The sequence below is a fragment of the Camellia sinensis genome, chromosome 6 (genome assembly GCF_055761805.1).
Source record: "Camellia sinensis isolate YWXY chromosome 6, ASM5576180v1, whole genome shotgun sequence".
Taxonomy (NCBI): domain Eukaryota; kingdom Viridiplantae; phylum Streptophyta; class Magnoliopsida; order Ericales; family Theaceae; genus Camellia; species Camellia sinensis.
Window position 1 is genome coordinate 92446699 of NC_138966.1, and position 72089 is coordinate 92518787.

Consider the following 72089-nt stretch of genomic DNA (forward strand, 5'->3'; position numbering starts at 1 on the left):
TGATTAAACTGGTTAATTTTTGTTTTTATTCACCTTATATATATATATATAGTTATGCTCCAACATTGACTTAGAAGCCTCAATGGTAAAATAGCTCCTGAGAGAAAAGATTAGGGGAGAGTAGGGTTGAAAGATAGAGGGAGAAGATCATTAAGAAGGTTAGGAATTTGAGAACTTAAGCTCAAGGTATGTAGATGTTTATCTTAATTAACTCCTACAACTCTTCTTTTCCTAATTTGTGTGAGATATCCTCATAATCAGGTCACTTAAGGGTTGGAATTGTGGTTCTGTGTGTGTGTGTAAGAAGTAAATTGGCAAGATATCCTTACTTTTGAATGTTTTGACTCAATTTGAAGTATCTATGAGAAACTACCCTCTATTCCTTCAATTGACTTTCTTGAATTCAATTATGTGGCATGGCTTTGTGTATATGTGTTTATATGTGTGAGTAAAGTTAGAAATCTCATGAGATTGAGTGTGTTTATGAACTTAAGAGTAATGATCTAACTTATACTCAATTGATGTATGCGTTGTGATTCTTATTCACATGAGTTGGGACCATATACTAGCAACTTATGGACAAGTTTTAGAGTTCTAAAAATACCTACAAAAAATGGAACCTTGCTGAATTTCAGACTGTACAGATTGAGCAAATCGCCGCACGTGCGGGAGTCATGGCCGCACCTGCGGAAACCCCAGCCGCACGTGCGGGAGTCATGGCCGCACGTGCGGGAGTCATGGCCGCACGTGCGGGAAATGAGGAATTTTGAGGTTTTGGCTACTGTCTAAAAGGCACGTGCGGGGCATCACTGCCGCATGTGCGGGAACCTTTGCCGCACGTGCGGGGCTCACAGTCGCACATGCGGTCCATGCTGAAAAATACAGTTTGCTCCGTTTTATGTGCTTGACCCTCTAATATTGCTAAAATCTATATTTGATGTTTTTAAGATATCTGTAAATTCATGCGAAGTGAAATGAGTTAGAAAATGAATTAAGAAGGAAAAAGAATTAATGTATAAGTTGTGCCTGTGTGTAGGTCATAACCCGGGATGAGCAAGCACTTCGCTACAGCACTGTGAGTAATAGTACTATCGTAGTATGCGTTACTTACAGCTACCAATTGCCATTCGCACTCTGTTAATTGCAGGTTAATTATGTTAACGTATATGAACGATTAAACAAAGGTGTATACCTCTGTATGACTCTGATTAATAGTTGATGTTAACATTCTATTCTCCGTAAGTAAATTAAGAAATAAAGAGAACTTATGTTCATTCTGGAATAACGGTTTTAGTGTAACTATGAAAGTATACCGTTTTGCTACTAATAGGCCTGAGGCCGTTCAGTTATAAATCATCGAGTATGGATATTTCTGAAGGATCAAAATAATTGGACAAGCTATGTCCATCCGTATGAATCCGAAATAGTTCTGTTGTGTTACATATGGACCCAAGGTCATTCAGAACCTACAATATGAATGCAAAGGTTTAACGTTATTATGTGCTCTCTGTGATAGTTATTATTCTTATTCTGCTATACGCGAGATAACTATGTTAATCGGTAATTAAGTTACGAGAAATTTATGTGCACTATCCCATAATGGTATTCTTAAGGAACTGAGGTAATTCTGTTTCTGTTTATCCGTTCCGGTTATGCTATGCTATTACATAATATGCATTGTTTGGTCTTTATAACCTAATAATTTCTGGTATGGAACTAAGTGCTGCATGGAACTAAGTGCTGCAATGTGAGTCACCTCTAGAATCCGTGCGAGACACCTCTTGAGTCCATACATACATGAACTGGGCTTAAAGCCAATCTGGGCCTATGGCCATTCTGTGTGATCTGTTAGGCCTATGGCCAATCTGTATTTTCTGGTATGAAACAAAGTGTTGACGGAACTAAGTGCTACAATGTGAGTCACCTCTAGAATCCGTGCGAGACACCTCTTGAGTTCATACATGTCTGATAAGGGCTTAATGCCATTCTGATAAGGGCTTAATGCCATTCTGATACGGGCTATATGCCATTCTGATAAGGGCTTAATGTCATTCTGATAAGGGCTTAATGTCGTTCTGTTTAAGGGCCAATTTGTGAAGCTATGAATCTATGAGGCCAAGAGCCAATTTGTGAAGCTATGAATCCATGGGACTGAGGGCCAATTTGTGAATGTGTGAACCCACCAGGCCAAGGGCCAATCTGTGACATTGTGAACTGAGGAGGCCGTTCTGAATATTAGTACAGAATCAGATTAACTACCTGTCTTTTACATTATATACGCATTGCGCTGCATTATAATTCAAGTTGAACATTGAGTTATTAAAGTACTATTATTCGCTGAGATTGTCTCACTTTGTATTTTGTCTGATTCTGTAGGTAATAAATCTGGAGGTCAGCCATAACCCTCGATGCTCGTCTTCCTTTGTCAACCTCTGTGTGTGTACCGTTTTTGTGAAGTTTGCTAAGTTTTGGCTTATACTCTGATTGTCTATAATATGTTTAAGTTTCCAATGCTTTTGTTATACGCCCAAACAAAGGGCAGGGTTGTATATGTGTATGTAAATATTTATCATCTGATTCACTGTTTGTGATCCTGGCATGATAGTGGTCGCTCAATGGATGTAGTTTCTTTTTATTTCATGTTATTTTATAATATTTAATGCTTTCGTTCAAGCCCCATATGTATGTATACCGAATTTTATGTCCATTTTTGTAGTGATCATGCCCAAACTTTTAAGGGCGAGTTGGGGCGTGACACAGAATGGGCAAATTAGACATCTTGTGGCGCGTGCCCTATACAGTTACAAAACGAACACATACTGAATTACACACCCGGAAACATTACTTAATTCTTTCTTATCTTGGTGTGTTTCTACTTTTTATTCTCATTATGGTGCCTTAGTTTTTCCTAAGAATGCCTAAGATGCAATAAGGATGACAAAATGCACTTGAAAATACTTGGTCAAAATGCTGAAAACAGGGATCCCCGCTCGAGCAGACATGAAAACATATGAGGGGCCACTCGAGCGGTCTGTAAACTTTGGAAAAGTACTGGTTGTATGATTTTCACGCTCGACAAACACTCGACGGTCGCTTGAGCATGAGACTTATGCCCTCGCTCGAGCGCAACTCTTGCTGCTTGAGCTATCTGCAAAAACATGAAACTTCTGGGAGCTTGCATTTCACGCTCGAGCGAACTTTTGGTCGCTCGAGTGGAGATACAAAAACAAAGATGGCCGCTCGAATGCAGGATCTGACGCTCGAGCGAAGGGGTCGAATTATGGAAATTTCAGATTCACCTCCAAGCTCCCAATTTCAACTTTAAAGCTACAAAACTCATCCATTTGGGCCAACCACTTGAGAAAATACATTTAAACTTGGAAATCATCAAAAATTAAGGATCATTTCACAACATCAAGGCCGAAGAGTAAATAAATTGGCCAAAATTCAACTTGAAACTTCAAGAACATGACTTGCATGTAAAAATATGAGCTTCAACTTTTCGAAACATGGTTAATAGAGATATTGCTGCAAAAACAAGTTGAATTCTTAAACTAAAACCAAAATATGAACATGCATGGAACACATTCTTAGACATCATGCTCTAATTGCAATGCAATGTACATGTATGTATGTATACTCTTCTTGCCTACTCCAATAAGCTTAATTATTGCCTTAATTCACTTAATTCTTTTGAATATATGTGTTAAGTGCCTTAATAACACAATTAAAGGCTTGATTTCTTACCCTAAACTTTGAATTCACAAAAATTGAGAATTAAGCTTCACAATTCTCTTCAATTCCCAACAATCCTAGTAATTCTCCTCTTTCCCTTGTTAATCTCACTTGTTCTCTTAGTCTCTCTCTTTCTCTCACACGTTTGGAGTTCGGAGGATGAAATAAGGATGTAACAATTGGCTTCAAGGAGTCATTTTAGTCTTATACAGGCTTACTTAGTGGCTTAATTAAATTATTGATTAAACTAATCAATTGGACATTAATTATTCTAATTTAATCATTCCGAATCGAATTTCAATTAAACCTATCATAAAATTTCAAAAATTCTAATTAACACATAAATCAAGTCAATTTCTGAATCGGATGCCGATAAGGCCTTCAATTCGCAAACTGAAATGAAAACATGAACATATCTTTCTACGAGAAACAGATATAAACACAAATAAGGCAATATATGATGCAAAATTTCACTTTAATTACTCATTGGGAATAATTAAGCATGGATTAATGTTAATCATGGGTTGGGGTTATTACAGTTTCAATGAGTGTCTTGAGTGGTTTTTGTATTAGAAGATGAGATATATGAAGGCTAGACAACTTCACTAGTTTGGCAAGACAACTCTCTTATTTTCAAAGCCCTCTTTTCTTTCTCAAACTCCAACTCAAATTTAGCATTCTCTCTACACTTCTCCTCTCAAATTCATCTCCCAAAATTCAAGACTTGAGCTCTCCTTATATAGGCTATGCTAGTGACTTAATGATTAATCAACAAAAAAAAAAACTATTTATTATGCGATTACAAATTTTAATGAATATGATATAATTCTCATAACTACAAGAGGCAATAATATTACTTTTTTACTTTATACGAAAAGATGTGAAAAAAAATAGATAAGTGATGTGAAAACTTGTAGTAAATAAACAAATAAGCTACTTATTTAGCCACTTTCCAAAACACCCTCTAAATTTCAAGAGTGTATTTGTAATTTGTTATTACAAAAATTACTAAAAGATGAGGTAGAAAACAAGTTATTTAAAAAAAAATATATGAAAAATTACAAATACACCACTTGAAATTTATTTAAAATATAGATTATCTTTAAGAAATTATAAATACTTCCTTGTCAAAAAAAATTATTTAACAGAATTAACTAAAAAAATAAAATTTCTAACTACTCTCTTATACAATAATAAAATTACCTGAATTATTAATTAAAATAAAATTTTGATATCATTAAAATATGTTATTAACTTGATAATTTATTAATAAAATGGGTCAATTGTTATGAAATTCGAAATGTTAAGGAGTAATTTCCAGAACCACAGAGGACAATTCGTATTTTAAACAAATCTCGAGATATATTTGTAATTGATCTCCTTCAAATTAGATCTCGACTTGAGAGAGCATTTGGCTTGATAGGTCCATTTTGGACCAATTTCGGTGATCTGAAGTATTCGCTTTTTAGATCTTGTTGAGTAGAATATTCATATAAAAATCCAAATGATCAGATATCGGTAACTATATACTTGAATGAAATTTGTATTATAAAAAATGATAACTATTCTTAAAGTTATATTTGTCGTTCATGTTTTTAAAATAAATATGATTTAAACATATAACTATCAATATTTAATTATTTTACTTTTGAGAAAATCATTCCCCAGTGGTACTACCACATAACTATTTTTAATTAATGAAAAAGCATATAACATTAATTATTAATGTATATAAACTTTATTATTTTTTTGTATTTTTTTTAAAGGGCATGGCTTCTATCTAGTCCTTAATCGGACTGGACCGTGCTGTTGGGCCCGTGGGGTTCACCACGGGTCCCGTTTTGATAATCTGAACCGTTTAATGTGTAGAACTCGTCGAGTACTATATGCCTGTAAAAAATCACGTTAATCGGATATCGATAGCTATGTGATCAAATCAGATTTGTATAAAAAAAAATGGTCGGTGAATAAATTAACAGTTGACAAAAATCTGTTTTGATCACATAGCTATCGATATCCGATCAACATGATTGTTTACAGGAATATAGTACTCGACGAGTTCTACACATTGAACGGTTCAAATTATCAAAACGGTACCCGTGGTGGGCCTCCACGGGCCCAACAGCACGGTCCAGTCCAATTAAAGACTGGACAGAAGCCATTCCCTTTTTTAAAAGTACCCACTGAATTGAATTTTTCCCTTTAATTTTTAGCATGAATTTTAATATAAATATTCTATTCAATAAATTTTAAAATATAAAATAGTTTGGATTTATGAAATCGGTTCAAAAATGGATCTATTAAGGTCAAATGATTTTTTAAATTGAGATGGTAACTTAAAAGCTGTTAAATCCTTTGTAATTTACTCTTAAAAAAATAAAATTAAAAAAAAAGAAATAACTTGATAATAAAGTAAAAAAGATAAGGGTAAATTATAAATACACTCCTTGAGGTTTGATTAAAATACAAATCATCCTTTGTAGTTCTGAAAATTATATTTCACCTCCTGAAGTTTGTAATTTCATAACAAATTATTCATTTATTAATAAATTATCAAATCAATTAACAATTTTTAATGATGATAGAAATATGTTTCAATTAATAATTTAAGCAATTTTATTATTGTATAAAAAATTAATTATGAATTTTATTTTTTAATTAATTATGTTAAATAAAAAAATTCTGACAATAAATTATTTGTAATTTTTTAAATTACTGAAAAATTCAAAGATTGAGGCCTCTTTTGATCAGAGGTTTAAAGTTAGTTTTTTAATTTTTAATATTTTTTAAATTACATCATTTTTTTATTTTTATTATACATTTAAGAAAAAAAATCAAAAATTAGGTAGTTTTTACTTTAATTTTCAAAACTTAATTTTGTTTTCAAATCATGATTTGAATCAAAATTTATAATCAAATAAATTTTTAAAATACAATTTAAAATTAGGGATTTTTATTGATAAATCCCATTTAAAAGTGTTTTAAACCAAGAAGTCCATGAAGGAATTTTTTAACCCATTTAGTCCTATGCATGTATAGTTTTATTCCATAAAGTCCTTTTTCTTGATTTACACTATTTTCTTGGACACTTATGCCCTTATATTTTATTTTGATACCCTTATAAATATTTTTTTGAACGGTTAGCAATTTTATGATGTGAACATTCATATTTTAAAATTCACATCGGTAGGAATGCAAAATTGGCCCGTGGGCGGCCCGAAACCCGCCCGCGAGGCGGGGCCGGTCCAGCCCGTTGACAATGTGAATATTCACATTGACATGTTAAAATTCACATTAATAGGAGTGTAAAGTTGGCCCACGTCCCGTAGCGGTGCGAAACCCGCCCACGGCCCATGGGCGGCCCGGGACGGGCCCGGTCCGGATCGTTGCCAATGTGAATATTCACATTGACAAGTGAATATTCACATTGATAAGAGTATAAAATTGGCCAGCGGCCCATGGGTGACCAAAAGCCCGCCCGCCGCCGGGGCAGGCCCGGCCCGTTGACAATGTGAATATTCACATTGACATGTTAATATTCACATTGATAGGAGTGTAAAATTAGCTCGCGTCTCGTGGCTGCCCAAAACCCACCCACGACCCATGGGCGGCCCGGGGCGGGCCCGGCCCGGCCCGACCTGTTAACAATGTGAATATTCACATTGACATGTTAACATTCACATTGATAAGAGTATAAAATTGGCCAGCGGCCTAGGGCAGGCCCGACCCGGGCCGTTGACAATGTGAATATTCACATTAACATGTTAACATTCACATTAATAGGAGTATAAAATTGGCCAGCGGCCCAGGGCGGGCCCGACCCGGCCCGTTGACAATGTGAATATTCACATTGATAAGAGTATAAAATTGGCCAGCGGTCCATGGCGGGCCCGACCTGGCCCGTTGACAATATGAATATTCATATTGGCATGTTAACATTCACATTGATAGGAGTGTAAAATTAGCTCGCGCCTCGTGGTTGCCCGAAACCCGCCCATGGTCCATGGGCGGCCCTGGGCCCGGCCCGGCCTGTTGACAATGTGAATATTCACATTGACATGTTAACATTCACATTGATAAGAGTATAAAATTGGCCCGCGGCCCATGGGCGGCCAAAAGCCCGCCCGCCGCCCGGGGCAGGCCCTGCCCGGCCTGGCCCGGCTCGTTGACAATGTGAATATTCACATTGACATGTTAACATTCACATTGATAGAAATGTAAATTAGCCCACGCCTCGTGGCTGCCCGAAACCCACCGACAACCCATGGGCGGCCCAGGGCAGGCAGGCCCGACCCGGCCCGTTGACAATGTGAATATTCACATTGACATGTTAAAATTCACATTAATAGGAGTATAAAATTGGCCAGCGGCCCAGGACGGGCCCGACCCGGCCCGTTGACAATGTGAATATTCACATTGACATGTTAACGCTCACATTGATAAGAGTATAAAATTGGCTAGCGGTCCATGGCGGGCCCGACCCGACCCGTTGACAATATGAATATTCATATTGACATGTTAACATTCACATTGATAGGAGTGTAAAATTAGCCCGCGCCTCGTGGTAGCCCGAAACCCGCCCATGGTCCATGGGCGGCCCGGGGCGGCTCGGGCCCGGCCCGGCCTGTTGACAATGTAAATATTCACATTGACATGTTAACATTCACATTGATAAGAGTATAAAATTGGCCCGTGGCCCATGGGTGGCCAAAAGCCCGCCCGCCGCCCGGGGCAGGCCCGGCCCGGCCCGGCCCGTTGATAATGTGAATATTCACATTGACATGTTAACATTCATATTGATAGGAGTGTAAATTAGCTCGCGCCTCGTGGCTGCCCGAAACCCGCCCACGGCCCATGGGCGGCCCGGGGTGGGCCTGGCCTAGCCTGTTGACAATGTGAATATTCACATTAACATGTTAGCATTCACATTGATAAGAGTATAAAATTGGCCAGCGGCCCAGGGCGGGCTCGACCCGACCCGTTGAAAATGTGAATATTCACATTGACATGTTAACATTCACATTGATAGGAGTATAAAATTGGCCAACAGCCTAGGGCGGGCTCGACCCGGCCCGTTGACAATGTGAATATTCACATTGACATGTTAACATTCACATTGATAAGAGTATAAAATTGGCCAACGGCCTAAGGTGGGCCTGACCCGGCCCGTTGACAATGTGAATATTCACATTGACATGTTAACATTCACATTGATAAGAATGTAAAATTGGCTCGCAGCCCGTAGACGGCCCGAAGCCCGACCGCAGCCCGAGGCGGGCTTGATCGGACCCGTGACAATGTGAATATTCACATTGACATGTTAACATTAACATTGATAGGAGTGTAAAATTTGCCCGCTGCCCGAAGCTTGCCCGTGGCCCGGGGTAGGCCCGGCCCGGCCCGTTGACAATGTGAATATTCACATTGACATGTTAAAATGCACATTGATAGGAATGTAGAATTGGCTCGCGGCCTGTGGGCTACCCGAAGCCCGCCCACGGCCGGGGACAGGTTCGTTTCGGTCCGAGCCCGGGCATGTCCGAGACCCTAGGTTAAGGCCTAGGTCATCACTTTGAAGCCCAGCCCGGCCCATTGGCCCGCTTAAGGCCCATTCAAGGCTCGGTCCGAGGCCCAGCCCACTCGAGACGCAATGTATTTTTTTGTGAAAAATAATAAAATTTTGGTAGAAAAAATTAAAAAAAATTAAAAAAAATTAAAAAAAATTGGCCAAGCCCGCCTAAACCTGACCTAAGCTCGAGGCTAGGCCCAGGCCCACCGGCCCGACCCGAGACTCGATCCATTGGCCCGTCCAAAGCCCGAATACCCTTGTGCGAGGGCTAGGGCCTGGGCCTAACTTTTTGGCCCGTGGGCCGGCCCGACCCGGCCCGGGAAAGGCTCGTTTGGGCCCAGGCTCGAGCCTAGTCCGAGATCCTAGGCTAGGGCCTGGGCCATCACTTTGAAGCCCGGCCCGGCCCATCGGCCTTGTTAAGGCCCATTCAAGGCTCGGTCTGAGGCGCAGCCCGCGCTGAGGCCTAGTGTCTTTTTTTGTGAAAAATAATAAAATTTTGGTAGAAAAAATTAAAAAGAATTAAAAAAAAATGGCCAGGCTTGTCCCGGGCCGCCCACGGGCCGTGGGCTGGTTTCAGGCAGCCACGAGGCGCGGGCTAATTTTACACTCCTATCAATGTGAATATTCACATTGTCAACGGGCCAGGCCAAGCCCGCCCTAGGCCACTGGCCAATTTTATACTCTTATTAATGTAAATGTTAACATATCAATGTGAATATTCACATTGTCAACAGGCCGGGCCGGGCCCGCCCCAGGCTGCCCACGGGCCGTGGCCGGGTTTCGGGCAGCCATGAGGCACGGGCTAATTTTACACTCCTATTAATGTAAATGTTAACATATCAATGTGAATATTCACATTGTTAAAGGGCCGGGCCCGCCACGGGCCGTGGGCGAGCTTTTGGCCGCCCATGGGCCACGTGCCAATTTTATACTCTTATCAATGTAAATGTTAACATGTCAATATGAATATTCACATTGTCAACGGGCCGGACCGGGCCCGCCCATGGGCCGCAGGCCGGTTTCACATCGCCACGGTACGCGGGCCAATTTTACACTCCTATTAATGTGAATGTTAACATGTCAATGTGAATATTCACATTGTCAATGGGCCGGGCCCGTCCCAGCCCGACTCGAATTTTTCCGGGCACCCACGAGGATCGACATGGGCCGAGCCCCTACACATTGACGATATGAACATTCACATTGATGGTGTGAACATTCACATTAGGAAATTTTGGTAATTATGTCACCCATAGGACTTATTGAATCATAAGAAAATAATGTGAACTAAATGGAACATAAGTAGATGAAAATGGTATTTTGGTCTTCTTATCTCAAATAGGACCTAATGGAATAGTCAAAAAAAAATATGAGTTGGATGGAATAAAGCTCTTAGAAAGTGGATTTATCAAAAAAGCTCCCACAAAATTACTATCAAAACTCCTTTCTTCTTTTTATTATTATTAATTAATCAATTACTTTTTATCTCTCATCTTTTCTCTATTCTTTCATATTCTATACATCAATTAATAAAAAAAAAGTACAAATTATTCCAAAACTACTTTTAAAACTCATTCAAATCATAATTTAAAAATTTAAAACTCAAAATATAATTATACACTTAAACTATAATTTTAAAATTAAACTAAAGAAACTCTTAGGGCTTGTTTAGTTTGGTTTTGAAAAAAAGATTTTTAAGAAATTTTTTTTAAATTTTGTGTAGTTTGTAAATTTTTTTAAAAAAATTTCAAAATCACTTTCTCAGTCTTATATATCAATCAACCATTTTTTCTCTCTCATCTCTCATTTTCAATCACTTTTTCTCTCACATACATCTATTCAATTATAACAAAATATCAAATCATCCCAAACTCTAAAATTATTCTCAAAATATATAACTAAATAAATTATAAAAAAATTTTAATTTTAATTTTAAAATATTTTTAAAAAATTTATCTCTCAAAATCAAATCAAAGACCGCCTTAATTTTTACGTACTTCACAAAACAATCCTAAAACAAATATGAGTTGACGGAAGATTCCTTCTTTATGTATGTGCGAGTGCGCGTTGTGTTTTGAGAGAGAGAGAGAGAGAGAGAGAGGGGAATGCGTTAAAAAAGGAGAAAGGATGGTGTGGGTGTGACATGACAATACGAGAAAAAAGGGTTTGAGGATCTGACCCTTTGATTTGCCCAAATCCCATATTTTTGTTTTTGTTTTGTTTTGTTATTGATTTTTGTTGGATCCTTTTCTAACCGGCTGGGCGGGTTTGATTTATGTCGGCTCGAACGCATATATATTATTTAAGTTTGATTTAATTTAGACATTTAAATAATTTTAAAAAATAAGATAATCTTTTTATAAATTATTATTTTTCATAATTTTTAAATAAAATATGAGATTTATTAAATTAGTCATTTTTTGATATCTAATTCTATAATTAAAAAATATATATATCATATGAACATCATTTTTAATTAAATAATTCAAAAATTATATATTTCAAAATTATCAATATATTGTATTATAATTCTCTATTCAATCTATCCAAATAAATATGATCAAAATATTTAATAATATTCCTACAATTATCCGACCATTTTGATAAAAATGTAAGAAATTTAAAATACTTAAAAAAATATTAAAACATGTCATACTTTACACTTTGCGATGGGATATGTAAAACATAGGTTAATATTCTAACATTTTTAAAACTCTATTCCCCTTTATAAACGGCATGACCCGCTACATAGTTCATCAGTATTTTTTAAAATATTAAATAATTACTCAGTATACTAAAGAATAAAAAAATTCTTTATAAATTCATATCCGCATCTATAAGTTATTAAAGATAAGGTTGATTTGGGGGAATTTTTGAACAAATTTAGAGTTTTGAGTCAAAACTCAAAGGAGGGGTTTTCTAATGGTTTCATGAAAATGATTGTGAAATTGAAAATGTGGTTGAGTTGTGATAAAATAGGTAGTTTCGATATGTAGAAATGATTTTGGGAGAAAATGGGGGTTTGCCCTAATTATGTCAAATATTAATTTTATACAAGTTATGGAATTGGTGTTGGAAATATGAAATTGGATTAGTTTTAATGAGGATGGGAGAGTTGGGTATGTATTAATACTCACATCTTAGAATTTAGAAAGTTTATCTTTATGAAAATTAATTATCTATTTAGAGATATTTATTTTGGACTATCGGTGGAGGATATCTATGATTGTAGTAGAAATTACATGAAAATTAGAAGAATTGAAACTATTTTCTCATTCAATTGCATTGAGCATTACCTTACACTTTCACATTGAAAATGTTTATTGTTTTGAGAAAAATTGGTGAATCTGTGAAGTATGTATTGTCTCGTTGAAATAAGTTGGTCTAAGTGTCCATAGTGAAAGTCTTAAAAACCACGCGTATACATGGATGCTGATCTCTCGGACAAAATTTTCATGAAAGGTTGTATTTGTTTTGAGGTTCCCAGAGTGTAATTCACCGCCCTGTTTTCTATTGTAAAAGAAATTGTTTATGAATTATGATATCAACCTGGCATTGCATGGTTGTGAAAAGAAATATAAAATATTTTGGCACAAACATTGCATATGCATTCACCTTATAACTTTGTTAAAATTCATATAATGTGTTGGATTATTTTTACTGGATTTTGGCTCACCCTATGTGGGAAAAACATTTTAGGTGCAGATAACATGTCTTCGCCAAGGCAATAGCTTGAAAGGACTTAGAGCAAGAGTTTCATTTTGTTGATCTTTGAATATGTTTTGTATAGGCCAAGGGCCTTTAACTGTATTGGACTTAAATTCCATTTTTGTTGTAACCAAGTACCGTATTGAAAAGTTATAAGCCTTTAGGGCATTTCTTATTTGTTTTAACTTTCATACTATTTTTTTGTTCTATAACATATGCTATAGATTCAAGGTTAGGTTTGTGAATGTATATCAATATATGTTACTCTTTTATAGAACTTAATTGGAAACTAATAGGAGATAATTATTTTACCATGGTTGTCACTTATTGATGTTATCAATGGGTTATTGTATTTATTTGGGGGCATTACAAGAGTTCAAGTGTGTTGTGGCTACCATTGGTCCTTGGAACAAAGGATCAAAGACTTTGGATAATATCATTGGGTCTCAATAAATGTGTTGTGACAAGAGTGGCATTGGCTTTTGTGGTGACCAAAAGCAAAAAGGAGTTGTGATAACCCTGTTCCGTATTATGCTAATTGATTCTTATTATGAATGTGATTATGTGTCTGATACGATTTTATTTGCCATTTATATGAATATATGTGGTTTTGAATTTCTATTTGTTCACCGTAGGAAAATCTGTTTGACTTTCTGCTTTGGAAATTAAATTGAAGGTCTTATCAGCCACCAAACCTGAAATTGACTACGCCATTGTGATTAGCGTAATTTTTAGAACCTATGGTGAAATTTAATTGAAAATTTATCCGGATCAAAATAATTAGATTCAGAACAATTAATTAAGTGCTCAATTATTTAATATTAAATAATGTGATTAAGAGGGGCTATATAAGGGCCATTATATGTTCAATCCTTCTCTTTTATTCAATTTGGCCAATGTTAACTCTAAGAAAAGAGAGAGGGTCGGCTAGAGAGAGAGAGAGAGGGAAACAATTGAAGTTTGACCTTGAAGCTTGAATAATTTGAAGACCAACTCAAGATTTAACCATAAATTGGGGAGATTGAGCTTCTAGGTGAGTAATTGATTATGAATTCATAAGTTTAATATTGTAATTTGGTGAATTCAAAGTTGAATGGTGATCAAGAACAAGGACTGTATTGTATTTGATAAATTTGAAGTCAATAGATGCATGCATGAAAGAAATTGCTATGGATTTCCATGTTTGAGTATAATGTGTGTGATCCTTGTTGAATTTTGATTAAAGTCCATGTATTTGATCATCTCTTTACTAACTAAATTGAGAGTATTGAGTATATCCCACATGCAAGTACAAATCATGGAGGTGTGAGTCTTGAATGTTTGAATTTAGTATGTTGGCAATGAGTTTGGGACAATTTGAGTCATGCATGTAATTGATTCATGAAATTGAGCTTCATAATGTAATGAATTTGGTGTTGGATCATGTTAGTACATGTATATGTGAAGTTTGAGCCATAATATGCAAGATATGTTGATTTGAATGTTGAATTTGAGCTCAAGAACAATTCTGGATTTTCCAGAATTTGGGATGTCCGCTCGAGCGGGAAATACGAGCTCCCATAATATTTTGTAGACTTGATGTCCGCTTGAGCGGGGAAGTTCACGCTCGAGCGGGGAGCTATGTAGAATGACCTTCAGCTCGAGCGTCCGAATTTGCGCTCGAGCATAGAAATGAGGCAACTAGTACTTTTGCAGACCTAATGGGTCCGCTCGAGCGGGGACCTCTGTTTCTGAAATTTTGTAAATGCGTTCTATGTTTCGTTTTCCGTTCTCTTTCACTTCTAAGTACTCTTAGGCATGCATTGAGCATTATGAATGAATTAAAAGAATAAGAAAGAAGCCTAAAGAGGAGTAAGTGAATTAAGAACGGATTAAATTGTTTGTGATCCATTGTGTTCATGGAATGTGTAGGGTCGAGCTTCAGGGCAAATCATCCAGCCGATCACTGTGAGTAATATCTTAATAAGGATATCTGAAGTATGTTGTTTGTCCAATTGCTTACTTCTATGTAAGTCCTATAAGCTTGTTAATTTGAACGGTTGACAAATGTTTGTTATGCCAAATGAATGGGCCAAAGGCTAGTTTGACATGAATGATAGAATGAATGGGCCAAAGGCTAGTTTGACATGAATGATAGAATGAATGGGCCAAAGGCCAATTTGACATGAATGATAGAATGAATGGGCCAAAGGCCAGTTTGATCTGAATGAAAGAATGGTTAGGCTGAAGGCCAGTTTGATCTGAATGAAAGAATGGTTGGGCCAAAGGCCAGTTTGACATGAACGAAAGATAAATGGGCCAAAGACCAGTATAACACGAACGAATTGGGTCCGAGGCCGTATGATGTGTTTGGAACCGCAGTCACTTGACCTATATTTATATATATATATATATATATGCTCAATAGAAATACGAATTGGGCCCAAGGCCGTTTGAAGCACGTTGTTCTAAATACCATTTGTGTAACTTCTTTATTTGATATTATTCACTGAGCTTTCACTCACGCTCATTCATGTGTTTGTAGGTGAGCCAAGGGAGGTTCAAACCCAACCTCAGTGAAGTTTGTGTGGAACAACTAAGGTTTTGAAGAGTTAGCCCTTACGTCTCACGCACGAGACTCGTCTTCGCCCTTTTGTTATCTTGTTTTATTTTGTCATGTTGGCGAGGACTTTGGATACCTTTGTATATAGTTTTGATTGGCTGACCTAGACTTGAATGATCATGTATGTACAGAACTTTGTGTTAGTACATTTCGATGTGAGTTATTAACATGTATATGTATGGATTGTCATGATGTGCCATGTAAGCACAGCTCTATGGACAAAGTTTTAAATTTTGCTTCCGTTTGGCCCCTTTACTCTGATGAGTTATGTCTGGTTTGGTTTGAGGCCGTAGGTAATCCCTTGATTACTGGTCGGTTATGTCCTTAACCCATGGGGGCAGGTTCGGGCCATGACAGGAGTGCATCTACATCTCATGATACAAGAACTCAAGAAAAGGGGGAGCAAAAAATTCAACATGAGAATGGACTTCTCAATCTTCTTAGAGTTGGTAAGGCCCAAAAAAAGAAAGTACACCTTGTTTTTATTTGTTATCATTGTGGTATGTATGGTTATATTCACCCTTATTGTTATGAGTTACATGGGAGAATGTCTCATAAAAATGGAAGAAATTCCAATATCTCGTGGGATAGGAGACACTTCATTGATCGTAATGAGGCAAAGGGTCATATTAGACCTCGCTGTTTTGATTTGCTTGAGACCAAACATGAAGAGATGTTGTGTTTACCTAGACCTAGGAATAAGAGGTTGGAAACCAAGTCGAGACGGGTTCCTATTGAAGGGGAAGGGAACCACAACATCAAGACACCACCTAAGAACCGCAATTCTCATAACTTTGTTCATACTAAAGAGGTTTGGGTTAGAAAACTTGAGTTGTGTTAATTTGTTTATTTATTTTTGTTTTTATTTTTGTTTTTTTTTTCTCTTTTTGTTTGTTTATTTTTGGGTCATTTGTGTGTGCTTGTTCGTTTTCTTCCTTACTCGTTTATTTCAAAAAATATAAAAATAAAAATAAAAATAATCCAAAAAGATTTTCTTAGTATGGTTTTGGAAACTTGAAATTTTTGAGAAATTCTTGGTACATATTGGAATTAATGAGAATATCCATTACATGTTAATATGTGTGTACTTTCTGTGGTCATTACTCATTTCAGAGTGTGTGTACTTTGATTAGTCCGTCTCATTCTGTACACATTATTGGATTAGCAAATATCGAAATCTTCCGCATAAGTAATCAACTTTCTCTATAGACTTCTAGCATTGTGTCTTTTGCATTTCTAGAGGAATTAACCTATACTAACACATTATGGGCCATGTTGACTCTCTTAACCACCTACCATCTTGTTTTATCTTCACGGCTTTTCCCTAAGTTTTTTTCTTTTTTTAAGTCAATGGATGAGGAAAAGGCTACCTCAGAGTCACCAACTAGTCTATCCTTATTTTATCCACGCTTCTCTAATTCAGTTTCCATACTCTTGAGCGTAAAAGCCGCCAGTGAGTGCCCAAAAAGAAAGAAAGAAAGAAAAATAAAAATTTTAAAAATTATTCACTGATTGAGGGGGAGCCTTTGCATTTACTCAACAAATATCCCTGGATTCCTAGTGGATTGACTTTCCTAAGTTGTGTTTAGATTCTCTTACTGGAGGTCTAGCCATCGGATCATTACTAGAATTTGAATCTAGTGTTTGTCGAACTCCAATAACCACACACACACATTTATCATAGGATCTATACTTTTCACATGTTGCATCACATTCTTTCATGAGGAATCTTCTAGAGGTTGTTTATATTGTGTTTTTAAATAATTGTATTTTTTAAATATTCTTGTGTTTTAAGGTACAAATTTGAAATTCCTTACTTGCTCCATCGTATTGTATTTTGTCTTTTCTTTTTTTGTTCGTTGTTTTCGGTGCCTGTGGTTGCTTTTAGTGAGGGGAAGTTTAGTTAATCATTGTAGGGGTTTTTTTTAGCATGTCTTACATTGATTGATTCTGTAAGGAAGATTGGTATTAGTTGGTTTACATGTTACTATGCACTGCTTATTTATTACTTATTTGTCACATGCAATTGATTATTATATCACCATGTCCTTATTTGTCTGGTTTATGCTCTTGTTTGAGTTGACAGAGCTTCCTTTGACAATTCATGACAAAAAGGAGGAGAATTTTGAATGTGTCTACATGTTTCTTAAATTTTTCATCTATTCATTCTGCATACTACATGTTCTTACTAAAATCTCAAATTTTCATCTATTCATATATCCATCTGTTCATGTTTCAAGATAATCTTGTCATGTGTTTATTACTTTCATATACTCATGTGACACTAATAGTTGTTTTGCGGATCATGTCTTTGAGAAATAAGTTAGTTTTCATTGGTTGTAATGTGTTGGGGTGTTTAAGATTTTCTTTGTTAAATGTGTTTTGTCACAGAATTGTCAAAGGAGGAGATTGTTAGTTTTTGTAATTGGCGGTTCCGTTTGACAAAACTCCTTTCAGTTGTAATTTTATTCGCTCTTTTATTACGGTGAAGCTATGAGTGTTTAGATACGAATCCAACCCAAATTGTGCCTATGGAGAGGAGTTTGTGATCTTAATCTTGTCATATTAGCCACTTCGCTGACTAAGTATAGGAACAAAAAGCAAAAATGCAGTCAAAGTTGTTTGACCGCTTAAACGGTCATGTGTGCACTCAAGCAAAGAAAATGATTATCTAGTACCTTTGCAGAGCGTCTGAACTTCTAGGAAGAAAATTTTACCCCTCGATCAGTAAAAGTTGCGCTCGAGTGGTTAGCCTATATGTTTTGCACCGCATTTGCTCACACCGCTCAATCGGTGAAATATGCACTCTAGCGGTCTTCACAATTCAGTTTACTATAAAGTGTGCAGTTTGGTGTTTCTAGGGTTGAAGTCGTCTAGATTTTCAGAGAGGAACAAGATACAAAGGCCTCGTTTGGTAGAGTTGTGAAAAAGTGATTATAGATTATAACTTAACAGATTATGGCTTATAACTGTGAACATAAACTGTTAACCTGTTTGGTGCAACTGTGGAATTATGGATTTAAGCAGTTGAGTAGTGTTTGATTAATAAGCTGTAAAATAACTTTTTATGTGTAATTGTCCTTTTTGCCCTTATATGATATAAAAATGATTTTGTCATTTTTTTTTCAGTTTTAATTTTAAAAAATTATTTCATTAATAAAATTTAATATAATTAGTATTACAAAAATTATCATTTTATTTATAGTATCAATTAGTATAAATTTTTTTCATTTTTTCGTTATAAATTAATCAGTGCCAATTAATGGCCTAATTAGCATCAATTAATACTAAAATTATTAAATAGTACCAATTAGTATAATTTTTTTCATTTTTTCATTATAAATTAGTTAGTGTCAATTAATGGCTTAATTAGGATCAATTAATACTAAACTTATTAATTTTATCGATTAGTATAAATGTTTTTTCATTTTTTCATTATAAATTAATTAGTCTCAATTAATGACTTAATTAGCATCAATTAATACTAAAATTATTAATAGTACCAATTAGTACAATTTTTTTTTTCATTTTTTCATTATAAATTAATTAGTCTCAATTAATGACTTAATTAGCATCAATTAATACTAAAATTATTAATAGTACCAATTAGTATAATTTTTTTTTTCATTTTTTCGTTATCAATTAATTAGTCTCAATTAATGGCTTAATTAGCCTCAATTAATACTAAAATTAATAGTACCAATCAGTATAAATTTTTTTCATTTTTTCATTATAAATTAGTTAGTGTCAATTAATGGCTTAATTAGCATCAATTAATACTAAACTTATTAATATTATCAATTAGTATAATTTTTTTTTTCATTTTTTCATTACAAATTAATTAGTCTCAATTAATGGCTTAATTAGCATCAATTATTATTTTTTATTCATTAATTTTATTTTTTTATTAAAAAAACACTGAAAACATTCCCCCCTACACAGACAAAAAAAAAAAAAAAAAAACCTGAAAACCCTAGCTATTGTAGGATAGTGACGACGAACCGGAGCTAGGGTTTTAGATTGATCCACAGAGAGAGAGAGAGAGCCATCACGCAGGTAGCCCCTTCCTCTCCTCCTCCTCCTCATCTCACTGCCGGTGTTGATCGCGAAAAGGGAGAGAGAGCTGGGGTTCACACTGTCGATCGCGATGGTTCAGATCGCGATAAAGAACAATAAGAGAACACTAGAGAGAGAGAGAGAGAGAAGAAAAGAGCTTTGGTCGCCTGAAATCGACCTGTTCGTCGGAAATCGCCTCTCCCGTTTGTGTGAGAGAAAAAAAATGAGTACTCTTGGTTTTTATACATGGCACACTTGTAATTAGCATCAATTGGGAAGGGCATTTAAGTCATTTTACGCCCCTCATTTCAGCTTCTCGCATAAGCTCAAATCAGAAGCACTCTTGGGGCTGCTTATAAATTTAAGCTCAAAATAGCTTAATGAAAGCTATAATGTATCCCTTTAAGTTTTACAAACACACCAAAATAACTTAATTTAAGCTAAAAGTTGATTTAAGCTGCTTTTAAGTGTTACCAAACAGGCCCAAAGTGTTTTATATTGGAGGGTGCTTTATGAGTGTTTCTTTGATGATTTAAGAGTGATCAATGGATTTGTGAACTTTATATCAAGATCATCAAAGGTTTGTTTATTTTCGTTTATTCACAAAAGAGAGAGTTATTCTTTGGTGATTCCAGGAAAATTAGGCCTGAAGCTTTGATAAATTCCAAAGTGGTTCATCGTCGTGGATTCGACATCAGCATTGTGGATTTAACGTTGGGCAAGACAATTTTCCAAGGTGAAAACGGTGGTGGAGAAGGCACATAGGGGTCGGTTCAATTCGGGAGTGGATTCACTAGGTAATTGAGGGTATACTTTTATAATTCCTTTTTGTCTCCTTAGTAGATTGTTTTGTGATTTTGACTTGTAGTTTTTTTTATCATAATTGGAGGTGCTCCAATTGTAATTTTTTTCATGTTAAATTATTATGTTAATTTGTCTTGATTGTTTAATTATGAGTGTTATTTATAGTTTTAAATTGGAACATAATCACAAAATCAAAATCTCAGATATTTTAGATTTCTCAAAGAGATTGTTGGGCACAATTTGTACAGATAATGCGATGTTCTTAAGGACCAAGCAAATTATGCGCTTGTCCTTATGGACCCAAACAAAAAGGCCCTTGGATCTATCCACTTCAAAGTCTATAAAATGGACCTATAAATTGTGATAATAAAAATTATATGATAAGATTAGTAAATTTTTTATTTTTGTTATATTATCATTATAATTAATAATTGTTTGGAAAAAAAAAATACCTTGAGTTTAATCCATCTAATAAAATAAATCTTAAGTTTTAAAATTTTTTTAATATAAATTCTGAACTTTTGATTTGTTTTCAATTTGAACTATTTATTTATATTTGTTAACTAAAATCGACAAAAAAAAAATATATTTTAGTCATTAAATTCAATAAAAGTAAGTATTTTAGATATTTTATGTATACCTATATTGAATTTAATGACTAAAATATTTTTTTTCATTGATTTTAGTTAACAAAAATAGACAAATGGTTTAAATTAAAACAAATCAAAAAATTAGGGTTTAAATTGATAAAATTAAAAATTTAGAATTTATTTGGGTAAAATGATCAAATTCGGAGTTTTTTTTTTTTTTTTTTTTTTTTTTTTTTTTCCCTTGTTGTTTTTAAATATCATGATACTGCATACACACTTCGATCTGCAGGGATAAGTACAGACAAATTCTATTATTTGGACTTATTATTCAACAAGTTGTTAGCGCCAAACGATAGTGGACAACGATTGATCGTAATGTAGAAAATGTACTAAGTGGGGAGGTAAGAAAAATTAAAAAAAAAAAATTCGATCACACAGATTAAACAAAATCAAAGTGGTCATATTTGATCTATTTTTTAATATAAATCGATTTGTGTGATTTTTAATTTTATTATTTTTATTATTTTTGGTTCAGTACTAGTTTAGACACTTTGTACATCGAATTAAATCGAAACCGACCAAAGTTTCCCATATTCACCTAATTGTTTTTTTTTTTTTAAATATTTCAAGCTTGACAATAGGCATTGGCAATGTGATAATTTGTTAATTTGCCACTCATATATGCTTGAGTCAAGTTCTGCTACTACTGTGCCTATATAGCTATAGCAGATGTTTATGTTATTTTTTAATTTTTTGTTTTAACTCTACTTGATAAACTTATAATTTATCCATATATGGGATGATGGATTTAAACTTTGATTTTACTTTGATGTCAAGACTTTAGTTTTCAGATTATGTTTTGTTTCTAATTCTATTTTAGTAAAAACTTAAAGATTTAATATTTATTAATTCTTTTGTTTGTATTTTGTTGAATGGTTGGATATGATATTGAAGTAATGTACAGATGACTAATTTAGTATTTTTATATAAATTATTTACTATACTATAAATTTAAGAAGCAACTCAAATTTGGAAGGCTCTAAACTAATTGGATATGATATTGAAGTAATGTACAGATGACTAATTCAGTATTTTTATATAAATTATTTACTATACTACAAATTTAAGAAGCAACTCAAATTTGAAAGGCTCTAAATTGAAAATCGCACCAAATTGAACCGTTTAAATTGGTGCGATTAAAAATTTGATGTATATTGGTTCTCAATGTAATAGAACTGACATTATCAATTTGGTGTAAAATTTTACCTAAACACCAATTGTCCCGAATTGATTGCATCCCTAATAATACTGTGAGTAAGAATGAAAAAAAAAAAATCATATAAAATAATAATTTATACTTCTCATTAATATATTTCATTAATCATATTCTTAAAATCAAAGCAAATGAATCAGTAGATTAGATGCCTTTGACACCCATAAAAACGTGTAGACTTTATCACCAATTTTTCTTACACACAAAAAATGGTAAATTACACTACCTCCCAAGAGATTTAAGAAAAATATAGTAAGTCTTATAATTTTGATATAATTATATTGATTTTATTTTAGTAACGTGAAATGGACCGAAACAAATGTAGATGGTACGAAAGCACAAAAATAAATAATGGAAAATATATATTTTCATGTAAAAGAGATAATTTTATAATTTTTTCATCAATATAACTAACAAATTATTAATAAAAATAAGGTAGTGTTATATGAATTAAAATCTCAAAAGAACTCAATATAATTATGTCAAAATTGTGGAATTTATTGTATTTTCTCCAAAGTTCAAGAGAGGTTAGTGTAATTTAAAAAGAAAAAATTACATATATGACATAAAAAATTGGAAAAATTATATTAAAAAAAAAAACCCCTAGAGTTTCTTGTAATAAAATAAATTCCGAGTTTTTAATTTTATTAATTCAAAACCTAAGGTTGCGTTTGGTAGAGTTTTATAATTATGATTTGAGAGTATGTGTTGTATTTTGAGTTTGTGAGGTTTGGAATTATGATTTGAGTGTGAAAAATTTGTTTGGTAAAGAGATTTTAAAATAATTTTGAAAAGAGTTTTGATTTGAGTGGGGAATTGTTGATGTGACATTTGATATTTGATATAAAAATTTACAACTCATAACCAAACATACAACTCAAAATTATTTTAAAGCACATAAAAAATTTTAAAAAATTCAGAAAATATTTTTTTCAATTATATAAAAATTAACATATCAATTGCAAAAAAAAAATTCACTATTCCGGTCAACCGGCCGGACGACCGGTTAGGCAAAAATTTGCACAAAAAAAAAAAATTCTGAAAAGCGCGCCTGAGACAGAGTTCTCTGCAGAGTTTTGGAAAACTGATTCCAAAACTCTTACAAAACATGATATTCAAATGTAGGTGTAGAATTATGTTTTCAAAACACAACCAAACGGAGCCTAAACTTTTGGTTTGTTTTCAATCCAAACCATTTGCTTATTTTCGTCAAATAAAATCGATAGAAAAATAAATATTTTAATCATTAAACTCAATGAAAATGAAATTTTAGACATTTTATATATACCTATATTGAGTTTAATGAGTAACATTCTTTTTTTCCATTGATGTTACTTAATGAAAAAAAAAAAAAAAAAAAAACTAATGATTTAGATTGAAAATAAATCAAAAGAATAAAATTTAAATTGACAAAATTGCAAGTTTTTTTATTTTGTTACTAGGCTAAAACCTTGATTTTTTTTCCCCTTGTAATTGTTCCTAAAAAATTATATATTCACATCATTTCACCAATTAATAATAATAAATTATAGGGAATAAGTGCAGTGCATATTTCGAAAAATTATTATAAATAAATAATAAACTTTATAAATATTAATAATTAAAATTATAAATATTTTCATAAATCTATAATAAGTTTTTAAAATTACCACTGAATGGTAATTTTTTTTTCTAAATTATACATAAAATAGTGCGAATCCCATTATTCCAATGTAGCTACGTGTTCTAAAATAATTCTTATACATGTATATTTATTTTATATATATGATAATTTGTTCCTGCGCGGTAATATTGTGTATGGTAATAACATTGAATTATTGTTGGAAAAATCCTTGGGACTCCCTTTTTTTGGAGACCCCCACAACTTCTTTTAGATCTCAACCATTGATGTATGTACAGACTCACTCATGTATGTGTAGGACCCACACCATCAATGGTTAAGATTCAAAAGAAGTTGTGGGGTCTCAAAAAAGGGGTCTTAATTATTGTTGTTATTGTTGTATTTAAAAATTAAAAAAAAAAGAAAAAGAAAAAGAAAAAAAATTCCAGTCCTTTGACTCATGAAAAGTTTCCCTCTTATAAATAACCCCAGCAGTGATTTAGACCACTTCAAACTTCAACCCCCACCACCTCCCACACACACGTGGCGGGTGGTGATTGGAGGAGAAGAAAAAAAAAAGAAAAGAAAAGAAAAAGTGACCAATAAAAAAAAAGGGGGTCAAAGGGGGTCCAAATCTTTATTCTAAATAACCCCAAGCAAATCAGCAACTAGCAGGTGTCTTAACGCTTCGTTTGAGAACATGTTATTTTAGTAATTTTTTAAATTTTTAGTTAAAATATGGAATAAAAAAAATTAGTATGTTTTGGGTGACTTTATGACTTTTTTACGAAAAAATATGCAAAAAATAGAGATAAAATCGAATCTTTAACTTTTTGGTATAGATTTAGGCTTTTTAATTTTTTTAATAATTTTTTGACTTTTAGGCCAAAACAATTACTTGCCAAGCGAGGCTAAGTTAGGTCAGAGTCGGATGCATCGTCCATGACCACTAGGTTCTCATTTTCTTCCATTCCTATCTTTGTGTAAGACCTACTCATGTATGTCTTTAATTTGTGTTCTAAGCATTGATATAGATTGACTTTTTAGTTTTTTTAAGTCTGAAACTAAAAAGTTTTATTTAAAATAATTTTTTTTGACTTTTTTTATTTTTATAAAAAAAAAAAATTATGATTTAGATGTGGCATTTTATCTTATTGGCTTTTTAGTCTATTTTATCTTTTTGTAACTATTTTAGCCCAAAAAGTTTATGTCAAACATAGCCTAAGTCTTCGTTTGGTATTGACTTTTTTAACCTCGTTTGGTTTGACTTTTTTTACTTTTAACTTTTATGAGAAAAAATATAATGATTATAATTTGAATGTGATATTTTGTCTTATTAATTTATGTAATTAATTTTATCTTTTTGTACTTTTTTAACCAAAAATCAAATGCCAAACGAAGCTTAAATATGTTAGAAGGTTTGATTGGAGAAATGAAAAAAGAAACAGAAATAAAAAGAAAAGGACAAAGAATTGATAGAATTCCAATTCCAATTTCAATTTATGCTTGGTTAACTTGGAAAATGCAGAAAGAAGAGAGCCTGCCTAAGGAAATCCAAAAGACAAAAAGTAAAATTACATTTCCCTCTCACTTTCTCCTCCCTTGTGTTTTTCATTATAATCAAACAAAAAGTAAAATTTATTTTATTTTTTATTTCTATTTTTTTTATTAAATCCTCTAATCAAACACAGCCTAAACGAAAATTCCAAAACTGAGATATATACCACCTAGGCTAGGCCTCTAATTTAATTCAGCACCTACTCAACTGAGTAGTTTGCAGAACAAATATTGAAAGAAATGCAAAACCATGCATGCATGGTTCCATATCTAACAGCACTTTTGCTCTCAAAAAAATAAAATAAAATTAAATTAAAAAAAAAAAACAGCACTTTATAATCGTTAAATGACCCATTTCCCGCCAAAATTACAGCGGTAAAAATTATACTAAGCAAGGATTGTGCAGTATATATATATATATATATATTTTTTTTTTTTGCACATAAACCACAAAAACTAACAATATGCAGCCTGGTAATATGTCACCAAAGTATCACACCTCATAACTTGAGCTGAAGACCAAGTACTTAACCCATGTAATCAACAGAAACTAAAATGGGGACGGCTGATATGCCATGAATCGTGACAGAAATAAACTTCCAGAGAAGATGACAGAATATTAGATAAATTAAAGAAAAGTTAGCAAGGGAAGTTGGATAACATTTACGACCAAAAAAAATATATATATATATTATATATTTTCAAAATTAAGTTCTGAAAACAAGGAGATGACCGAGGAGGTTCCCGGAAGGTGTTAATGATGGGGACTCGCTGAAGGTGGTTGGATGTGGTGGGAGGTGGTCGCCAACAACCAGAGATGGGATTTTTTCATAGATTTATTAAATTTTGAAAACTGTTTCTATTTTTGAAAACGAAAATAGACATCAAACAATTTTTTGTTTTCAGATTCAAATTTTTGTGAACATAAATAAACATTGCCAAATGGTGGCAATTTCGTTTTAACCATAATCAACACCTGCATACTATTGAAACGAAAACCGTAGTAAAATTACATCATTTCATCTAAAAACAAATCTGGCATTAACAAATTATCCTAAGGTTGTCTTTTTGATTTGACTGATTTGTGGATGGAAAGAAAAATGGAAGCGTGAAGGGAATGAAATAGAAACTTTTTTTTTTCCCTTCTACAAATCTCTCTTATAATCCAAGATCCAAAGACAACCCAAAAGTGTAACAAGTACACAACGTCCACCAGCTGTATCAAACAAGAGTATCAAATATAACATATATCAAAATATCCTAATTTCGACACACAATTTATCTACATCAATTTGATGGCAACATGACTCACGTTTCATGACATGGTGGAAATTTTTCCCCATGTAGATTACAAGCTGTGTCCCTCCAGCATGCCTTTCAGATTTTTGACAGCACTTTCATAGTTTACAAAGCCCATGAACCAAAACTCATGATTGTCAACAGAGATTAATTGAATGTATTTTTCAGCTGGCTTGACTTTGCTTGTTGAATGATTAACTGCTTTCAGCTGATGCAATGGGATAACCACCTATTTATATGCACAGAGACAAAAAGTGTGCTAAACAAAGTGAGCAATACTAAAAAAAATTGAAAAGGATATGAATGATTAATGACTATGAGGCTCAATTAGTTGTAACAAGATAAAACCTAGAGTTTATAACGTCATGGTGTGGACAGAAAAGGTGTCAGATGAGTAAAGCGTCAAGTACATTTGGAAATTTAAATTTTTAGAAATTATATCAATATTGGAGTATTAGTTAGGCTTTAATTATTTGGAAAACTTTTAATTAGGGTTTTTCTTGGATGTCCATAAATAGACCCATGTATTAGAGTTAGACAGCTTTGAATATTGAATTGAGAATATTGAGTACTGAGATTTAGGTTTCTTTTTCTTTTCTTGGGGTGTGGTTTGTTCTTTTCTTTTACAGTATTGTTCTTTTCCGACCGTCCTACATCACATGAAGCACGTGATGCCTCAAATATCCCTGTCAACTATTGCCCGAAGAACCACACCCTAGAAGGATGAAGTAATAAGCGAACCCAATTTATTAAGGACAACACGAGAGAAATTATGCGGCAAAGACAATATGATCAGGCATAATTTATATTAGTCCTACAATGAAAGTCTGCTCTCAGAAAGCCTATTCTAACAGGAGCTGAGAATGGCATTTGCTTAAACTTTCATGACTAACTAGTGGCTTCACGAAATTATCCCTTGGAACCCTCCTCAAAATCTCTTTCTGCAAGACTAGCTACACCTCCCCACTTATACTCCTTCTATTACCCTTTTCCCCAAATGTTTTTGCAACTCTCACCAAATACAAAGCAACCCTCTCTCTCTCTCTCACTGCATCCTTCTTCCCCAAACTCTACCACCACTAGACCCTCCCTCATCTGGTATCAGTTTGATGAGTCACAGCAGCAATGGTTTCAATTTGTCGAACAGTCACAGTGTTGTCAATGTCAATTTGTAGACCCAACTCTCTCTGTCTCAAAATCAAGACCCAATTGATTTGGTTTGTGGATTCAAGACCACTCTGGCGATGGTCGACTTGCGTTGCTGACCATTGATTGAGGGTTGAGGTTTGGGTTTGGTTAGGGCTTGATGTAGGGGTTTGGGGGGTTGTGGTTCTTCAATGGAGTTTTGCTAGTAGCCTGTGAAACACTCATGGGGGTAGCAATAATTAGAGATGGGTAGGGGCGTGGTGGTGTTGTGGTAGGGGTTGTTGGGTTTTGCTCTCTCCCTCTCTGCAAGCAGTGGCGGGTGGTGTGCAGGTTGTGGGATGGGGATGGTGGTGGTGTGCTGATGGTGGGTTGGCCGGTGGTTAATGGTAGGTGGATGTGGGTTGACTTTTGATAGGGGTGGAGGGGATTGGGGAATGACAGAGAAGGGGTTGAGGACAGTGAATGAGGGGTGAGGTGCAGAGGGGGAAGGGTGGGGTGGGGTTGAGGGTTGGAGGAGTCAGTGGTGGGTGAGGGGAGAAGGGTTTGGATGAAGAGGAAGGAGATCAGGGTTAATAGGATAATTTTAATTTGATATTGGCGGGCATTTAGTTAATTTTACTTTTCCTGTCAACTTGGTTAAAAGAAAAACTCTGACACAAAGGAATATGTAATTTCCACAACTAAAGGGGCAATATGTAATTTCACTTAACCTCAAGGGGGCATTGGTAATTTGCCCATTAATAGCATTCTTGTCCTATTTCAAACACTTCACACCAAGGTTCTGAAAAGCAGCTGTGGTCACCGTAATGGTGGCAGTAGCGTGGTTGCGGTTGCGGGATGTAAAGGCCGTAACATAACGGTTGCAGTAATCGGAATCGTGAATTTTTTTATTTTTCGCACAATTTGAAAAAAACTTATCGATACGCATATTTTTTTTTTCATAATCATATTTATTGGGTTTTGGATTTTAAAATAAATATTGATCAATTTTTATAAATTTTTAAGTTTGATCTAATATATTTTATATTTTTAAATTACTATAAACTGAGTTTTTTACATTTTATTTTAATAATTATTGATTATATTATACAAAAAATCAATCATTAACTATTATATATAAGATAAACAATGACAAAAGTAAGAGAATAAATTAAAGCCTAAATATATATATATATATATATTAATCAAGCCAAATAGATAATGACCACACTTATTATTATTATTATTATTATTATTATTATTATCAAACAATATATAGATAGACACACAGAAACAAAATGATTGAGTGATAGCAGTTGAATTGAATAACATAGGTCTTACAATTTCAACAAATTAATAACATGTTCTTCATCTTCCCTCTTCTCTCTCTATCTCTCTTCCCCCATTTTCAACTTCTTATTTTTTTTTATTTTTTATTTTTTATTTTTTGTGTGTTTTTCGAAAGAAGCAATTCGGAACCATTACGTAACGGTGCGTAACAGGCCATTAGGGCCGTTACGACACCGTTACGACTGCTATAGCAGTCGCTACGGCCGATATACCTGTGAATTTCAATCATACTGCAAAAGTGGCCGTAACGGGTGGCAGTAACTACCACAACCGTTACGTAACGGCGTTACGTAACAGTTGCGGCGACTTTTTAAAACCTTGCTTCACACTAAAACTGAGACTTGGCAGGAATGGACTTTTAACATGGAAAAAGGAAACCTAAAAAACTGCTTTCTTAGATTTCTTCCATCAATTCAACTAACCTACACTGTCTACTGCAGATAAAAAGTAACAATTAACAAAGAACTACAAGCCTCTTCCACAGAGTTTAACCATTTAGGGTTCTCCTCAGCCCTGACGCTGCACTCAACTGTCCTTCACAAACGAGCATTTTATTGTCTACCTTGATGGCTATTAGACTGATAATAGAGCACTGTTCACATTCAAATTCATTGCAACTAACGAGCACAATGACACACCAATTTGAGGAAACTTTAGTTACAGGTGTATCTCTACATACCAAGCCTTAATACTTAACTAGGTTTCCACTTAAGAGTTTTTATATGTCCCAAGATGAAGTCACAAAACTTCATTAATTCATTTCTTTTATTTATTTGATTTGGTACTTCTATTCATACATCACCCAAAGAAATGCCTCACACAGTTAATCACAGCCCTACTTCAAAGTTGGCTCATATTCTCCTCTCATCAAAATACTGCACAACCAAATCCAATACACAAAGTTGGAAATAGCAAATCTTCTCCTTCCAAAGAAAATAACTCTCCATGATCACTCTAGTGATAATGAGCAACCTGGCTTGCCCATGACCACTTTAAAACAAGCTTAGAAGCATCAACTTCTATTTCTTTGCATTGTGCGGCACAACAGCAGTCACCATGTTTTTCTAAGTCTAATCTAATACTACTAAGACACATCTTCCTAGCAACCCAAAATGCATCTGATACAACTTACTTCACCCCAAATGCTCTGGGAAAATTCGAACATTAAAATCCGGATGCTAAGAGATAATATCTGGATTTTGATTCTAAGATTATAAAGTATAAACTGACATGAGCTACTCACACTTTGACGATGAAAATACCTAGTGGATTGATATCCCCGCCATCACCAAACGATTAATTGAACCGAACCAAACCAAGCCTTGTGTCCCAATCAATTGGAAGTATCCCAATCAACCGAACCACCAAAATGACGGAAAAAAGAAAACATGGGAGACAAGTTCTCATCCACTCCATTCACAGAATTTCTGGCATATATTTCAATATAACTTAACTTGCTAATCAATACACTTCATGACAGCATCCTACATGCACAGAGGCCCCAAAACCTGATCAAGAGTTCTGCCATGTTGGCAATTAGCAGAAATCTTTCCTCAAATCTATTCCTGGTTTATTTGGTTGAGTCGAGTTCAACTAGGCTGCTATAAATAAACAACACAAAATAGAGTGACAGGAAAAATCACTCTAGCTGACCCCCATATGTCGAATCATGTTAGATGATGAGGATTCTTCAAATAATTCCTTCACTAAGACATAAATAAACAGGACAATACAAATCAGTATACCTTATAATAGCTCCATTGGGTCTGATCACCAACTTTGTAGGAAAGAGGATTGTCACTGCAAAATGCTAGTTTTGCAGTAGACACATATAGTGTTCCCATAACTGGACCCGCAGAAGTGGATAGGTAGCAGGCATATGAATTTAACAGTTTCTCCTCAGGAACAGTCTCAAATGTTTGTCGAAAGACCTTCTCATACCCACCTTCTGCAAGAACTTTTGTTCCTTGAGCAATTCTTCCAACAGCAGCATCAGCAAAACTGGGACCCGTTTTCACTGTTTCAAATTAACAAGGAAGTCAAAGTAATTTGGCATGGAAAAATATTTAATAATGATCAGATTGGTTAAAGCATTATTTAAATTTCTGCAAAGTATTAATAATAATAGCACTATAACTGGAAAAAATGAATAAAATGAGCACTGAAGAACAGCATAAACAGTGACAAGAAAATGAAAAAAACTAGAGATCAAAATGCCCACATGGATAAGGAAAAGAAAAAATTGTAACCTCTGATAGAAGGATCAACTTTTAAATATAACTTGTAAATCCCCTATTATAAATTTTGAAATTCTACATAAGCAAGAAGTAACAGCTAGCCAAAATGGTCCAGGTTGAAAAAAAACAAACAAAAGAAAACAAAAAAAACAACAAAACCTACAATTAATTTTTTATTGGAGATTTATGAAGCATGGACACGTCAAATTTGATGCCATGGCAGTGTCGGACACGGCGACATGCCGGGGACACGTACGGGACACGCCAATTGGCATGTCCTTTTAATTTAATTTTTTTTTTTTGCAGAAGACATGGCGGAGACACGGCGGAGACATGCGTGTCCACCAAATCTGGACACGCGTGTCCAAATCTGGACAAACGGAAGAGAAGACGAAGAGTGAAGGAGAAGAGAAAGAAACCTGGTCGGTGAGAGGATCCTGATCGGCGACTTTGAACCAGTCAACTTCGATGACCTAGAAAAAAAATCGACTTCGATGACCTTTGAACCAGTCGAACCAATCGACTTCGATGACCTTCGAACCAGTCCAGTGTTTTTTAAGGCAAAAAGCGAACCGAGGCGACAAGGTCACCTAACGCCTAAGCGCAAGGCGACGAGGCGAGGCGAGGGCTTCATCAAAGCGAGGCGACCAGAAATGATATTTTTTTAAAATAAATGGTATAGACAAAAATATAAATAATTTCAAGAACCATCATGCAGTTATCATTCCAAATACTAAATATCCATAAACAAAAGAAAATATCCAACAAAGGCAAATACAATTCACCAATCCAAAAGTTCTAAAAATCATCTTCAACATCAAGCAAATGAACTTCTTCTTCATTATCATTGGCTTCAGCATATCCCTCTGCATCTTCTTCCTCTCCCCCATCTGAAATTGACTCTTCTTCATCAATAAGTTGCAATTTAGGTCTAGCTGCTGATTTTGAAGTTGAACAACCCCTTTCTATTGCCCTTGTTGATCTAGTTCTTTGACTACTTTCCTCAACTCCAGCAGCTCTAGCAACATCATCCCATGTCAAAGTATCATCCTCAAAGACAAGTTCCTCCTCCATCCTCCCAACCAACCACTCGTTACTTTCATCAATATCCGTCAAAGCAATGGGATCAATAGTGTCACGGGAATTATATCGACGTCTCAATGCTCTATTATACTTAACAAATACCAAACCATTCAAGCGTTTTTGAGCTAACCAATTTCTCTTTTTGGTGTGAATCTGCAAAAATTCAAACCAAATAAAATATTCAAATTTTTATCTAGGTATTAATAAATTTAATGGTATTCATATTCACTATAGTTAAAAATAGGTACTCACATGTTCAAACACACTCCAATTCCGCTCACATCCAGATGAGCTACAAGTTAGACTAAGAATTTTGATGGCGAATGTTTGCAAATTTGGCGTTTCAGAACCATATGCACTCCACCAATCAGCCGTTGATTATAACTAATTACTTAGAAAGAATATTTAAAATATAAAAAACTAACTAAAATTACTTAAGTATAAAATATAGATCACCTGGTGCCCTTGTAGTTCTTTGTCTAATGGCCAAAGCCATCCCAAAGAGACCATCAGCTTTCTTATAGGTAGTCAACTCTACGCAAACTTTATCTTGTGTCTTATTGCTTGGGACCAACCTTTGCATGCATTTATACAGGCCTGACATGACTTCCTTATCTTTATCAATATTCGGATTTGCGTAAAAATACTCTGGGTTTAAATAATACCCAGCTGCATGCAAAGGCCTATGCAATTGAACATTCCATCTATTGTCAATTATTTCAAAAAACTCCTTGTACTTCTCTTCATTTCCATTAAATGATTTTGCAATGGCTTCTTTAGCCCTATCCATTGCCTCATAAATATATCCCATGGGAGGCTTTCTCTCACCATCAACCAATCGCAGTACACGAACAAGAGGACTTGATATTTTGAGAGCATAAAGAACATTGTTCCAAAAAGAAGGCATTAATATGACTTGTGCGGTCTTTTTACCCTGTGGTTCCTTCGCCCATTTGCTTGTGGTCCATTCCTCTGAAGTGAACATCTTCTTCAAGTTGGTTTGTTGTTGATGAATCCTTGATAAAGTTAAGTTTTTGCTGGCTTGATCAAATCTTTGCACTGGGTAAATTGTCTCATCATATTCAACAAACCAGAGCGGTTCACAATATAATCATGCACCGCAATTGCTTTTTCAAATGTCTTGTTAAAGTTGAGAATTTTGAAAATGTCCTCCAACATCAAGTCCAAGCAATGAGCTGCACATGGTGTCCAATACAAATGTGGCCGCTTTGCTTCCAAAAACTTCCCTATTACAAGTTTTTTTTTTTAAAAAAAAAGAATAATATGAGAATTGCATATTCATATTATAAGTAAGTACTAAGTAAATGTATACTACTAAGTTACTAACCGGCCAACACATTTGCTGAAGCACTATCTGTAACAACTTGAATCACGTTGGTTTCACCAATTCGCTCCACAAAGTTGTCAAGCAATTCAAATATCTTATTTGCATCCTTGGATAAGCTAGAAGCATCAACAGATTCAATAAACATTGATCCTCTTGGGCAATTAACCAAAAAATTAATTAATGCTCTGTTTCTTTTGTCCTTCCACCCATCGGCCATTAAAGAGCATCCATATGTTACCCAATCTTTTTTATGATCCTCCATGGTCTTATTAGTGTGGTCTACCTCTTTCTGCAAATAAGGAACCCGCACCTCATGGTAGCTTGGTGGTTTTATGCCAGGACCATATTGCCCAAAAGCTTCAACCATTGGCCCAAAACTATTGTAGTTCACAACATTGAAAGGTATACCTGTATCATACATCCACCTTGAAAACCAAACAAGAGCCCGATCTCTCAACACCTTCTTGCTAGGATCATTATCATCAATTCTTGTTTGCTTTCCCTTGGCTTTACGATTTTGCACCGCAACTTCCGGATCAAGGGTGAAGTACACATCCATAGGTCCCTTTTGCTTTGGTTGTTTGGAACCAACAGATTTGGAGGAGTTACTTCCTTGTTCTCGACGGGTAGAACCTTGAGTAGAAACAGGCCTTTTACCATGTTGATTTATCTCAAGAATTTCATCATCATCATCGTCATCATTATCCATCTCATCAAAATCAAGAACCATCATCAATTGCACCTTTGATTGACTTTTTTGAGACATATAGTCTTTAATTTCATCTTTGACATGAAATGGACATTTTTTACAAGCAACAACATTTTTATAACCACCAGCAAGATGTTGCTTGACTCGGTAAACACCGCCATTCATTTCTGTGTCGCAAAAGTTACAAATGAACTTTGAAAGGTTTTGGAGATTTACCATCCGTGCATATTGCCATGCCGGATCTTTTTTACTTTCACTCGACTTTGACATTAATTCTATCCAACAAGCAATTCAATATTTCAGCATAAAGAAATTAAAGAACATATTTAAACAACATTAAAGAACATAAAGAAATTAAAATAGTTGAAATTAATTGAATTAAAATAATTAATTGAATAACCAGGAAATTAAAATAATCAAGAAATTAATTGAATTAAACAAATTAATTGAATTAAAATAATTAATTGAATAACCAGGAAATTAAAATAATCAGGAAATTAATTGAATTAAATTAATTGAATTAAAATAAACAAATTAATTGAATTAAAATAATTAATTGAATAACCAGGAAATTAAAATAATCAGAAAATAAATTGAATTAATTGAACACAGAAGAAAAAAAAAATTGAATTAATTGAAAAAAAATTAATTTTAAAATAATTGAATTAATTTTAAAAATTAATTTTTGCAAATTAAAAATTAATTTTTGAGAATTAAAAATTAATTTAAAAAAAAAATTGATTCGAACAAAGAAGAAAATTAACCAAGAAAAATTGAATTAATTAAAAAAATTAATTGGTTCGACAGTGTTCTTCTTCAAGTTGAAGTCGAACAAAGAAGAAGAACAGGTGAAGTCGAACAAGAAGAACAAGGTGAAGTCGAACAGGTGAAGTCGAACAAAGAAAGGAAGAACCAGATGAAGAAGCAACTCACCTCGATTCGATTCGACTTCGGCAGACGCAGACGATCGATGAACCAGATGAAGAAGAAAGGAAGAAGACCAGAAGAAGAGATTCGACTTCGGCAGACGATCGACGAACCAAGTCGATCTAGGGTTTGGCTTCTTATTTACTAATTAACTTTGTCGATCAAGGGCCCAAATGATTCGAACGAAGTCGAATCAAGGGCCCAGATGACTCGAACTTAAATCAGGCAAAATACGATGAAGCGTCGCTTCTTTCCGCCTCACGCTTCATTGCCTAAGCCTCGCTTCAGGCGCTTCTACATCGCCTCGCCATTTCGCCTCGCCTCAGTACACATGAAGCGCTGAAGCCTCGCCTCGCCTCGCTTAGCACTTAGGCGAGCGCTTAGGCTCGCCTCTGATAACATTGAACCAGTCGATGACCTCCATCCAGTCGCGTCTCTTACTCGATCGCGTCTTCGACCAAATCGCGTCTCTCGCCTTCTCGCCTTTTCACCTTCTCGCTCGTTTTCTCTCGCCTTTTCGCCTTCGCTCTCTCTCTCTCTCTCTCTCTCTCTCTCTCTCTCTCGCCTATTGGCCTCCTCTCTTGCCTTCTCTTGCCTTTTTGTCTGTCTTATCTTATACATAGAGCATCCCCAGAAGTACCCTTATATCACCTCTTTACTCAAAATAAGGGATTTTGTTGTCAAAAAAACTCTCCCATCAGATCCCTTAACCCACCCCCCCCAATAAAAGTATTGCTACAGTTGCTCCCCAAATGTAGGGAGTGACTGTTCATCCCCCCAAGAATATAAAATTATTTTTTATTCAACCTTGAGCATCTGCATCTCCATCTCCAAAAATATAAAATATAAAATAATTAAAAAATAATATTTTATTAGAATAGAGAAAGAAAAGGAAATTTGTTGGGGGAAATAGATGAAAACATTGATTCCTAAAATAGGAAATGAAATTTTTAATAATATTTTAGGGTAAATTCTTATTTTATTTCGTTTTGAAGGCACGCCCAGACGTCCCCCGGACATCCACCCGGTCGACCGCCTAGTCATTTGGCTGGTTGACCGCCCTGTTTGTTTTCTTTCATTGCAGAAGCTATCTTGCATGTTGTGTTAAATTTAAAAGTAATGAAAAATATTATTTTAATAGAATAGAGAAAAAATAGGAAGTTTGTTGGGAAAAGTAAATGAAAAAGTGATTCCTAAAAATTGGGAATGAATTTTTTAATAATATTTTAGGGTAAAATTTAGGTAAACTGGTGGGGATGCTCGAAGTGTATAGAACTATATATGAGATATATATATATATATATATATAAGATATAATACTTATAATATATATAATATATAATACTTATAATATAACACATATTTTGCATTTTATATATTTATACATATTAATAAAAAAAATACATATATAATATAAAATAAAATAAAAAAAATTAATAAAAACTCATTATTTAAAAAATAAATTAAATAATTAATATGTATTAAAATAAAAATATTTATAAAAAAAAAATTTTTGCCGTGTCCCTGCCATGTTGGTGTCCTCATTTTTTGAAAATTGCTGTGTCCCTTGTCCGTGTTTGTATCCGTGTCCTTGTCCATATCCGTGCTTCATAGATTCACAACAAAGTTCATTTATGCAAATACAAGGCTATAGAAAGCAGAAGGAAAAAAAAAAAGTATCATCCCAATATCTTCCTTAAATATCCAACAGCAGCAAAACCAAACTCCTATGAAGACAAGAGACTGAGACCAGACCACAAAAGTAGGGGTTCAACCGGCCAGGGCTGGGGTTAAATTACAACCTGCTTTGTAGATCTCAAGGTTTATCAAGATGCAGGGGTGCCAGAAAGAAAAAAACAGAAAAGTAAAGAAAATGTGGAGTAAACTGGAGCTACAATTCTCATCCTCAACTCAGCAAGCAAACTTAAGTTTTCAAGTATTGTGCATGCTGGCAGCTGGTAGGGAATGTATATATATATAATCAAATATGTACACATGCATTCAATACTTCATTTAAGTTCCCAATAACCACATCTTCTTAAATTGGTATTAGAACATAAATAGGAGAACAAAAACAATCGTTAATCTGAAGAAAGGGTAGAGGGTTAACATTACCTCATTCTTGCTCAATATATTATAAATACAAATACACATCTATCTATCTATCTATACTATATAAGCAAATTTAGTGGAGCGTGAGAGTTCTCCAAACTCCCAATGCTAACCTCTTAGGCATTCTCTCTCCTACATGTCTCAAGTGTACTTCATCCCTTTCCCTAATTTTTAATTATTCTAAATAACTTAACAATAAAATACAAATAAAATCAATTCTAATCTGATATAAGAAATCAAAAAAAATTAACAAATCTCTAAAATCACTTCTGATAAGATATAACAAACAGATAATTAACAAATTAAAAAAGAAATAATTGAATTTTTTATTTAATCCTCTAAGTAATTCCTATCGCTCTATCTACACTGTTAAATAAAAGATCAAAAACTATGGACAAAGTTCATCAGTGGTTCCTATATTTTGCCCCTTATGTCATTTTGGCCTCTACAATTTCAGTTGACTCAAATTTGATCTTTAATTTTAGATTTTGTGTAAATTTGGTTCAATTGATGATACAGTTAGTATTTTTTATGGAAAATTGTCACTAAATTGATTGAGATTTTTTTTTCTTCTTTGGATTGGCATTGGGGTGTCCAGATCAAAGCTTGACTTATCCCCGGGAGTGCACAAGCTCTTGGCAAGGAGTTTCCCGCAAGTGCACTACGGCTAATTCAAGGGTTTCTTCCCCCCCCCCCCCCCAAAAAAAAAAAAAAAAAAATTCACCAAAGAGGTTTTGATCCCTAAACCTTGAAGGGAGTACACCCCTAAGACCCAAGCCCTTGCCACTAGGCCAAGCCCTTAGGATTTGATTGAGATTAACTGACTGAGTTGAGTAAGTTTATTATTTTACCCTTCAAAATACGATAAATATTACTTATGTGCGCATTTTTCATAAAATAGTAATAATCAATTGAACCAAATTGAGACAAAGTTATAAATTCATTTTAGGATCAAAATTGAGCTAATTGACATTATAATGACCAAAATGATATAAGAAGCAAATTGTAGAGACTACCGTCGTAATTTGGCCAAAAAATATTCAAATAAAAAAGATTACAATCTAGATAATTTTTAAAATAAAAAGATGACTATTTAGATATGAACAACAAAGATATAGAGATAAAAATATATACAAAAATAAAAATATAACTATTTAGATTTGAACCACAAAGTGATATAAAAAATCAAATAAAAGATAACAAAATATTTAAATAAAGAATATTACAATTGAGATATAAATCCCAAAAGAATGATAAATTTTTTTTAACTAATCTATATGTATCTGTAATTATCTCTATTCGTATTCAAATAATCTCTATATATTAGACGCAAATGGCTATGAACATGGGAGCGACTATGAACATCTGGAGTGACATGACATTCTCAATGCCATGGATACTTTCTCACAAGTTTACATAGCCACATTGAATTACTCATATCAGTACTTTTGGATATTAATAAGTGGGTAAACAAAAACATCTTAAATTTTCATTCCTCTTATTGATGCTATTAGAAGGTATAACACTTTTTTATTGGTGATTGTAGTCCACAAGTATATATTAAACTTTATTTTGATTGTTTGGTTACCAATTTTGTGCACGATTGTTTTATTGGTCTTTTTTTTTTTAAATTATAGTTATCTATTTAAAATACTATTTGTATTTTGTATTTTTTTGCAATTTTTTAGGCTAAAAATGTTGGTTTGCTTTTTTGTATTTTTTTTTGCCAGTAGGAGGGACCTTTTAGCTAACACTTTTTTTTTCCGCCTGAGTGGGATGAGAGAAAACGATCTAATTTTATTGGTTTTATAAAATCAATAAATCTTATGGCATTAAATTTGTAATTTTTCATATATCTTACAAAAAAATAAATGTAAATATTATATATCTTATTTATAAACAACGTATTATGTTATGCCATGCATAGCACAGGCCTTGCAGCCCCTTACAAGTTCTTGTCAAATTAACATTTCACATGCAGTCAAAGTTTGTTTTGTAATATGTTGATATGGCAAAATATTAATGAAAGAGACTGTAACGCCGGTTTTTTAATTTATTTATTTATTTTTATTTTTATTTTATTATATTTTATTTATTTATTTATTTATTTTGTAGCCGTTGGATTATGCATGCATGCAGGTGCAAGGTGTAAAATATAATTAAATTTGACTTAAATGCATACTCTTTGGGGTACCTGAACGAGATCAATAGAGAAGGAACAATAGAATAATTTTGGTATTTAACATATGATAACTAGAGATTTGATGCTATAGAGGTAGGTTTTGTAGAATTTCAAATGGTTTACACAAGAATCGGGATATGAATATGAAGTCTTATAGTTTGTCCTAACTTCAAAGTTGCAAATGCCAATCGAAATATCACTTAAGATTTCAATTGTAGAACCAGGGGTGTAAAAAAGGGTCGAGACCCATGGGTTGGCCTGAACAAAGCCCAAAACCCTTAAGTGGGGCCTGGGCTAACGTGTTTGAAGCCTTGCCTAACCTCTTTTTTTTTTTTTTTTTTTTTTCTCGTTTTTTTGATGTGTTTGAAGCCGTCTATGTTACATGCACCCGCACCCAATACTTTCTAAGCTTTCTAGGCTAGTCATCTACTTCAGTTTCTGTATTTTCTTAATCTTATTGCTTTTAGATTTGCTTCCTACTAGGGACAGACCAAACAAAAAGTGGGATAGCATTTCCCACTCTTTCTTTTCCCCTGTAACCAAACAAAAAGTGAAATTGCATTTCATTTTTGCTTTCCATTTCCCTCATCAAATCGTCCAACCAAACACTGCCTTAGAGTCAGACTGATTTATATTCATTTCCCCAAAATCTACAACCAAACAATTACACCCTTTCCAATGCAGAAGCAACTATAATAAGACTAATTTTGTTTTTTTGGCATAAGTCAATTATTAGTCGTTAGATTAGTGCCTATGAAAGTTAGCATCTCCACTCATACAAAACAGAAAGTGCTTGCCTCCTAATTCAACTATGTAGTTGAACGCATGACAACTATAATAAGACTATTAGTCAAACCTCTAGTGAGCCAAAATAAATTCCCATTCCATATTTTCATTTTTCCCTTCAAAAAATGTTTGCTACTGTCAAAACAGACAAAAACCACTTTCACAAGATCAAAAAAAAAAATTGAATATTTATTAAAGAAATTAGTATTTTAGACCCCCTCAAAATCCATGTAATTAGATTTTTTCCACTCTAAAATCTAAAAAATTTTAGCGAAACAAAAGACTTACAGTGCTGCCACATATTCCCAGCAAGATCCTCAGCCATCTTGGTCGCCTCAGATGCTTTCTTTCCCCATTTCCCAAGCACGTCCTTCACTGAATCCATCGTATCTAAAAAAAAAAAAAAAAAATCATAACTTTGAATGATTTGGTAGAACTAGATTTCAATAAGTAAAATTGAATTGGAGTGAGAGACACTGACTCTTCATGGAAGAGTCAGGGACCGGAGAGGGAGTCAAGTAAGGGTTGGACTCGGGAGGCATGGTGGTGGCGGAGTTGCCGGAGGTGGTCCAATCATGGGCCGGGGGAGCGACGTCGTTAGGGTCGAGCTTGGGGTAGGGAGCGTACTCCGAGGAGTGAGAAGGCTGTGTGTTGGGTTTGGTTCGATCGCCTTGGTTTTGATTCTCATTCTGATTCTGATTATGATTCATGGTGGGTAGTTCTGGTCGTTTGTTTGGATCGAAAATCAGATATATATATATATATAGAGAGAGAGAGAGAGAGAGAGAGAGAGAGCGAGAAGAACCCTAGATTAGAGTAGAGTAGAGAGCGGAGAGTTGTGGGGATGAGTGTCTTGTGTATTCAATCTGAATCGGGATCTCTTGAGGTCGGCAAGCCAGTTTTTTTTTTTTTTTTTTCAAAAAAAGTCAGATTTTTAGTAAAAAAAAAAATTATCAAAAAAAATCCAAAGATATTTTTTACTAACTTCCTAAAATACTAAAAAAAAAAAATGTCAAAGGGCTTCGTCGTCAGCCGTTGCTCTGGTTACTTATGGTGCGTTTGGGTGTAGTCTTTTAGTGGCTTTTTAGTTCTTTTATTGGTTAAGGTATGAGATTGAAAAATTAATTTTTTATGGGCAAATTATCATACGAATTTTTTTCTGAGATTTGAGAAATTACAAATTGTCTCTTGAAATTTATATTTGCATAACAAATGAGGAAGCAATTTATTATGTAAATATAAACATCAAGAGGTAATTTGTTATGTAAATATAAATCTCATGTGAGAATTCGTATTTTAGTAAAACCTCAAAGGGTGTTAGTAATTTGCCCATTTTTTATTAAAAAAAAAATATAAAACGTAGAATGAAAGAGAATGAATATTTAATTTTGAAAAATTCTATTTACACAATAGATTTACCTATTTACACCCTTCGATTTTTTTATTTTTATTTTTTTGAGTAATTTTACTTACACCACTATTCTAGCTCATTACACTTTTTAAAAATTCAAATTTCTCATTACACGCCTCATAATACCAAAAATATTCTCATCCCTAAAATTTTCATTTCCCTTTACACCTTTTTAACTTTTCAAACCCTAATTCTCTACCAAACCCACCGCACCACTATTGCCACCACCCCCAACCATTCCCACCCCCAGCAACCATCCCAGTGCCTTCCTACCAACGACTACTCTTCCATCACCACGACCCCCCTTCCACCTCTCATTTCTCTTCTTTTTCAAAATCTAGGTTCTCTCTCTCTTTCTTTTTTTTCTTATTCTTCTGCGTATTCTGTTTATATATATGTCTTTCTCTCTAGCAGGTGGTAAAAGAGAACAGAGAGATTAGGTTACTGCCTACGTCGTCCAGCTACCACATTTTCAGATGTCCCACCATCGCGACCCCCACTCTACAACCGTTATCACAATATCATCCATAATTCTTCCGTTGCTACAATCTCATTCCCAATCCACCCCTCAAGCTCAATCCCTTCTCTGATTTTCCTCATGTCGCCGTGATCTTTACTGCGATCTCCGTTCAAAGCTCTTCCATCGCGATCCTCCTCTCCTCCATGACCCATTATCTTTGCTTCAAACCCTTGCAACTTTTTATGTATGAAAGAGAGAGAGAGAGAGAGAGAGAGGGGTTTTAGATTTAGGGTTTATAAGTAGAAGAAGAAAGAGAATGAAGAGGAGAAGAGAAGGTGGTTGTGGTGGCGAAAAGGAAGAAGGAGCTGGAGGTGTCAGCGGAGGTTAGTGGCAGTGCATCGTGGTGGCGGTGATTCGATAAAGGGGTTGGAAAGATGATGATGGGTGAAGTGAGAAATTAGGGATGGCAGATTTTAGGGTTTGAGGGTTTTTTAGTAATTTTAGTTAAGGATAAAATCATAATAATATTTTTGAAAAATATTTGAGTGTAATGAGTTAGAATGGTGGTGTAAGTAGAACTACCCCTTTTTTTCCCCTTTAATTTTACCCATGTGGGAAATTACTTTCAAGGACAAAAGACTAAAATTTTATTATCTCTTTAAACCCATTACATTTTAATCCATACCTCCCTTCTTTCCTTCTCAGTTTTTCTTCTTTACTGTACATCTCTTTCCAAAAAGTGAAAATCATAGTGTTTTGCTTATAGAAGAAAGCAATGAATAAAGAAATAGTGGTGAAGAACTAGCAAAAAAGTGAAATAGTGAGTTTTTTTTCTTTGTTTTGTAGGTTTTCGTTTTGTTTTTTTGAGAGAGTTGTTCCACTTTTCTTCGGTGTGTCATAACTGAACAAAATAAAATAGTCCGAAATCACACTACTGAACAAAAATTATGTCTAGTAACCCACCGTCGAACAAAAGATACATATAGCGGTTCGGGTTAAGACTTGACCGTTTCTACTATTTTATATTGGATTTTATTTTTGTTTTTGGGTTGTATTGTACTTCTTTGAGCTTTATTTGTCATAGGAAATCTTGGTTTTAAACCTAGTGACTTGGCAATAGTGTTCTGTGTTGAAGGATTGCGATCGCGATATTATAGTCACACCCACGAAAGCTGAAGGTTACGCCCGTAATGGGCCTCGACCAGGCCACAATCAAAAGCTACCTTTAGGTCCTTAGGCTTTGAGAAGTTGCGTGGCCCGCGAGAGGCTACGAGAGTAGCCCGCAATCTACTTGGTTGCACTCACAATGTGTGTAATTGCGGCCACAACTGTGTCTTCCGCGCCCACGATGGTCCAGAATATAAATAGAACCTTAGTGTGTGAAAAAGTTACTTTTTCATCCTTATCTTCTCTCTTACTCACTCTCTAGCATTTTTGGACCTTTAAGCTACAAAACCTTGGGTTTCATCTATTCTCGCTCATTTCCTACCCCTAGTGTTAAGACAAAGGTAGAGTGCGTAAAGGGCGCCATTTTAATCTAAGACTTTCAAGTTTTCGTTCCCGTAGGTTTTTAAGTGTGATCTCTTTTCTCTCTTTGCTTTGAGGTAGGGATTTTCTTAACGATGTGCATGTTATTTAGTGTTGTTATGTGTTATTCTTGATATTTAGGAATTTTGAGAAAAGCTAGGGATTTAATTATATATACTCTATTGCATAAATTGGGGAGAAACTCTTAGGTTTTGTTTAATGTTCAGATTGACTATTTTGTAAGCATGTTGTGGCTTTGAAATTGAAGGAAAATGTTGTTTGAAAGAAAAGCCCCAAAATTTCTGAAAAGCTTGAAATTTTGTGTTGTGTTATTAAGACAAAATTGGTGGATAGAAATGGTAAACTCTTGTGGGTTTTGATGAGCTTCGGGTATTGAGAACAATGAGATCATTGGAATAACATTTACTATTTTGAAAATTGTGAGATTATGGATTATGCTCTATAATGCCTTTCAATTATCATATTAAACATAACTGTTTTGGCTATTGAAAGAGGATAACATTGTCGTGTTGTAGAAATTGCATGGGAATTAGGTGAATTGAAATATTTATAACTCATGCATTCCATTGAACATATCATTTAATAATTGGTTTCATACTTGTACATTTTGAGTGACTCTTGTAAAGTATATTTTTGAGAAAAATGGGTGAATACTATGGTGAATCTGTGTAGGGAGTGTGTTTGTGGATAATTAATTTGGCTTTAGGCCCATGGTGAAAGTCTGAAAACCTATGCGGTTAGGTGTCAATTCCTTCCAATTAAGAGCTGGTAAAGTGGCTATTGGGTAGGGCCTTGAGAGCCTCCTGCAGACACTAGCTCTGCAGACACTAGCCCTAGGGATTTATAGTGTTGTATTTGTTGCCCTATTTTCTGATTTAAAGAAAGTGTTTTGAATGTGGTTTTGGAATTCTTGCATGGCATTGTTTCAAAAGGCTTAAAACTCATGTTTTTTTGGATGGTATTTCATATGTATTTACTGTATGGCAATCATACATGTCATTAAAATTATCTTTACTAGACTTTTAGCTCACCCTATATGGAAAACTATTTTCAGGTGTTGACGGCATGCCTCTGCCAAGGTGATGACTTGAGAGGATCTTGGAGCTTAGGACTCATTTTTGATATTTTCTTTTGTAAAGTCAAGGGCTTCCTTGTATTGGATTTTATAACTTCTTTTGTTGTAACTGGACTATGCCTTGGAAATTTGTAGGCTTTAAGGTGTGAACTTGATAGTTTAAATGTTGTTTACTATCGATCACATGCTATAGATTCAGGTTTTAGAAACAATGAATGTGTTGATTCATATGATATGATTTTGTAAAGTTTAAGGGACTTCTTGGAATGAAATATAATTTTAGAAACGTTTCTAGTATTAAATGATTAAGATTAATCAACCTTCCTCATGTTTAACGAATAATATAATGAGTGGTTCGGTATCTATATTTTTGAGATGTTACAATACATGTCTGGTAACCTACGGCCGAACATTTTTCATTTGTTCAGTTATTTATTTCCGTGCATTTCCAATTTCATTTTTATGATATTTTTGTGTTTTTGCTTAGAAGGATTCTACTTCTACTTATCTTCACATTTTTAGTAGTCGACAAGCTTTAATTAAATGGGCTTCTCACGTTGGGAAGAAGATTAGATTTGCCATTGTCATAAAGACATCACGTGAGAGGTAATGGAAAAAAAACAACACTTACACTTGCTTGTGAGAGAAGTGGCACTACAAGAAAAGCCCTTATAAAACAAGGAACTTTTTGCGACGCGCGCGTTTCCCGTCTCAAAAAATGATCTTTTACGACGGCATTTTAAACCATTGTAAATAAATAGCTTTTGAAACGGTAGTTACCCCGTCGCTAATAAGCATACAAGAAAAGGTGTGTTAAATACAAAAGTATTTGCGACGCCTTGTGTACCGTTGCAAAAAGAAATTTTTTGAGAAGGGAGAAATTTACTGTCGCAAATAGTGGACAATTTGTGACAACAATTGTTCATCGCAAAAAAATCCTTATTAAAACGGCATCATTTTACCTATTGGATTTATCATTTGTGACGGTTTAAATAAACCGTCGCAAAAAGTAATGAAATTTTTTTGAAATCCCACTTCTCTAGCCCATTGGCGCTCGATCGTTTTCCCCCAAAATCCATAAAACCTTTGAAGCAAGATCGTTTTCCCCCAAAATCCCTAAAACTAGTTTCTTGACGAGCGATGACAACGAGTGTTCACCGGCGAGTGTTCACTGACGATTTCTTTCTCGACGAGTGACGATGGCTAGCAGTCTCAATCGCTCTTGACGACAGCTAGCAGTGGTGCCGGGTCTTTGTCTTTCTCTTGTGCGAGCTCAGTCAGTCTCAATCGCTCCTCTCCCACTCACTCAACGAGTGACGCTTGTATGCTCTCTCTCTCTCTCTCTCTCACACACACACACACACTACAATTTTCTTTTAGATCTCATCAGGAAAGAAAGTTGTGCTTCCTATTCCTCATGATCTCTTCATTGTTTGATTTCCATGTAATGACAATTGTGGTTACAATGGTGCTCATTGATCTGCATTTTCTAGCTGTTGATCTAAATCTTTTCAACATTTTCATGTAATTGATTGAATTTTTATTATAAATTGATGTTTGAAACTTATGTTAAATGACCAATCACAATTTTGTATGATGGCACAATTAAGCTAGCTATTGGAACTCAATCAATCCTTGGTTGTTTTTAGTTTTGATTCGCAATTGAGCAGTTATGGATGTTTGGTAGTTAAATTGTTAGTACCACTATGCAAAGACATTGTTTAAGTTTTGAGTTTTATTTAGGTCTAATTGGTGTTTGTTATTTTTAAATTATTTTTATTGTTGATGCATTACATTGAGTTTGAAACCATTAGACCATTATGATGCATGCCTTATTCCCTGAAGAGCTTTCAAAACCAATGCTTGCAAAGATTAATATGTCTGGTCTTTTGGGGAGTTAACCGACGGTATTGGGTTTATTTGATATTCATTAATTAACAAACTTAATGCTGTTATGCACAGTTATTATAAATGTAAAATGGACAGACACCTAAGGCCACCTTCAATCATGACTCAAATCTGAGTAAAAGCTTTATTTGATATGAAAAACTCTAATGGAAAACGCCAATTTTTACTCTAATTATTTTTAAAATTTTCCATCATATCAAACATGACAATCTAGTAAATAAATGAAGCACATATAACCTTTGGACATTTGAGTCAAGATTTAAATCAAATCTCCCTTCATTTGTGTAAAATTTGAGTAAAACTTAATTTGATGAGTTTGAATCAAGGAGTGAAGGGTTTGGGTTTTTTTTTCACTCAAATTAACATTTGGGTAAGGATGCCCTAACATGCCATTTAATGCGAGCAAGAAAAAGAAGAGATTGCCTAACATTACAGTACCAGGATTTTTTGGTGTCAATCAACATGTGAGGTAATTAGGTAATTTTTAGTATTTGAACTCACTTGAGGTCACATTTTCCAGGTTAATTTATTTCCTAGTATTTTAATACTGAAAACACTTGTTTAAATTACTTTTGTTCAGACTTGTGGAACTGAAAAAGAATGACAATAATGAAATTAAATTTATTAAATGGACACATTTATGGATAGACTTGTGCTTCAAACCAGCTCCACTTTATATACTGGATGAGGTACATAACTTGTTTAGGTCCTTGAAATAGAGTTATTGGCATGCTACTTCTAATTTGTTCACTTTATATTATACATGTTATTTTTCCTAAGGAATCCTTCAAGAAAATAGTTGAGAAATTAGATTACTTTGGATAGCTAAATTCATTGCTATGGAATGGAAGTGTACTACTTGTTTTGAGAGATGAGGGTGCAATTATTTTTATCTGCATTTTTTTTCCTAGCTCTTAAAGCCTATGATGTTCTGTGCACCTCTTGATGTTCTAGATATGTTGAATTAGTGATGGAATACTTGGTGTTTTGCAGCATTTTTATGTCCCATGTGTTGTTGTATAAGTATTTTATTTATTTATGTTCTCAATGTAAACTTCAAAGTTAAGTGCATTTTCCTTGGATATGATTGCTTCAGTTTGTTATCAGGTTATTGGTTCTCCCAACAAATTGGTAAATAACTAAACGGGATAAGACCACATACCTATTTGAGAGAAATTGGACGGATATGTATCTTGATGTATGAATACGTAGGTATTATATTTAGAGTTACTTTGATGAGATATTTTTGTGGATGTGTGTAGAAGCGATATTTGAGGGAAGTACAGATGATAAATAAGAGTTGGATTGATTAGCCAAATAGGATGTCGAGGGAATACATTAATGGGATTGATCAATTCCTTGTGTTTGTTTACACCAATAGGGCTGAAGGTTCAATGATTAGTTATCCGTGTAGGAAATGTGAAAATCAATACCATCTTGCATGAGAGGGTGTACGGGCACATCTGATTTTGAATGGTTTTTTAAAAAAGTACAAACATTGGATTAATCATGGGAAATCTTATGTATCTCTACATGGTAATCGAGAGAATGAAATATTGGCTAATTTAGACATTGCGGATGATATGGTTGGAATGATACAAGGGGCTATGGGAAATCTACATGTCGGTACATGTGTTGAGGGTAATGAACCACAGGGGCCTGATCCCCATGCATCTGAACCCTACCTCGGTCCAAATGCAGAGACTACAAAGTATTTCAAACTTCTTCAAGATACACAAAGTGAATTGTATCCGAGTTGTCAGAAGTTCACATCTTTGTCATTCATTATTCGACTTCTACATCTGAAGGTGCTTAATCAGTGGACAGACAAGTCTGTTGACATGTTGCTTGAGTTATTGAATGAGGCGTTCCCGTTGGGTGTGAAACTCCTGAACTCATATTATAAAGCTCAAAAGGTCACAATAGATTTGGGCTTCATGTATGAGACGTGGGATGCATGTCCCAACAGTTGCATGTTATTTTGAAACGAGGACACCAATCTTGATAAATGTGTCATATGCAATAGTTCTAGATGGAAATCAAATGGTAATGGTGGTTCAAATGGTCCTAACAAAGGTGGCAAACGAATAGCTGCAAAACAGATAAGGTATTTTCCTTTAAAGCCAAGGTTGCAGAGGTTGTTTATGTCATCCAAGATGGCCAAGTTAATGAGATGGCATGCAAAGGAATGAACTGATAACGGTGTCTTTAGGCATCCTGCTGACTCCCTTGTATGGAAAGATTTTGATCGTCGGAATATTGACTTTAGTAATGATTGCCGAAGTATAAGGCTTGGCTTAGCATCTGATGGTTTTAACCCATTCAGGACAATGAACATAGTTCATAGCACTTGGCCTGTTGTACTCATTCCATATAACTTGTTGCCACGAATGTGAATGAAGCAACCATTTCTAATTTTATCTGTGCTTATTGACAGCCCCAAAGGACTTAGTGACAAGATTGATGTGTATATGCAACCATTGATTGAGGAGTTGAAAAAACTATGGAATGACGATGTCTCCACATTTGATGCATCAACAAATCAAATGTTTCAAATGCATGCAGCTTTTCTGTGGACAATTAGTGATTTTCCTGCATATGCAAACTTGTCAGGATGGAGCACTAAAGGCTAATATGCATGTCCTTGTTGCAATAAGGAAACTACATCGTGTTGGTTGAAGCATAGTAGGAAACAATCATACTTGGGTCATCGCAGATTTATACCTAGTGGCCATAAATTCTGAAAGGATAAAGTATCATTTGATGGTAGTCGGGAAGTCAGACTCAAACCAAAATTTTTGTCTGGAACTGAGATGCTGCTACTATTAGAATCTGAGGGTATTTTAACCCAATACAAGAGGGATGACCATAAGGAGAGGCATAGGAGACAAGTAGAGAAGGAGAAAGTTAGACATCGTACCCAAGAAAGATTTGTTCTTGAAAGTGTTGAAGGAAGTTAGAGTTCTCGACGAGTATTCATCCAATATATCACGTCGTGTGCGCTCACATGATAGAAGTATTGGGGGTCTTAAGAGTCACGACAGTCATATTCTGATGCAACAACTTATTCCATTGGCTATTCGAAAATCGTTATCGAAGAATGTAATTGAACCATTGATTGAATTGAGCAATTCTGTAGACAATTGTGTTCCAAAGGGAATCGTGCGACAGATTTGCAATATATTCAAGATCGTATCGCCGTAACACTTTCTCATCTAGAGAAAATATTTCCTCCGACTTGTTTTTGATACAATAGAGCACTTGCCTGTACATCTAGCTGACGAAGCATTATTGGCTAGAGCGATTCAGTTTCAATGGATGTATCCAATTGAGAGGTATCTTCTTACTTTGAAGCAATATGTATGTAATAGAGCTCATCCAGAAGGTTCAATTGCTAAAGAATATCTTATGAAAAAATGCATGAATTTTTATGCACAATATCTCAATGATATGGAAACCAAATCTAGTCGACCTGTAAGGAACTACAATGGTGATCATAATCTGGGTCATGTTGTTGGTGAAAACACAAGCTTTTATCTTGATAATACTTCTTGGGTACAAGCTCATCGGTATGTCTTATTTAATACAAGTGCGGTTCAACCATTCATAAAGTAGGTTATGTCACTCACTCAATATTTTATTATGTTTTATTGAATTTTGAACCAAATTTTTTTTATTGATAAATTTTCAATCTACATAGCAAACTCCTTGAAGTACTTAAGCTCAAAATGCCTCGCGTCAGCGATCATTAGCTTCAGTGTGAATATTTTGAAACTTTTCACATTTGATTCAAGGAACATGTATATATTTAAATCTATAGATTCTAGTTACTTAAGTCGAACTACATTTTAAATTTTAAATTTTTGTTTTAAATAGGTCCAAACTTTGCGAAGGACTAGTGATGCCACATTTTCTGAAGAGATTATTCTATTGGAAAATGGTCCTCATAACCTCGCAAGCAGGTTCAATGGGTATATAATGAATGGGTTTCAGTATCGAGTAAAGGCCATGGATGACCGTCGAGCCACACAAAATTCTGGTGTAGCTTTGAAGGCAGATACCATAAGTTATGCTAGTCGAAAAGACAAGAATCCTCGTATGGGGTCTGTGTACTATTATGGACAATTGACAGATATTGTTGAGATTCGATATTCCAATGAAAAGAAGCATGTGTTGTTTAAGTGTGAATGGATTGACAACATTCACAAGAAGAAAGAAGATGTCTTCAATTTCATGTTGCTTAACTTCAATCATTTGTTGTACTGAGATGATCGAATTACCAATGAACCTTTCATCTTGGCATCCCAAACAGAGCAAGTTTGGTATGTTACAGACCCCGTTAGAACCAGACTGGCAAGTGGTGGTGAAGATGTCTTAAAGAGGTTTATTTGACATAAATTCGATTGATCCAGAAATCGAGCCATATATGAGCCAACAATTGGAAGAAAATATAATATTCTATGATGAAAAAGTTGGTCAGGTGAGGGAAGCCGTAGAAGGAGAAATAATTGATGTTGAAATAGACTGATATTTAATCAACATCAGTAATTGAATTAAGGCCAAGGTTGTAGTTAATCATCAGTTTCTTAATTTACTTTGTCTTTGTAATTGTATTAGTTCAATTAATGTCATATTATAGTTGATTCGAAACCATTCTCTATGTTTCTAATGTCAATTAATGTCATATTGCTTGCAGATTATTATGGCAAGGAAGAAGAAGCATGATCATCCCCTACGCATGATGTCCGATATCGTACATAAGAGGACATTAGTAGCACCACCATTAGAGGAGGCATCACATCGACCACCATCAGAGGGGCCATTAGTGCCACCACCATCTGACCAGCCACCGTAACGACCACCATTAGTGAAACCACTATTAGAGGAGGTATCCTAGTGACCACCATTAGAGGGGCCATTAGTGCCACCGCATTGACCACCATCAACGGCACCATAGCAACTATCATATACTCAGCCTCCACGCCTACCATTGGTGCGTCCACCATCAGTGGCACTGCAGCAGCTATCATCCCGACTAGAGTAGTCATCTTCATAGCCAACCGCAGGTATATAAATTTATTTTGATTTGTACGAAAATTATTTAAATATACATTTATTTATTCTCATTATATATAACTTTTTTTATTCTCATTGTATCTTCTAGACCTTTTGACTTCTTCACAGCCCACCTCAGGTATAAGAATTCGATTTGTATTAACATTTTTTAAATTTGCATTTGTTTATTATCATTCTATATTGTTTATTCTTATTGTATCTTACAGGTCATGTTAGTTCTTCATCAACCTTGACTAGGCATGGTAGAGGATGTGTCAAGGGCATTAAGGAGTGGGGTTTTGGTACAAAGTTAGACATATAATTTGACGAAAATTACTGTCCAATAGGGGATAATGTGTCTAAGTTAACTACTCAACTTGGCATTATTGTGTGCAATGGTAACATTGTTCCTCTTACTTTTCTTGACTGGATTACTGTGCCTAACGATATTATTGATGCTATCTGGAAGGATGTAAAGGTAAAAGCATATTTTTATCCAAAAATTCAAATTCCAAAATTGTGCTATTATTATTTAAACTTTTAAATTGTGTTTTGTAGGACAATTTGAATGTATGTCTAGAGGAGTATAAGCCAATCTGCATGAAAACTTGCAACAGCATATGGAAGGATCACAAGAATAAGATTAAGATCAAGTATTTCAAGCCTAGAAGTTTTGATCATAATCTGAAGGGTGATGTTCCTTTGCACATTGTGCCAAGCCAGTGGGGAGAACTTGTGAAGTATTGGCGTACTTCCGATGCTGAGGTATACAAATATATCTTGAACTACCATTTGTTGAATCTATTATAGAAAATTGCAACTAAGAACGCTAAAAATTGGCAAGTTCATGGCATAACTTATATCACAGGGCGTACTACTTTTGCTCAGATTCGGCATGAGGTTTATATTTTATTGTTTTTATTTTTTTTTAATACAAATAGGCATTATATGTTTGAAAATTATTTGGGTTCTAATTTTCATATTTCTAAAAAAAATCTAGATGACCAGCAAAGGAGAGTCTACTGATAAGATGAATGTTTGGCTTGTGACACATAAAGCAGATGACCCTGAGGTTATCCAGACCTTGGTAGTTTCCAAACACCTAACATTGAATTTAAATTTTATTTTTTATTTTTTGTGTCAACCATCTTAATTGGACATATACTCGTATGTCTTATTTAATACAGGATAAGTTTAATCGTTAACTTTTCATACTACTTGAGGATTGCCGGACTTTAGAGGTTAGGAATGCCATTTTCCATGAGTTGATAGGTCATGATGGACATGGATATTGTCACACTTATGGGAGAATTGTGCCTTGGAGTGCGATGTATAAAGATGGGGCTAGGCCATCACAGTCAACACCCCAACCATCGACTATTATTCAGATCACACAGTAGGTCCGTGCGGAGCTAAAGGGTGAGTTGAAGGAGGAGTTGAGAGAGGAGATGCGAGCAGAGTTTTCTACACATTTATAACACCATATACACCACCACCAGAAGATCAGGTATAAAATGTATCTTTGCATTCTAAGTTAAGAATAACCATACATTGATTGTACACAGCCCAAAATTATAGAGGCTAATTCCATAATTAGAAAGAAAGACAAAGGATTTTCCATTGTCAGCATGAAACTTGGAACAAACGACCGCCTAGGCATGAGAGACTTGCGGGGAAAGACGGGACTCAAATCGGGTTCCTAGTTTGGGAGTCAGAGCTGGATTTCACTCTAGACAAACTAGTTCCTTAAAAAACTTAGAATTCGAGGTGTTGACGTCCCAAAATCACCAAACAGCGTCGAAGTAGCACGAAACATGGCAAACACAGTTGCCTAGGCATGAGAGACTTGTAGGAGAAGACATGACTTGAATTGGGTTCCCGGTTTAGGAGTTAGAACCGGATTTCACTCTAAACAAACTAGTTTCTTAAGAAACTTAGAATACGAGGTGTTAACGTACCAAAATCACCAAAAGGTGTCAGATTAGCATGAAACTTGGCACACGTAACCGCCTAGGCACGAGAGATTTGTGGGAGAAGACGGGACTCGAATCAGGTTCCCGATTTGGGAGTTATAGCTGAATTTCACTCTAGACAAAGTAGTTTCTTAAGAAACTGAGAATTCGAGCAGTTAACGGGCCAAAATCACCAAATGGCATCAGAGTACCAAAAAACTTGGCACACACGACAGCCTAGGCACGAGAGACTTGTGGGAGAAGACGAGACTCGAATCGGGTTCCCAATTTGGGAGTTAGAGCCGAATTTCACTCTAAGACAAACTAGTTTATTAAGAAACTTAGAATCCGAGGTGTTAACGCCCCAAAATCTCCAAACGGTGTCGAAGTAGCACGAAACTTGGCACACACGACCACCTAGGCACGAGAGACTTGAGGGAGAAGATGAGACTCGAATTGGGTTTCCAGTTTGAGAGTTAGAGTCGGATTTCACTCTAGACAAACTAGTTTCTTAAGAAACTTAGAATTTGAGGTGTTGATGCCCCAAAATCACCAAATGGCATTGGATTAGCATGAAGCTTGGCACACACAACGTCGTAGGCACGAGAGTCTTGTGGGAGAAGATAGGACTCGAATCGGGGTCCCGATTTGGGAGTTAGAGCCGGATTTCACTCTAGACAAACTAGTTTCTTAAGAAACTTAGAATTCGAGATGTTGAAGACCCAAAATCACCAAACGGCGTCGGATTAGCACCAAACTTAGCACACACGACTACCAAGGCATGAGAGACTTGTGGGAGAAGATGGGACTCGAATCGGGTTCTCGATTTTCGAGTTTGAGCCGGATTTCACTTTAGACAAACTAGTTTCTTAAGAAATATAGAATTCAAGGTGTTAATGCCCCAAAATCACCAAATGGCATCGGAGTAGCACGAAACTTGGCACACACAACTACCTAGGCACGAGAGACTTGTAAGAGAAGACGGGACTTGAATCGGGTTCCCGGTTTGGGAGTTAGAGCCAGATTTCACTTTAGACAAACAAGTTTCTAAAGAAACTTAGAATTCGAGGTGTTAATACCCCCAAATCACCAAACGACATTGGAGCAGCACGAAACTTGACAGACACGACCACCTAGGCACAAGCTACTTGTGGTAGAAGACGAGACTCGAATCGGATTCACGATTTTGGAGTTAGAGTCGGATGTCAATCTAGACAAACTAGCTTCTTAAAAAACTTAGAATTCGAGGTGTTGACGCCCCAAATCACCAAACGACATTAGATTAGCATGAAAACTGGCACACACGACCCCCTAGGCATGAGAGACCTGTGAGAGAAGATGAGACTTGAATCGGGGTTCCCGATTTGGAAGTTAGAGCTGGATTTCTTCACTCTAGACAAACTAGTTTCTTAAGAAACTTAGAATGCGAGTAGTTAATGCCCCAAAATCACCAAACGGCATCAGAGTACCACGAAACTTGGCACACACGACCGCCAAGGCACGAGAGAGTTGTGGGAGAAGACAGGACTCGAATCGGGTTCTTGGCTTGCGAGTCAGAGCCAGATTTCACTTCAGACAAATTAGTTTCTTAAGAAGCATAGAATTGAAGGTGTTAATGCCCCAAAATCACCAAACGGTGTCAGAGTAGCACGAAACTTGGCACACACAACCGCCTTGGCACGAGAGACTTGTGGGAGAAGATGGGACTCGAATCGGGTTCCCAGTTTGGGAGTTAGAGCCAGATTTCACTCTAGAAAAATAAGTTTCTAAAGAAACTTAGAATTCGAGGTGTTAATGCTCCAAAATCACTAAACAGTGTTGGAGTAGCATAAAACTTGGCAGACACGACCGCCTAGGCACGAGATACTTGTGGTAGAAGACAGGACTCGAATCGGGTTTTCGGTTTGGGAGTTAGAGCCAGATTTCACTCTAGAAAAATAAGTTTCTAAAGAAACTTAGAATTCGAGGTGTTAATGCCCCAAAATCACCAAACAGTGTCGGAGTATCACAAAACTTGGCAGACATGACCGCCTAGGCACGAGATATTTGTGGTAGAAGAAGGGACTCGAATCGAGTTCCCGATTTGGGAGTTAGAGCTAGATTTCACTCTAGAAAAACAAGTTTCTTCACTAAACAGCATCGGAGTAGCACAAAACTTGGCAGACACGACCGCCTAGGCACGAGATACTTGTGGTAGAAGACGGGACTCGAATTGGATTCCCAGTCTTGGTGTTAGAGCCAGATTTCAATCTAGACAAACTAGCTTCTTAAGAAACTTAGAATTCGAGGTGTTGACACCCGAAATCACCAAATGGCGTCAGATTAGCATGAAAACTGGCACACACGACCACCTAGGCATGAGAGACCTGCGGGAGAAGACGGCACTCGAATCGGGTTCTCGGTTTGGCAGTTAGAGCTGGATTTCTTCACTCTAGACAAACTAGTTTCTTAAGAAACTTAGAATTCGAGCAGTTAACGCCCCAAAATCACCAAACGGCATCGGAGTACCATGAAACATGGCACACACGACCGCTTAGGCACGACAGACTTATGGGAGAAGATGGGACTCGAATTGTGTTCTCGATTTGGGAGTTAGAGTCGGATTTCACTTTATACAAACTAGTTTCTTAAGAAACTTAGAATTCGAGGTGTTAAAGCCCCAAAATCACCAAACAGCGCCGCAGTAGCCCGAAACTTGGCACATGCGACCACCTAGGCAAGAGAGACTTGTGGGAGAAGACGGGACTCGAATCAGGTTCCTAATTTGGGAGTTAGAGCTGAATTTTACTTTAGACAAACTAGTTTCTTAAGAAACTTAGAATTCGAGGTGTTAACGCCCCAAAATCACCAAACGGTGTCGGAGTAGCATGAATGGCACACATGACCACCTACACACAAGAGAATTGTAGGAGAAGATGGGACTCGAATCGGGTTCTCAGTTTGGGAGTTAGAGCCGGATTTCACTCTAGACAAACTAATTTCTTAAGAAACTTAGAATTCGAGGTGTTGACGCCCCAAAATCACCAAACGACATCGGATTAGCATGACACTTGGCACACACGACCGCGTAGGCACGAGGGACTTGTGGAAAAACACGGGACTCGAATCGGGTTTCCGGTTTAGGAGTTAGAGCCAGATTTCACTCTAGACAAAGTAGTTTGTTAAGAAACTTAGGCCTTGTTTAGTTTGATTTTAGGAGAAATTTTTTGGAAATATACTCTACAAACACTTTTTTAAGAGTAATCAAACCAAACAGATTTTTTCAAAAAACTCTCAGAAATGTGTTTGGTTATCCAATTTTCAGGATTACTTTTGAAACATGTTTGCAAAAAAGGCAAACCAAACAAGATCTTGTACTTTTATCTAAAAAATTACTCTACAAAAAGACAAACCAAACAAAGTTTTTGTACTTTTTTTATCTCAAAAACTGCTCTACAAAAAAAGCCAAAGTTATTTTAGAGAGAATATTTGGAAAAAGACAAACCAAACAAGTTTTTGCACTTTTTATCTCAAAAAATACTCTACAAAAAAAACCAAAGTTATTTTATGGAGAATGTTTAGAAAAAAACAAACGAAACAAATTTATGTACTCTTTTTATCTCAAAAACTACTCTACAAACACAAACCAAACACACCTTAGAATTCGAGCAGTTAACGCTCCAAAATCACCAAATCGCGTCGGAGTACCACGAAACTTGGCACACACTACTGCCTAGGCTCGAGGGACTTGTGGGAGAAGATAAGACTCAAATCGGGTTCCCAATTTACGAGTTTGAGATAGATTTCACTCTAGACAAATGAGTTTCTTAAAAAACTTAGAATTCGAGGTGTCAACGCCCCAAAATCACCATACGGCATCAAAGTAGCACAAAACTTGGCAAACACGACCGCCTAGGCATGAGAGACTTGTGGGAGAAGATGGGACCCGATTTGGATTCCCGGTTTGGGAGTTCGAGCCGGATTTCACTCTAAACAAACTAGCTTCTTAAGAAACTTAGAATTCGAGATATTGACCCTCCAAGAATCACCAAACAGCATCGGGTTAGCATGAAAATTGGCACACATGACTGCCTAGGCACAAGAGATCTGTGGGAGAAGACGGGACTCGAATCGGGTTCCCGGTTTGGGAGTTAGAGCCGGATTTCTTCAATCTAGACAAACTAATTTCTTAAGAAACTTAGAATTCGAGTAGTTAACGCCCCAGAATCACCAAACAACGTCGGAGTACTACGAAACATGGCACACACGACTGCCTAGACACGAGAGACTTGTGGGAGAAGATAGGACTTGAATCGTGTTCCTGGTTTGGGAGTTAGAGCCGGATTTCACTCTAGACAAACTAGTTTCTTAAGAAACTTAGAATTTGAGGTGTTAACGCCCCAAAATCACCAAACGATGTCAGAGTATCATGACACTTGGCACATATGACCGCCTAGGCATGAGAGACTTGTGGGAGAAGACGAGACTCGAATCGGATTCCCAGTTTGGGAGTTAGAGTCGGATTTCACTCTAGACATACAAGTTTCTTAAGAAGTTTAGAATTCGAGGTGTTGATGCCCAAAATCACCAAATGATGTCGAATTCACATGAAACTTAGCACACACTACCGCCTCGACACGAGAGACTTGTGAGAGAAGACGGGACTCAAATCGGGTTCCCTGTTTGGGAGTTAGAGCCGGATTTCACTCTAGACAGACTAGTTTCTTAAGAAATTAGAATTCGAGGCGTTGACGCCTCAAAATCACCAAACCACATCGGATTAGCACAAAACTTGGCACACACAACAGCCTCGGCGCGAGAGACTATTGAGAGAAGATGGGACTCGAATCGGGTTCTCAGTTTGGGAGTTAGAGCCAGATTTCACTCTAGACAAACTAGTTTCGTAAAAAAATTAGAATTCGAGTTGTTAATGCCCCAAAATCACAAAACGGCATCGTAGTGGCCTGAAACTTGGCACACATGACCGCCTAGGCACGAAAGACTTGTGGAAGAAGATGGGACTCGAATCGGATTCCCGGTTTGGGAGTTAGAGCCGGATTTCACTATAAACAAACTTGTTTCTTAAGAAACTTAAAATTCAAAGTGTTGATGGCCCAAAATCACCAAACGGTGTCAGATTAGCATGAAACTTACACACAGCAGCCTAGGCACGAGAGACTTGTGGGAGAAGACAGGACTCGAATCGGGCTTTCGGTTTGGGAGTTAGAGTCGGATTTCACTCTAGACAAACTAGTTTCTTAAGTAATTTACAAGTCGAGCAGTTAACGCCCCAAAATTACCAAATGGTGTCGGAGTTGCATGAAATTCGGCTCACATGACCGCCTAGGCACAAGAAACTTGTGGGAGAAGATGGGACTCGATTCGGATTCCCGGTTTGGGAGTTAGAGCCGGATTTCACTCTAGACAAATTAGTTTCTTAAGAAACTTAGAATTTGAGATGTTAACGCCTCAAAATCACCAAACGGCGTTGGAGTAGCATGAAACTTGGCACACACGACTGCCTAGGTACGAGAGACTTGTGGGAGAAGACGGTACTCGAATCGGGTTCCCGGTTTGGGAGTTAGAACTGGATTTCACGCTAGGCAAACTAGTTCCTTAAGAAACTTAGAATTCGAGGTGTTGACGTCCCAAAATCACCAAACGACGTCTGATTAGCACAAAACTTAGCACACGCGACTGCCTAGGCATGAGAGACTTGTGGGTGAGAGACTTGTGGGAGAAGACGAGACTCGAATGGCATTCTCGGTTTGGGAGTTAAAGCCGGATTTCGGTCTAGGCAAAATTATTTACTTAATTATCTTTGTAATTGTATAGTTGTTAAATTTTTATATTTTTGTAATTAACATATTAACACATAATTATATTTTCATTAATTATTTTTATTTTTTGTTTTCAGATATTTCCCCTGTAAGAGTTTTTCTTCTTGTGACATGCATGGCTGTGAAAAATGCGACTAACTTTTGTTTTTGTTACCTATGGAGAATGATGGGGAAAACTTTTAATTTTGATTTATGTTATTTTAAATTATGAACAACATTATGTATTTAAACATTATATATGTATTATGGAACATTATGTAGTAGGGTAATTTTGTTGATGTGTAGTTATGGATGCAATAATATTTTTATTATGGAGAAATTGTTATTTCTATACAGAAAATTTTACATTATTATGTAATTATTGGTTTCTTTTTCATTTTTTTTTTTGCGACGGCACCACACCATCGCAAAAAACATTAAAACCATTGGCGACAGTGGTCATGCCGTTGCAAAAAAAAAAACACAATTCACGACAGCATTTCTTGCGGTCTCCAATAAAAACTTTTAGCAATGGTAAAACATGCTGTCAAAAAAGGTCTCAATTTTTTATATATTATAGGCGACAATAAAATGTTGTCGCAAAAGGCAACAATCGCCGTCGCAAAAAAAAGGCGACGACATGCTAAAACTTTTTTGCAACGTCCTCTGTTGTGATCCTCTTTTGTCGTCGCTAATTTTTTTTTTGAGATGGCAACGGCATTTTGCTGTCACAAAAACCTAAAATTTTTATAGTGTGGTTACTATAGAGACAACATGAAGATCAAGGGGGGGCAATTGAGGTTGACAGGTTATAAAAAGTATGGATGCATATTTCTATTAAGGGGGGAAATTATCTACAAATGATGAGCGAATGTTGCAAGTCGTATGCGGAGTGCACAATCATTCGACTGTTGAACTTCTTGAAGGGCACTGATGGGTCGTTTCACATACCAAAAATAAACATTAAACTATACTAACTTCTTTAGAATAGTGGTAAGTCCAGGTATCGATCCACAGGGATAAACAGGAAATTAAACTAATTTAATTGTTAAATTTCTAAATTAATTTTGATAAAAGAGATAGTTGTTCATAACCTAACGTTAATTAAATTAAATAAAACGAATAAACTGGCAATTATAATTAAAGATGAAGTTACTGATTTTGGGATAACCTAGGGTAATGAATTCACCACTAGTTACATAAATAAGGGTTCAATTTGAAAATCAATTACGTGACTGTTCGAACTAAATAATACTTTGCAACTACAAGTTCAAAGTATTGATCAAGAAAATTAATACACTCAATATATATGCACGAACCATCTCAAATAGTATGAGTTGCTCGCTCTAAACTAGCGTAGCAACATGACTCGTACCTCGTAGTATGGCTTGTCTCATACCTTGAACATAAAAGCACAGAAAACCATTGCATAGAAAGTATTCAACTATCACAGAAAGAAGAATACTTGAAGAAATAATGAAAAATTATATTTGAAAACTTCTTGAGAACCATACAACTGTTCAAACGATCACATAAAAGAAAACCAAAAAGAAAACCTATTTACTTGACTAGGGTTTCGTCAAAACCCTAGAAAGAAGAGCCTAGCCACACATGGATGCATTGGAAGAAGTAAAAGAAGAAGCAACCTCCATGAAAATTGCCCTTGAAGCTTGAGAAACTCCTTTCTAGACCCTAGCCCCTCCTTTTCTCTGAAATATTTTCGAACCCTAAGAGCAGCCCTGTAGACACCCCATTTTCGACTGCCCTTAAGACTTGGGCACTTCAGGTTGATCACTCGATGAGAAAAGTTATGCTGTGCAAATGTTCGATTTATTCAGCAAGAAGATCTTCTAAATTCCAACCTTACGCCTCATTTTGGACTAAAACTATTTTAGACCAAAACTATTTTAAACCTTAAAACCCTCTTTTTCAAATTATTGTTTCCAATGTTTTTACGATGTTCCGAGGCTCACATTTCGTTAAAAATTTCACTTTTTGGTAAACCGAGTAAGGGCAAAGTGGAAATACATGAAAGGGAGGTGAACTCTTTGAAAAATCTTTAAAACCTCTTATTTATAGGCTTGGAGTTGAAGAAAATTGAAAGAGAAGGAAGAAAACTAGTTGGGGAAATGGTTAAGCATGAAACTGTTAATAGAGAATTGAGCAGCCTTCACTAAATAAGGCCTATCTCTTTTTACACTTATACTTTAGTTGTGAAGCCACCAACATTGGAAAGTGGACTTCTAGGGCTTCAATTTAGACTCAAGAATCACCTAAAAATGAATCCGGATGAAGGAGATATGCCTGTTTGAAGTCGGGCGTGGAAGCAGATTTTTATGGCTATCAACCCACTATTTGTGGACGACCGCCCACTATTAGTGGCCGGACAGCTACTACTTCTAGCCTGCTGGCCACTTGTGTAAAGTCCAAATATTTTTCCCAACTGTCCTCCAAAAGCTTCAGCTATTCATATATAGATATTTCCAACCTGTGAGGCTATTTTTCTATATATACTTGCCCTCTCCTTTTGTTTTTAGGTCACAAAAAATTCCAAAGGCTCAAATTTTTGAAATTCTCTCACTATCTCTATCTTACAACACACACACACACACATACACACACACACACACACACCTGTAGACCGCCCCGGAGAAATCCCGGCTCCGCGCTGTGAGGGCGCGAAATCCCGTTTTGTTCTCTAGCTACTACAGTTCGGACTCAATGTCACGGTTCTGAATCTAATCTCACAAAGTGCAATGCGAGACTGATCACCAAAGAGTCCAAATCCGGCAAATCGTTTTGGAAAATTAATTTTTATAAAGAAGTGCCAAACATGGACTGCTTTGCCAGATACAGAGTCGCCACCTAAATATTTTATTTTGGGAGAATTTAGGAAACCCTGACTCGTGCCTAAGGCCACGTGTTCGTCATCACCAAAGTTGCCTCGGCTCAGGAACTTGGGTACGAGAGGGGAAGGTCATGCAATGAGCACCCCTGCTCGCCCGATCAAAAGATCGACCTTTACTAAGCATGATACTTTGTTTTTGAAAACACATGTGTTCTTATTCTGTTTATTTAACCTAGAATTACTATGTTATGCGCACAGCATACAAGTATAGACTAGATCGCCTAAGTTGGAACAAAACATTGCATATTCGTTTGTGAAAATGATTTTGAAGTTTGCTACTCGCAAGTAGGCTAAAACGAGGATTTTGATGAATTGTTCCAATTCAAGCAATCCAACCTTCACCCACAAGCATTCAGGCAGTTAAACACTTAAGCAATTAGCCTCATGGCAAGCATGCTATCATGGCAACATACACATCTCACGCAGTATGCTAAAGCATAAACACTCACAGTGTACTCTGAGCCAAAACAGAGAACTAGTTAGAAATCATGCGTGATCCTAGTTCATGTTAAAATGACTACTGCAACAAATGCAAAAATGCAACTAAAATAGGCTCGGCTATTCTAAGATGTCATGTGAAATACAACTTGATACATGTATTCAAATAGGTATTGAAATACAATGCAGTTAGTATGATGCGCCGAGCCCGGTGCATGGAAGACAGATGAATGAATGCACGCATGCAAGCATAAGTATGCTAATTGAAATATGCCCTAAAACTAACCATCGTAAGCGGTTAAGTAAAAAGGAGAAAGAAATAGGGGTTGGAAGACATGCATCACACACCCGTACACTTATTACAACAATTGGCCCTCTCGACAGAGGGTCCGAAGAAGAAGTTAACTAGCTAATCTAAGCTAATTAAACTAATTATTACATCACAAATTTGAATAACTAGTTACAACTAATTATTACAACACAAATTGAATAGCTAAGCACATTAGCTAATTAATTACAAAACCAAAGCGTAAACTAGCTAAGCAAATTAGCTAAGTAAAACAGTAAAACAGGAGCCTCAAAGGGAGAAGAGTGTATGTATGCTCGGCTGCCTCGTTCGGAAATCCGTCGCGATGCCCCTACTTGCCTCTGTTTGCAATTGTTCTCAGAACCTTGCACAAAGCTCCAAAAAGCTTCTAACTCACCTTGGGGACCTGTGGGAGGGCTGCCGACCAGTTGTTGATGCTTTCAACCACTAGCTGACCACTTTTTGTTGCTGTAGACCAGAAAAAGTGGTCGGTCAGCTAGTTTTTCTGGCTGGCCGGCCAGTTTTTGTTGCACTTCTCCAATTTGCTGCAACAGAGAGCAAGAAAGGGCATGGCAATGTATTTACAAGATATGTGTGCACAACCACCCTCCCTATCATTTCATGAGTTCAAGGGAGTGTAGTTCTCGACCCTCGGGCCACCAATCACGCATCTCGATGCATGATGGCCGAGAAGCCAAATTGCACAATTCAATGTAAATGAATGCACACATAAACACATAAAGCCTAGAACTCTATCATGTATGATCAAGAGCATCGGTGACTGAGAATTGAGGCACGTTTCATCACTTCAAGTATGAAACGTCCCTCGTTTCTCGTGTTTGGACTAACACCTAATCCAAACAAAATGCAACAAATAACATGGCATATACGATGCAATGCAACATCAAGCATGCAAACATGCAATGCAACTCAAGCATGCAAACATGCAATGCAAGGGACAAGTATGCAACAACATGCAATGCAACATGGCATACTCAATGCAATGAATAACATGGCATACTCAATGCAATGTGATTATGGCATACACAATGCGAACAAGAACATGGCATACACAATGCAAACAACAACATAACATGCACAACGCGATGTAACATGGCATACACAATGCTCAATGGACTTTAACGCGAGTGTGGGTAAACCTCAGCCATGCCCAAAACAGTGGCTATGGTGATTAAACTAAGGCATGAAGAGCATATACAAGCATGCACATGCAATGGCCCGTTGACTAGGCATAAGAGCACAACTCTCAAGAGTGCTAAAAAATACAGGTGTGACAACACCAAATGCTCTGAAATCAAGTGTGAAATGATGCCAAATCTTTCAAACAACACAAGCAAAGCATGCAAGAGCCCTAAAGCATTAAAGCTAGCAAAGAGGACTATAAAGGAGGCATGCAACACATGGCACAAATGCATGAACCAACAATGGACAGAGCTTAATTAGGTCTAAACAAAGACCAAAACATGCTAAGATGGGGGCTCAAGGACCTAGGCAAGATGGCATACATGCTAGGCTACAAACAAGGCAACCATGCACAACCCTTAGAGGCACTCAAAGGGTGAATGAAGTGGGAACATGGCAATGCTACATGCTCTGAAATGTCATGTTAAGTGATGCTAAATCATGTACACAACACAAATGAAGCATGCAATGGTGCCCGGAGCTTGAAGCTAGCATAGGCATTTGTACTACAACTATGCAAAATATGAAGCATATGGTCAAGGCAACCCAAAACAGTCCTAGAACATGTCAAAATGAGTCTAAAACATGTATGGAAGGAGGCCAAAATAAGCTAGCATAAAGGGCATAAGGCATGATGTATGCAAGGCAAATAAGGTGGATTACACTACACTTATTAAGACCAAGCATGAGATGGCTTCGCCAACAAAAATCATAGTTATATCGTGGCAAAATAACCCCATAAACACACTGAAATGATAGCTCGCAAGTTTAGGCATGAAGGCATACGCAATGGCTCATGTTAAGGGCATAAAACACCAGCTCTCTAAAGCATGGAATAAGTGACAAATGCGAGTGTATGGCCATACTATATGGACTGAAATCTCATAACAAATGATGCCAAATCATTCAAATAGGCCAAGCAATGCATGCTAGTGGACTTGATACACAAAGTTAACAAGCTAGAATGCACTATAGCTATACAAAGCATGGCATACATGACCAAAAAAACACAAATCAGAGCTAGAGCATGCTAAAACATGAACAAAATCTTCTTCGAGTTAAGCTAAAATCATGTTAGAATGATGGTCTAAAGCATGATACACATTAGGCTAATTCATGGAATTGCACTACAAGTGCATGGAGCATGCATAGGATGACAAAGCCAAACCTTAACAGAGGTATACCATGCTGAAGTAAGGCCTAAAATAGGATGAGATGTGGCCAACACAAGTTTAACAAACATGCTCAAACATGAGGCATTCAAAGTAAGCATACAAGAACATAAGGAGAGGGGATGTCCCTCTCCTATTTGGGACCTCAAAACACCATTTCCACCACTGAAATGCAAAGGCTAAAACAAAAGCCAAAAGGGATGGCTCAAAACAAGGCCTAACAAGGCCTAAGAGGGGGTAGGCTACCCCCAACACAAAAGTGACCTTAAACAAACATTTTAAGGACTGAAATACAAAACTTTTTTCAGTGGGAGGTTAAGTCTAAAACACCATGCAAATAGGTCTAAAAGCTTAAGCAAAGATAAGGGTTTTAAGGGTTAGAAACTCACCCTTGATGAACACCTTCAAGGCTGCAACTCCAGCACTCTTTTTGAACCCAAACCAACCCAAAAACTCCAAAACTAGCTCCTAAGCACCTCAGCAACAAAAGGATGGTGTTTGAGTGTGTGATGGTAAAACTACACTTTTGAAGCACAAAATGAAGAACAAGAGCAAGATAGAGACAAATGTGTATCTATATCTTCCAAGCACAAACATCTGAACCTGGAGGAGGAGGGGGGATGTTCTCTCTTATAGAGAACAAAGAACAAGCTTGTTATGGAGGATGGCTTCTGTGCCTTCTAGCTGGCACAGCTGGCTCCAAAATATCTCCATAAAGGTGATGAAAAGCAGTCGACCACTTAAAGTGGCCGGCTAGCTACTTATAGTGGTCGGCCGACCACCACAAGTGGTCTCCCAAGACAAAAAGTGGTCGGCCATGGGGGGAGAAGGTCTACAGCATGAAAACAATGTAGTGGTGTGGTGGCCGACCAGAAAAGGTGGCCCAAAGACCAATGAGACCAGTTAACCGACTAAAAAACTGGCTGGCGGGGAGGAAAGTGGTCTCCAAGGGGAAGAACTGGTCTCCCACCCTTGTACCACCTTCCAAACGAGGAAAACAAGGTTTGTACCATAAACAAACCAAAAATGATGCAAGGCGAAAGTTCGGGAGGCACAGCGCGCAGCCAGGAGTCTCGAAAACTAGTCTACCGGCATCAAAAGTGGTCTACGACCACAAAAGTGGTCTCCCGGACCACAGTGTTCCTCTAGGCAGAGGCAACAAGGTGTGGTTCAAAAACCACGCCAAATGGAGAACGTTAAGCGGTCCCGAGATAAGCCGTGCGACCGAAGGCTCCGAAAATCGAAAACTAATCTCCAAGTGCGAAAAGTGGTCTACGACCACAAAAAAGGGTTTACATGACCCCTCCCTCCCTCCGGGGAAGGAAAACAAGGTTCGGTCCACAAACCGAGCCGAAGCACAAAGAGTTCAGAGGTCCGGAGGCAAGGCTCTCAGCCGAAACTCTGGAAACTCGAAACGAGCACAACATGCACAATCACCGAGCGCTCAATCAATGACGTCTGAGTCTTAAGGTCGGTCAAAAATGGGGTGTTTACAGTTGCCCCTCTTTGACAGAACTCGAAAGTCATAAGATGACGGGAGTGAATGTCAAAGTCCAGAGACGACCCATTTTTGACAAAGCCGAAGACTTAGACAAGCAGGCAAGATAACAAAGAGATGTGCCCACAGGCAGGGGCAAAATGCAAATGACATGCACAAAGCCGAACATAACTTATGATCATGCAAAGAAAGCTGTAATGAAGCAAATATGCAAAATAAATGCAACAGTTTAAGCAAGCAAATATGAACCAAACTACATTACATGCAGAAAGGATGTAAGAGAATTATACGATTTTCACTACGTCTCACGTGGAGTAAATACAATACTGTCTGGTCACACCAGCTTCAAATGAATTGTACATACAATATCGTCTAGTCGCACCAGCCTCAAATGAACCATACATACAATATCATGCCTGCATAAGAAAGACACTCAACAGGTACAATATAGTTAGAAACACATGTTCAACGCTATATCAGGATACAATTCCAATGCGAGATAAACGTGTGCATACACAATGCCGATGGAAAGGTGCATAGCAATGCAAGTGAAAAGTGCATAGCAACACAAGTGAAAAGTGCATAACAATGCAAGTGAAAAGTGCGTGACAATGCAAGTGAAGGGGATGCATGACAATGCAACCTAAGTATGCGCGACAATGTGGGTGAAGAGGTGCATGACAATGTAACATAAGTATGCGCGACAACGCGGGTGGAGGGGTGCATGACAATGCAACCTAAATGTGTGCATAACAATACGAGAGAAACAATGCATAACAATGCAAAAGGAATGTGCAAAACAATGCGAGCAAAATGTGCATGACAACGCATATAAAGTGTGCCTGACAATACGAGAGAAACATGCATAACAATGCAACGAGTGGTGTGCATAACAATCCAAGAAGTGATGTGCATTACAATGCATTTGAAATGTGCTACTCCAAAAGTACGTTCGAAGCAGAATACTGAAGAAGGAGATGCAAGTCTTAATGCGAGCAATTCAACCGTAACCTCTGATTTACCTCTCGGAGGGGTCACAACGTATTCAAAAGGATACGCTTTGCTTTTGACGAGTAATGATGAGCCACGCATTGAAGACTTGAATTAAAGTTCCCGCGGGGACGATTTTGAACTGAAAAGTGTACTTTTCTTGTACTTTCTCGAGAGCCAAGGACTCCAATCATCACCAAAACACACAGGAAGAACAATGGGACCTTGGAGACCATCCAGGAGGGTGGTTGACCACCTAGAATGTTGGCCGACCAGTTGTTGACCACCAAAGTGGTCGGCCGACCAGAAAAACTAGCTGGCCAACCAGTTTACACAATTTCGGGGCAGCTTGGTCTTTTCACATGGAGATCTTTAAAAATTCAACTCCAAAACACTTTTCATCACACCTCCAAGGCCGAAATACATTTCTCTTTCTCCCTAGACCCTTTTCTCTCTCAGATCTGCACTTTATACGCGTTTTCCAACGCCCCACACGAAGTTGTTTTCCGAAAACTTTCGATTCTCTTTGTTTTGAACTAATTAGAATTTGTTTTCGGAGTTTCTTTCTCCACTTTCACCACTTGAGGTAAGTTTCTCTCGAAGTTTAGCACATTTTCCCGGGGCGTTGACTTTTGTTGACTTTTTCTCTTCTCGAGAGTTGACTTTTTGCAATTTTGGCCCATTTTGCTCATTTTTGCATCTTTTTTCAGATGGTCGACGATATTCCATATGGAGGAGGCTCCCTAAGAGTAGAGGACGAGCCCAACGTTATGCCACTGCCTCCGAGGATTTGGCCGTTCGACCTAGAGAGATACCACCTGCAGAAGCATATACTACCTCCCAGTACCTTCCATCATTTTACCGATTTCGTGCGACGGGCGCACGCAGACTTACTGCTACGGGAGCCTGAGTCTCACTTATCTCATCATGCGCGAGAGGTGCGTACTTCACTTTTACATTCCCTGCAAAGTATTTTGCATTCCTTGCACATTTCATGCTTTTGCTATGTATTTTATCTACTCGTTTCGAACACATTCACATACACAGTACTTCTGCATGTTCTGAACATAACTTGCACACAGCATCCGGTTCATACGGCTACATAGCTCTCAACATAACACTTTGTTCATTTGGCACACAGCACATTTGGGCACACAGCACATTTTTGGCACACAACTCATTTTGGGCACACAGCTCAAAACACAACACTTTGTTGATTTGGCACGCAGCTCGCAACACGGTATTTTGTTTACTTGACACGCAGCTCATAACATAGCACATTATTAACTTGGCACACAGCTTATTCATAACACAATGCTGACTTGGCACACAGCTCACAACACAACACTCTTGTTAATTTGGCACACAACTCATTTGGACACACAGCTCATTTCGGGCACGCAGCTCACTTTGGGCACACAGCTCATTTTGAGCACACAACTCATAACATAGCACACTGTTCAATCTGAACACGCAGTTCATAACATAGTACTCTGCTCAAACTGAACACACAGTTCATAATGCGATATTTTGCTCAATCTGAACACAGTTCATAACACAGTATTCTGCTCAATCTGAACACACAGTTCATAACGCAGTATTCTACTCAATCTGAACACAGTTTATAACGCAATATTTGCTAAATCTGAACACACAGTTCATAACACAGTTTTTGCTCAATCTGAACACACTGTTTTTGCTCAATCTGAACACACAGTTCATAACACGATTTTGCTCAATCTGAACACGTAGTTCACAACGTAGTTTTTGCTCAATCTGAACACACAGTTCATAACGCAGTTTTGCTCAATCTAAACACACAATTCATAACGCAGTTTTTGCTCAATCTGAACACACAGTTCATAACACAGTTTTTGCTCAATCTAAACACGCAATTCATAACTTAGTTTTGCTCAATCTGAACACCCAGTTCATAACGCAGTTTTTGCTCAATCTGAACACACAGTTCATAACGCAGTTTTTGCTTAATCTGAACACACAGTTCACAACGCAGGATTTGCTCAATCTGAACACATAGTTCATAATGCAGTTTTGCTTAATTTGAACACACAGTTCATAACGCAGTTTTTGCTCAATCTGAACACACAGTCCATAACACAGCATTCTATTTAATTTGCACACGGCTCATAACGCTGCTCAATCTAAACACACAGTCCATAACACAGCATTCTATTTAATTTGCACACGGCTCATAACACTGCTCAATCGGAACACACAGTTCATAACACAACATTCTTTTAATTTGCACACGGCTCATAACACTGCTCAATCTGAACACACAGTTCATAACACAGCATTCTATTTAATTTGCACACAGCTCATAACACTGCTCAATCTGAACACACAGTCCATAACACAACATTCTATTTAATTTTGAAACTGAATACATCTGTTCATTCTATAGGCAGGTATCTTCCCGTTTCACACGGGGTTACGGGTCGATCATTGCGAGGGAGTGGTACATGGAGCTCCCGGATGCTGTTCGGCATATTGTTGATGATGCGGGATTTGGCCCTTTTTATGCGGGGTTGTCGTGTCATCTGACAAACAGGACCCTTCTGGGTGCACTTGTAAAGAGATGGTGGGACACCACCAACTCCTTCTATTTATCCGCCACCAGGGACATGACGATGACCCCTGTAACGGCGCCAGCGTGGGCCTCGCGCTACAGTTCGGACTCGATTGGTGTCACGGTTCTTAATCTTGAACCAAAGAGTCCAAATCTGGCAAATCGTTTGAGAAAACAGATTTTTGAAAAAGTAGTGCCAAACATGGACTGCTTTGCCAGATACAGAGTCGCCACCTAAATATTTTTTATATGGGAGAATTTAGGAAACCCTGACTCGGTGCCGAAGGCCACATGTCCGTCATCACCGGAGTTGTCTCGGCTCGGGAGCTTGGGTACGATCGGGGAAGGTCAGCTATGAGCACCCCCTTTCGCCCGGTTCGAAGACCGGCCTCTACTAACCGTGATATCCGTTTTTGAAAACGTTTATGTGTTCTTATCCCGATTATTAGCCTAGAATTACTATGTTATGCGCGCAGCAAACAAGTATAGACTAGATTGCCTAATTTGGAAATAAACATTGCATATCCGTTCGGTTTGAAAATGCTTTGGAATTTGCTACTCGCAAGTAGGCTAAAATACGGATTTCAACGAGTTTTTCCAACTCAAGCAATCCAACCTTCACCCACAGGCATTCAAAACAGTTTAACACATAAGCATCTAGCCACATGTTAAGCATGCTGTCATGGCAATATTCACACTCATGTGATATGCTAAAGCGGAAATACTTACATAGTACTCCATGCCAAAACAAAGAACTTGTTAGAAAACATGCATGATCCAAGTCCATGTTAAGTGCCTAATGCATCGCATACAAAATGTCGCTAAGATAGGCTCGGCTAATCCTAGACATGTCATGTGAAAATGCACGATTAACACATATTCAATTTTTGAATTCGAAGTACTGATGCAGTTAGCGTGATGTACCGAGCCTAATGCATGCAATACAAATGCATGGATGCACACATGCATAGCATAAGGTATGCTAAATTAGACGTGCCCTAATACTAACCATCAAAAGCAGGTAAATAAAAGGGAAGAAAGACGTGAGGTTGGAAGACATACACACACCCACGCACACTTATTACAGGTTTGCCCTCGCTCGGAGGGACCGAATAAATATTACA

The 72089-nt window shown here is 36.4% G+C and overlaps 1 protein-coding gene and 1 pseudogene across 2 annotated transcripts; both read right to left on the reverse strand.

The window, feature by feature from the left end:
- Positions 1-26595: 26595 nt before the first annotated feature.
- Positions 26596-41662, reverse strand: LOC114269692 (GEM-like protein 1). Its single transcript, XM_082874213.1, has 4 exons — positions 41134-41662; positions 40941-41042; positions 31014-31285; positions 26596-27022 (listed from the first exon to the last, which is right to left on the reverse strand). Exons 1-4 carry the CDS (start codon positions 41360-41362, stop codon positions 26843-26845), a joined length of 783 nt encoding a protein of 260 aa, XP_082730339.1. The 5' UTR covers positions 41363-41662; the 3' UTR covers positions 26596-26842.
- Positions 32769-35101, reverse strand: LOC114269703 (uncharacterized; annotated as a pseudogene). The gene is made up of 3 exons (XR_014331916.1): positions 33937-35101; positions 33022-33835; positions 32769-32963 (listed from the first exon to the last, which is right to left on the reverse strand). The product of XR_014331916.1 is annotated as an uncharacterized LOC114269703 (transcript).
- Positions 41663-72089: the final 30427 nt, after the last annotated feature.

What these genes read in the sequence shown, in the direction of transcription:
- LOC114269692 (XM_082874213.1), bottom strand. Translation starts at nt 41,362, where the DNA reads ATGAATCATAATCAGAATCAGAATGAGAATCAAAACCAAGGCGATCGA. An exon ending in CCCTGACTCTTCCATGAAGA is followed by an intron (nt 41,043 to 41,133) that starts GTCAGTGTCTCT and finishes TTTTTTTTTTAG; the next exon opens with ATACGATGGATTCAGTGAAG. An exon ending in CCCAATGGAGCTATTATAAG is followed by an intron (nt 27,023 to 31,013) that starts GTATACTGATTT and finishes GCATATAAATAG; the next exon opens with GTGGTTATCCCATTGCATCA.